At 47.7% G+C, this 72,089-nt stretch overlaps 1 protein-coding gene across 1 annotated transcript; it reads left to right on the top strand.

The window, feature by feature from the left end:
* The first annotated feature begins 49,996 nt into the window (after window positions 1-49,996).
* Window positions 49,997-70,938, top strand: COMMD2 (COMM domain containing 2). The gene is made up of 5 exons (XM_069727626.1): window positions 49,997-50,147; window positions 60,038-60,115; window positions 61,570-61,652; window positions 61,730-61,903; window positions 70,477-70,938. Exons 1-5 carry the CDS (start codon window positions 50,081-50,083, stop codon window positions 70,672-70,674), a joined length of 600 nt encoding a protein of 199 aa, XP_069583727.1. The 5' UTR covers window positions 49,997-50,080; the 3' UTR covers window positions 70,675-70,938.
* Window positions 70,939-72,089: the final 1,151 nt, after the last annotated feature.

Genomic DNA, 72,089 nt, shown 5'->3' with positions numbered 1-72,089 from the left:
GTCACGTAGTATATAACACTGCCCACACAGTATATAACAGTGGCCACGTAATATCTAGCACAGCCCACGGAGTATATCACACAGCCCACATAGTATATAACACTGCCTATGTAGTATACAGCACAGAGTCACGCGGTATCTAACACAGCCCACGTAGTATACAGCAGTGTGGGTACCATATCCCTGTTAAAAAAATAATTAAAATAAAAAATCTATATATATAATTGTCTAAGGGTTTTTCCGTCTGTCTGTCTGTCTATCTGTCTTTCTGTCTGCCTGTCTTTCCTGGAAATCCCGCCTCTCTGATTGGTCAAGGCCGCCAGGCCTCGACCAATCAGCGACGGGCACAGCGACGATTATGTCATAAAGGACGTAGACATCTCACGTTTCTGATTCAGCGACGGGCACAGTATCGACGTAGATGTCATAATGGTTGCCATGGCGACGATGATGTCATAAAGGTTGCCTCGACCAATAAGCGACGGGCACAGTCTGCCGCGAATTCTGGAATCATCATTGTCCATATACTACGGGGACATGCATATTCTAGAATACCCGATGCATTAGAATCGGGCCACAATCTAGTAGTTATATACTCAGTCCTGGGATCCACCGAAGCTCCGGCGATAGGCGTGCGGCTGCCGCCATCTTCCTTTCCCAGGATGCATTGCGAAATTACCCAGATGACTCAGCGGTCTTGCGAGACCGCTAAGTCTTATAGGTAATTTCGCAATTCATCACTGGGAACAGAAGATGGCGGCAGGCGCGAGCGGTTTGGTAGACTACGGAGGGTGAGTATAGCAGGTTTTTTGATTTTTATTATTATTTAACATTGCATTTTTTTACTATTGATGCCGCATAGGCAGCATCAATAGTAAAAGGTTGGGGACACACAGGGTTAATAGCGGCAGTAACGGAGTGCGTTACCCGCGGCATAACGTGGTCCGTTACCGCCGGCATTAACCCTGTGTGAGCGGTGACCGGAGGGGAGTATGCGGGCGCCGGGCACTGACTACGGGGAGTAAGGAGCGGCCATTTTCTTCCAGACTGTGCCCGTCGCTGATCGGTCGTGGCTGTTTTGCTGTGACCAATCAGCGACTTGGATTTCCATTACAGACAGATGCCGCGACCAATGAATATCCGTGACAGACAGACAGACGGAAGTGACCCTTAGACAATTATATAGTAGACTAGATTGTGGCCCGATTCTAACGCATCGGGTATTCTAGAATATGCATGTCCCCGTAGTATATGGACAATGATGATTCCAGAATTCGCGGCAGACTGTGCCCGTCGCTGATTGGTCGAGGCAACCTTTATGACATTATCGTCGCCATGGCAACCATTATGACATCATCGTCGCTGTGCCCGTTGCTGATTGGTCGAGGCCTGGCGGCCTCGACCAATCGGAGACGCAGGATGTCTACGTCCTTTATGACATCATCGTCGCTTTGCCCGTTGCTGATTGGTCGAGGCCTGGCGGCCTCGACCAATCAGAGACGCTGGATTTCTACGTCGATGCTGTGCCGCTCTCTGATTGGTCGAGGCCTGGCGGCCTCGACCAATCAGAGAGCCGGGATTTCCAGGACAGACAGACAGACAGACAGACAGACGGAAAAACCCTTAGGCAATTATATATATAGATATATGAACATGTGGCCAACCGACACCACATTCCTATAAAGCGGTCAAATAGAGGTTAGATTAAAATCAAGGCAAAATAGTGATATGATCACAACCTCTAAATAGATCCGAATGGTGGCACAAAGTTCAGCACATAAACCAGGGAAATGAGGCCATAAACAGGTCTATGGGGTATACTGTAAGTTCTATGTCATATAATATTATTATCCTATTAATTGTAAAATACTATTTGATACCATATAAATTGACCATTTACAGTCATTTGTACAATATTATCTATGGAAAGAGCAGTATAATATGAGGACATAACAAAAACCTTAGATGCTAATGCAAAAATTATGAAATCATTTCACAAACCTTTACAGAATATGACTGCAATCAGGACAAGTCAGGAAAATGAATGTCCCTCTTCTCCCATATTTCAGTATTATTGGACATAACAACAATATTCATGATGAAACTTATTGTGAATGGCTGCATGCCCAGGCATCCAAATGGGTCTGCACTGAAATATTGGCACATAAATTGCGCATAGTAGAAGTGGATGAATTGCGATCAATTGTCCATTATCTAAACTTTCCTCGGTGAAGTCTGAATGTGAGCTCATTAAAAAGAAAAAATGATTTCTGTTTACTGACACATTTTTTACTAATATAAGTTTTTTCATTAGCAGAATATTGCAGTCAAGTGACTGCCAACAAAGACAGCAACCCGTTCCTGAGAAACACAAATAGCTAACTTACTAAGTGCCAAGTCAACACAAGATTTTAGACATGAAATTTGAAAACGGAAAAAGAATAAAGAAAAGTACCACATTTACAATAAGTCTTAAATGGAACCTGTCAGCTGATACATGCAGCCCAAACCATGGAGAGCATGTATTAGCCACCGGCTGTACATTCACAACCATGTATATTTGCCTCAGAAATGCTGCAAAGTTTCAGAGAAAAACAGACTTTTAGTCGCCCGGAACTCACTTTTGCCTAGTCATACAGGCGGGTTCCCGGCGGTTTCTCCTCGCCTGCTGACAATGACTGACAAGTCTCTGCCTGTGTGCGCGTATAGGTAGAGATTTGCCGGTCATTGTCACCGGGTGGAGAGAAGCCGCCAGGAACCCGCCTGTATGACTAGTGCACAGTGTGCCTCGGTCACCGGCAGTTATTAAAAGCATGTTTCAGAGACAAACAAACATGGCTGTGATCGTACAGCTAGTGGCTGATACATGCTGCCCACGGTTTGGGCTGTCAGGTTCACTTTAAATAAAAAATAACCTATTGTTTAGTAAAAAGGGAGGATGCCATGACAGGGTTAAGTGAGACTACATGAGGGAGCATGGAAAAGAAAATATAGTTGGGAAGGGAAGGGTTAACAAGTTTGAATTGGGAAATGAAGCTAGGCTAGGGGGAGGGGTAAGAGGAAGATGAGGTGGAGAAAAGACGGGCAGTATAAGGAGCAACAGTTATCTTGGTGGGGCAACCATTTTAGGTCCCCCACCTTACTGAAAACAAGCTACCACAGCATGGAGATTGAAGCGATTTTACAGCAGTTGAGAGCTGCTGCGGGAACCAGTGGTGCGGGATGGCTGCAGGCATCTATTCAGGGCCTGCTGCCTGATGGGGGAGTCAAGCAGTCCCAGCCCCAGGGTGTCGGGCGACGGCCTCGGAGGTCCAGGCCTCCAGAGCGCCTCAGCCCTGAGGCTACCCCCAGGGCCCGGCACCGTGTAAGGAGCCCCTCAAGGGACCCTCCAGCTGCAGCCGCGCGGCGCAGGCCAGGGGCGCGTGGTCCTGCAGCTGGGAGGAATCCACCACATTGGCGGGGCCTGCAACAGGGGGAGGTGTCGGTGTCCCCTACAGCTATGGCGTCCAGCGGAAGCGGGGAGCTGGGATCAGGAGCGGCCGCTGCCCAACCAGGAATGGGCACAGCTCAGCGTGGGAGAGAAATACGGAGGAGTGCATGAGGGCGTGCTAGCCAGGCACCTTCGGTCAGGGGGTGGAGCCGGAGATCCGATCACTCACCGGCAGCGTCAGGAACCAGGGATCCGGAGGCGGGAATGGCAGGGGCCCCTTCTGCTCGTGCACCGGCTCGGCGGGCATCTGGCACAAGACAGGAGTTGGCGGCACAGGCTCCAGTACGCAGGACGGCTGGTGAGTGGCAGCATGAGGACTCCTTCCGCTCACTGGCTGCTGCTGCTCCTGATAGCGGAGTTCAAAGGCCTTGTGCTGCAGCTGGGAGGGAAAGGGGGGTGGTGCTGAGCGCAGGCTTGCAGGGGATCATTTGGAAACAAGCGGGAGGGAATCTCCAGCCATTTGGGGGGTGGGGAGGGGGGGATTTGGATTGGGACGATCGCCCAGGAGAAGTGGATCAGCATCCGGATTCGATGCGGGACAAGTGGAATTCTTGGACATTAGGGACGCAGCGGTCGAGTCTGGCCGGCTGTACAATACAGCATCAGCTTTATCCTCGGATTGTTCTGTTTTACTTCACTCAATGGAAGGGGTGGCTAAAAAATTTGGCATTCCACTTGCAGCTGTAAAAACTGTTGGGCCTGTTACATCTTTGAGTTTTCTGGGTATTGAAATCGACACGGTGACAATGGAGTGTAGATTGCCAAAGGGCAAACTGGAGGACATGAGAGTCGAGGTGAAGCGTGTGGGTAGCTCGAAGGTCACGTTGGACTGCGCCAGTGGTGTCGGCGGAGTTTCTCGGCATCCTGGTAGGTTCGGCTGATCAGAAGGGTTTTTTGTTTGTTCTTGTTCTTTTGGAATGAATGGTTAGTGGCTCAGTGGCCACGTGCTTGGAAAGAAAGCGGTCTGATAGCCGATATTACACTGTGTGAGGTTTTTCCTATTGTTGTGGCTTTGACATTATGGGGAGGCAATTTTCGGGACAAGAGGATTTGTTTCAGTTGTGGGTCAATTGGGGCCGTGTCGGCTATAAATTCGTTGTCATCGTCAGATCGATCACTGCTACGAGTTTTACAGCACTTGGTTTGGGCTGGTTTGAATTTGAATTCGTGGGTCACGGCGGAACTTGGGACATTGAAACATTACCACATTCTTGAAGCTCTTTCTTCTTCACAGTGGGATCGTGTTCGGGAGTTGGCGCCGCAAGCGGAACCCACAAGGAAGGTTTGTCCAGAGGAACTATGGAATCTTCCGTTGGGGCAGTGAGAAATTTGTTGGCCAGATCGCTGTCATCTGGAACTTGGTCACACTACATTAGGGCTTGGGACGCTTGGGAAAGATAGAGGTTACAGTTGGGATCTGATTTAGAGGATGAAAGCAAGTTGCTTTTATTTATCGGTCATAACTGGGAGACAGGATGGTCAGTGGCAAAAATCAATAATTTATTATCAGGTTTGGCATTTGGTTTTAAGTTCAGGGGGTTGACGGATTTGACAAAATCATTTCTGGTTCGGCAGGTGGTAAAAGGCTGTCGTAAAGGCTGGAAGGTATCAGACGGTAAGCGTCCGGTATCATATGAAGTTTTATTGAATTTGGAAAAACAGTTGGAGGCTGTTTGTTCGGATCAAGGGGAGTTAATTCTGTTTAGATTAGCTTTTCTCTTTTTTTTGGTGCTTTTCGCTTAGGCGAATTAGGAAGGGAGGTCTACTTAGGCAAGATGTGGACATGTTTGGGGATAGGTTAGTGATATTCTTGCATTCTTCTAAAATGGATACTGAAGGAAGAGGTTGTCGAGTGGTTCATTTTGAGATAAGCAGCTCTCCAGTATACCCTGTAAAATGTTTGAGAGAGTTCCTGTCTGGTTCGGGTGCGGGGGATTACCCATTGTTGGTGCATAAGGATGGGTCATTTCTATCCCGTTTTCAATTTTTAACAATATTTAGACAATGTTTGGAAAAAGGGGGCATTTCGACAAAGAATTTTAGTGGGCATTCATTTTGAATTGTGGGGGCAACGGAGGCTGCCAGGAGGGGTTTAGGAGATGAAATGGTTCAGAGGATTGGTCGCTGGGAGTCGGTGAGGTTCCGTTCTTACATCCGCCTGTCTTTGTTGTAATGGTTTTGATCAAGTTGATTGTGGTTTTCCCTTATAGTTATATGGTTAAGATGTTTCTTTTCTATTTTCAGAGCCAAAACAATTACTCACATGGATCATGGGTCATTCATTTGTCTTTTGGGCAGCAAAGAGGGCCGACGTGTGACCGGAAGGGAGACAACTAGGAGTGCAACGATCACTTGGAATCCTGAGGTGGATCGGTAAACGGGGAATGATGTTGAAGCAATTGCTACCAGAGTTTTTGCAGATTCGTTCGGTTGGATGCCAGACTTGTTGGTGGTTCACCTGGGGGGCAATGATTTGGGTAAACGTCCATGCAGGGACCTAATCAGAGATATCAAATTTGATATGTTGAGGATTTGGTCCATGTTTCCACGTTTGTTAGTGGTATGGTCTGACATCATTCCCAGGAAGGTATGGCACGAGGCGAGATCTGTGCAGGGGGTAAACAAGGCAAGGATCAAGTTAAACCAAGCGGTGTCACGTTTCATGGTGAGGAATGAGGCAATTGTGGTACGGCATAGGGCTCTAGAGTCTGGACAAGGGGAATTTTGAAGGAAGGATGGGGTCCATTTAAATGCTATTGGTTTGGATATGTGGTATCTGGCAATACAAGAGGACATTGAAAAAGGTCTGTTGGTTTGGCGTGACATAAATGTTTGAGGGGTCAGAACATTTATGCAGGTGGCGTGGGGGGGAGGTCCTCGAGGTTGGTGGTGATAGAAAAGTGAATCGGTGGGGAAGGGATCTCAAAGTTCCTGGACTCCCCCTTGGGTGGATAAAATTGGAATGGAACAAAAAGATCACATGGAAGTGATAAATGGGATCCGGGGGTAATTGTGAAGGATATTGGCCGGGCTTGTCTATGGGCGTCTCTGAGCTGGAGCGTAGCGGCTAGAGGCAAGACGCGACCTGGAGGTCAAGTTTTATGGATATGGAGGCCAAGTTTATGGTCTGGAGGCCAAGTTTATTACAATTTGGGGCTTCGAGGACCGCCCTCCCCATGATTAATGTTTAATAAATAAACTGTTTTGTTATATGTTAATAAAAATGGCTGCTGTGGCCAATTTATCCAAATAACAATGTCGTAAGTCTTTATTTTAGATAAATTAGTTGGTCAGATTATATGAATGGGATAAAGAGGATTGGAAAGGGTTAGTAGAGAAATTCATGGAGATTCACGTATACCCAACTGTCATGTTTGTACAGCTACAATGTGGACCTATGTGCCTCCATGGAGTAACAAATCGTATAGTATAGTCATGCTTTCTTAGGGCAGGTGCAGTTGACTGTTTTCTCTCCATTCGAGAAATAGGTCTGATTATGCTAATCAGGCTCTGATCAGAGTTTTTTTTGGAGGTGGAGAGTAAAAAACGTTTCTCCACCTTCTTTACTATGACTGTCAGTGATGTCATCCAAGTGAGGTCCAATTTTTTTCACAAACCCATGGACTTGACTGGGCGACTGCCATTTGATTCTCATAGGCAAATCATACAGTACATACTGCGATTTTCTTCCTTGGACCATTTGTCCAAGAAAAAAAGTGGACATGTTCACAATCCACACAGTCCATTTTATATTGTCGCAGTCCTCTGCTATATGATCCCTATTTCTTGAATATAGCAATTTTCAAAAGTTTTAGGCAGGTGAGGAAAAAATGTGGCAAAGGAAGATGTATTTAAATGATATATGTTGCATGCACGCCACTAGGAATATGAGGGCGATGTGGAGGTGATTAGTGATGAGCGAGCACTAAAATGCTCGGGTGCTCGTTGCTCAGGTCGAGCAGATTGGAATACTCGGTATTCGGCCAGAACGAGCCCAATGTAAGTCTATGGGAGACCCGAGTATTTTTACTGCAATCCTCCCCGGGGGTCTTTTAAAGGTCTAAAAATATCTGAAAGTGATGGAAACACTGCTCAAATGACACAGGGACATCATGGGGATCGTCCCTGGAAGCATTCGTGACTCCTAGTTCACAGCCGTAAACATTTTTTTCCGAGATTCACGCCATTTTTCCCGATGCCACAAAAACACATTAAAACAAAACCAAAACGGGTTTTGCTTGGAAATATGTCAAGGTACATCCTTTGCAGGTTAAAGACTTGCCTGTAAGGCCAAATATTTAACCCCAGACCAAAAATTTCCTCCCCGACTTAGGCTTAGTTCAGACGCAGCGTTTTTGAAGCGTTTTTCAACTTTAACATTGCTTTCAAACACTACAAATACATTCACTGGGAAATGTCATTGTAACATTTAACAGCCCTAGCTGGCCTTGTGGTGTGTGACACATAAGCAGACCCATCTTGTTTCATTTATGAACGAGGGACTCAAAGTCACAGAGCCTATTTTTATAGGTGCATCAGGTGGCATTAATCTTCTTAAAGGGCCATTATGAAACAGTGGGTCTCCGAAGCTGTTGTAGCCTATGCTGTTAGTGGATGGGCTGCCAAGAATTACAACACACCACAATACCCCTGTCATAAGATGTCCAGGAGGGACTCCTGAAAAAGTGGTGCACTGAATTCAAGTCCTGCCCTGCTACCAATTCATATGCGCCCCAATAAGCCTTTGAACCCACATACTTGATGGGCCCATGAAAATTCACTTCACAATATGCATTTTGTACTCCCGTACTCCTTTGTTTTACACATTCGCAGCAAGGCCAGCCCTGCTGCATAGTCAGTCATATGCACCCCATTAGGCCTTGGAACCCACATACTGGATGGGCCCATGAACATCCACTTCACAATATGCATTTTGTACTCCGTACTCCTTTGTTTTATACATTGGCAGGAAGGCCAGCCCTGCTGCATAGTCATATGCACCCCATTACGCCTTGGAACCCACATACTGGATGGGCCCATGAAAATCCACTCGTATTTTTTAATGGTATGAAAGTTCCCTCTTTGCACAAATATTTACAGGAGAATTTGGCAATTTTATTTGCCATGTTTTTAACACTAAGGTTCAGATACAGCTTTAAAAAGGCTAATACTTGCAATACAGCACAATTTTATTACAAACTTCAAGGAATAGTATGATTGAATATTGTGAGTGCATACACTTTTGTATATGTTAACATGCAAAGGTTAATAAGTACATATAATGATTATATAGTGATTACGTATATATGAAGATTAACTACATACAGTATACTTAGATCACCAAGAGGGTTTTAAACATCATCCGTCTGGAATATCAGAGAAGCAACACCAAGACATAGAACCCCTGGGAGATTACCAACACTGCATGGGCATCCCCAATTATGCATGTATCAGCACACTGTACATGTACAGGTACCCCAGTTTTGGCATCTGTCTTAGTCATGTTTCTCTGGTCTTATATAGTGATTTACACTATGTAGTAACTCTAGTTCACGCAGACCTTCAAGTGGACACTTTTCAAGGTTGGATGAAACTGAGATATCATGGAGTCATCAGACGAGGGGCCATAAACCCCTAGAAAATAAAAGCCACAAGGATTTAGATCAAACCACCACAGGCATAGTTTCAGTAAACCTTAATGTTTTACAATAACAAACATATAGAGGCTTAGAACTGTTTGTGAAGTGAATAAACAAACATTTATCAAGATTGTGTCACTATGAGCATTGTCAGTCACATCTGTAAATGTTTTACAAGAAATGCAGCTACGTGATTGTTTGAATGCATTCGGTATGCAGTATTTCAATCTTGTTTACAAATAACTATTTGTATATTCGCCATTTGTACATTTGAGGCAGCCAAAGTTATGGCTCTCAAGGAGGGAAACTAATATAGTGGACAAAGCTATATTTTTAATTAACTACTGAGCCAAACTAACAGCATTGCTTTATCAAATTTATATGAAGTGTATTGTGTCCAATGTGAGCAACCAGGCAACACAAAAAGGAGCTTTTCAAGTGAGCTCTTTAAGGTACAAAAATATTATGAAGTATTTGCCAACAAGGATATGGCTTCACCAATGTGGGGTACCTTTTTTAAAAATATACTATTGCCTTCACAGCCCCCCTTGCCCAAACTTCACCAGTCTATAACAGTACAAAGCATATTCACCCTGGTGATCTAGTGGCAGTTAAACAAGAGACATTGCAGAAGACAGAGTTAAGAAGTAAGCCCAATGTAGTGGTGTGGGTCACTGAGACTTAAAAGGGAGTGCATGAGCTGCCAAACAATTCCCCATTGGGGTACCTTTTTTAAAAATAGACTAGTGCCATCGCAGGCCCCTTGCCCAAAATTCAACGGCCTATAACAGTACTGAGCACGTTCACCCTGGTGATCTAGTGGCAGTTAAAGGACACATTGCAGGAGACAGAATGAAGAAGTAGGCCCAATGTAATGTCATTCCCCAATTTAGGGTCCTTTTTTTTACAAAATAAAGGAGTGCCATCACAGCCCCCTTGCCCAAAATGCACCGTACAGAGCACGTTCACCTTGGTGACCTAGTGTAAGTTAACAGACACATTGCAGGAGACAGAGTTAAGAAGTAGGCCCAATGTACTGTCATGCCCAATTCCCCAATGTGGGTCCTTTTTTTGCAAATAAAAATAGTGCTATCACAGGCCCCTTGCCCAAAATGCACCGTACAGAGCACGTTCACCCTGGTGATCTAGTGGCACTTAAAGGACACATTGCAGGAGACAGAGTTAAGAAGTAGGTCCAATGTAGGGGTGTGGGTCTCTTAGTCTTGTAATGGAGTGCCTGGCCTGACAAGCATTTGCTCATAGGTGGTTAATTTAAAAAAAAATTTTCATGTGGATCCTAGACACCTTTTTCAAAAATTTACTTTCTGTAGGAGCACGGAACACGTGAACCCTGGTGATCTAGTGGTGGAAAATGAGGAGACATTGCTGAAGGCCTCATTAAAACCTAGGCCCAATGTAAAGGATTGTGTCTCCTACTCTTGTAATGCCCATACACTAAGTGCATGGGCTGACAAACATTTCCCCGTGGGGGGGGGGGGCAATTTTTAAAAAAAAATTGTTTACGGGCATCATAAACACCTTGCAAAACTGTGGTTTCCTACACGGTTGCTGCTGGAACGTGCAGGTTTTTAGTAAGAATATGGCGGACGAATCGTTGGATAAAGTGATCAGGGAAAGGGGCATGGTGATGATATGAATGGGAACTTACATGATTAATAACAGTGGTGGCTATGGGAGGCATGAGATCCAGGATACAGCCTGCATTGATTAGTCGTTTAGCCACCACCAATTACCAGAATGTGTTTCATGCACGTCAGAAGATCTGTGTAACAGATGCGCGTGTTAGACTCGGCCTAAAAAATGCCTGTCAAAAATATGTTGCCAAAGATGCACGTGTCTGTCTAAAGGGCAAAGTGCAATATGTTCGAGAGATGCCTGAATTAGAGAAAGCAGATCAGTGTTGTAGGAAAACCCAAAAAAATGATGGATGCTTGTCAAAAACAAAGTTTAACCCCTTTCTGCCATTAGACGTACTATTGCGTCCATGTGGGGTGGGCTTTACTTCCCAAGGACGCAATAGTACGTCATATGCGATCGGCAGCGCTCACGGGGGGAGCGCCGCCGATCGCGGCCGGGTGTCAGCTGTTTATCGCAGCTGACATCCGGCACTATGTGCCAGGAGCGGTCACGGACCGCCCCCGGCACATTAACCCCCGGCACACCGCGATCAAAGATGATCGCGATGTGCCGGCGGTACAGGGAAGCACCGCGCAGGGAGGGGGCTCCCTGCGGGCTTCCCTGAGCCCCCCGCAGCAACGCGATGTGATCGCGTTGCTGCGAGGGTCTCACCTCCCTCCCTGCTCCCTCCAGCCCCGGATCCAAGATGGCCACGGATCCGGGTCCTGCAGGGAGGGAGGTGGCTTCACAGAGCCTGCTCAGAGCAGGCACTGTGAAGCAGCCTGCACTCCTATCAGATCAGTGATCTGACAGAGTGCTGTGCAAACTGTCAGATCACTGATCTGTGATGTCCCCCCCTGGGACAAAGTAAAAAAGTAAAAAAAAAAATTTCAAATGTGTAAAAAAAAATAAAAAAAAATATTCCAAAATAATGAAAAAAAAAATAAAAATATTATTCCCATAAATACATTTCTTTATCTAAATAAAAAAAACAAAACAATAAAAGTACACATATTTAGTATCGCCGCGTCCGTAACGGCCCGACCTATAAAACTGGCCCACTAGTTAACCCCTTCAGTAAACACCGTAAGAAAAAAAAAAAAAAAACGAGGCAAAAAACAACGCTTGATAATCATACCGCCGAACAAAAAGTGGAATAACACGCGATCAAAAAGACAGATATAACTAACCATGGTACCGCTGAAAACGTCATCTTGTCCCGCAAAAAACGAGCCGCCATACAGCATCATCAGCAAAAAAATAAAAAAGTTATAGTCCTGAGAATAAAGCGATGCAAAAATAATTATTTTTTCTATAAAATAGTTTTTATCGTATAAAAGCGCCAAAACATAAAAAAATGATATAAATGAGGTGTCGCTGTAATCGTACTGACCCGAAGAATAAAACTGCTTCATCAATTTTACCAAACGCGGAACGGTATAAACGCCTCCCCCAAAAGAAATTCATGAATAGCTGGTTTTTGGTCATTCTGCCTCACAAAAATCGGAATAAAAAGCGATCAAAAAATGTCACGTGCCCGAAAATGTTACCAATAAAAACATCAACTCGTCCCGCAAAAACCAAGACCTCACATGACTCTGTGGACCAGAATATAGAAAAATTATAGCTCTCAAAATGTGGTAACGCAAAAAATATTTTTTGCAATAAAAAGCGTCTTTCAGTGTGTGACGGCTGCCAATCATAAAAATCCGCTAAAAAACCCGCTATAAAAGTAAATCAAACCCCCCTTCATCACCCCCTTAGTTAGGGAAAAATTAAAAAAATGTATTTATTTCCATTTTCCCATTAGGGCTAGGGTTAGAGTTAGGGCTAGGGTTAGGGCTAGGGTTAGGGCTAGGGTTAGGGCTAGGGTTAGGGCTAGGGCTAGGGCTAGGGTTAGGGCTAGGGTTAGGGCTAGGGTTAGGGCTAGGGTTAGGGTTAGGGCTAGGGTTAGGGCTAGGGTTAGGGCTAAGGTTAGGGCTAGGGTTAGGGCTAGGGTTAGGGTTAGGGCTAGGGTTAGGGCTAGGGTTAGGGTTAGGGCTAGGGTTAGGGCTAGGGCTAGGGTTAGGGTTAGGGCTAGGGTTAGGGCTAGGGTTAGGGCTAGGGCTACAGTTTGGGTTGGGGCTAAAGTTACAGTTAGGGTTTAGATTACATTTACGGTTGGGAATAGGGTTGGGATTAGGGTTAGGGGTGTGTCAGGGTTAGAGGTGTGGTTAGGGTTACTGTTGGGATTAGGGTTAGGGATGTGTTTGGATTAGGGTTTCAGTTATAATTGGGGGGTTTCCACTGTTTAGGCACATCAGGGGCTCTCCAAACGCGACATGGCGTCCGATCTCAATTCCAGCCAATTCTGCGTTGAAAAAGTAAAACAGTGCTTCTTCCCTTCCGAGCTCTCCCGTGTGCCCAAGCAGGGGTTTACCCCAACATATGGGGTATCAGCGTACTCAGGACAAATAGGATAACAACTTTTGGGGTCCAATTTCTCCTGCTACCCTTGGGAAAATACAAAACTCGGGGCTAAAATATATTTTTTGTGGGAAAAAAAAAGATTTTTTATTTTCACGGCTCTGCGTTATAAACTGTAGTGAAACACTTGGGGGTTCAAAGTTCTCACAACACATCTAGATTAGTTCCCTGGGGGATCTAGTTTCCAATATGGGGTCACTTGTGGGGGGTTTCTACTGTTTAGGTACATTAGGGGTTCTGCAAACGCAATGTGACGTCTGCAGACCATTCCATCTAAGTCTGCATTCCAAATGGCGCTCCTTCCCTTCCGAGCTCTGCCATGCGCTCAAACGTTGGTTTCCCCCAACATACGGGGTATCAGCGTACTCAGGACAAATTGGACAACAACTTTTGGGGTCGAATTTCTCCTCTTACCCTCGGGAAAATACAAAACTGGGGGCTAAAAAATAATTTTGGGGGGAAAGATTTTTTTTTTTAATTTTCACGGCTCTGCGTTACAAACTGTAGTGAAACACTTGGGGGTTCAAAGCTATCACAACACATCTAGATGAGTTCCTTAGGGGGTCTAGTTTCCAAAATGGTGTCACTTGTGGAAGGTTTCTACTGTTTAGGTACATTAGGGGCTCTGCAAATGCAATGTGACACCTGCAGACCATTCCATCTAAGTCCTCATTCCAAATGGAGCTCCTTCCCTTCCGAGCCCTCCCATGCGCCCAAACAGTGGTTCCCCCCCACATATGGGGTATCAGCGCACTCAGGACAAATTGGACAACAAATTGTGGGGTCGAATTTCTCCTTTTACCCTCGGAAAAATACAAAACTGGGGGCTAAAAAATAATTTTTGTGGGAAAAAATTTTTGTTTTATTTTTACGGCTCTCCATTATAAACGTCTGTGAAGCCCTTGGTGGGTCAAAGCGCTCAGCACACATCTAGATAAGTTCCTAAGGGGGTCTACTTTCCAAAATGGTGTCACTTGTGGGGGGTTTCTACTGTTTAGGTACATTAGGGGCTCTGCAAACGCAATGTGACACCTGCAGACCATTCCATCTAAGTCTGCATTCAAATGGCACTCCTTCCCTTCTGAGCCCTCCCATGTGCCCAAACAGTGGTTCCCCCCACATATGGTGTATCATCGCACTCAGGACAAATTGGGCAACAAATTTTGGGGTCCAATTTCTCCTGTTACCCACAGGAAAATACAAAACTGGGGGCTAAAAAAATAATTTTTGTGGGAAAAAAATTTTGTTTTATTTTTACGGCTCTGCATTATAAACTTCTGTGAAGCACTTGGTGGGTCAAAGTGCTCACCACACCTCTAGATAAGTTCCTTAGGGGGTCTACTTTCCAAAATGGTGTCATTTGTGGGGGGTTTCAATGTTTAGGCACATCAGTGGCTCTTCAAACGCAACATGGCGTCCCATCTCAATTCCTGTCAATTTTGCTTTGAAAAGTCAAACGGCGCTCCTTCCCTTCCGAGCTCTCCCATCCACCCAAACAGTGGTTTACCCCCACATATGTGGTATCCGCGTACTCAGGACAAATTGTACAACAACTTTTGGGGTCCAATTTCTTCTCTTACCCTTGGGAAAATAAAAAATTGGGGGCAAAAAGATAATTTTTGTGAAAAAATATGATTTTTTATTTTTACGGTTCTACATTATAAACTTCTGTGAAGCACTTGGTGGGTCAAAGTGCTCACCACACCTCTAGATAAGTTCCTTAGGGGGTCTACTTTCCAAAATGGTGTCACTTGTGGGGGGTTTCAATGTTTAGGCACATCAGTGGCTCTTCAAACGCAACATGACGTCCCATCTCAATTCCTGTCAATTTTGCATTGAAAAGTCAAACGGCGCTCCTTCCCTTCCGAGCTCTCCCATCCGCCCAAACAGTGGTTTACCCCCACATATGGGCTATCAGCGTACTCAGGACAAATTGTACAACAACTTTTGGGGTCCAATTTCTTCTCTTACCCTTGGGAAAATAAAAAATTGGGGGCGAAAAGATAATTTTTGTGAAAAAATATGTTTTTTTATTTTTACGGTTCTACATTATAAACTTCTGTGAAGCACTTGTTGGGTCAAAGTGCTCACCACACCTCTAGATAAGTTCCTTAGGGGGTCTACTTTCCAAAATGGTGTCACTTGTGGGGGGTTTCAATGTTTAGCCACATCAGGGGCTCTCCAAACGAAACATGGCGTCCCATCTCAATTCCAGTCAATTTTGCATTGAAAAGTCAAATGGCACTCCTTCGCTTCCGAGCTCTGCCATGCGCCCAAACAGTGGTTTACCCCCACATGTGGGGTATTGGCATACTCAGGACAAATTGTACAACAATGTTTGGGGTCCATTTTCTCCTGTTACCCTTGGTAAAATAAAACAAATTGGAGCTGAACTACATTTTTTGTGAAAAAAAGTTAAATGTTCATTTTTATTTAAACATTCAAAAAATTCCTGTGAAGCACCAGAAGGGTTAATAAACTTCTTGAATATGGTTTTGAGCACCTTGAGGGGTGTAGTTTTTAGAATGGTGTCACACTTGGGTATTTTCTATCATATAGACCCCTCAAAATGACTTCAAATGAGATGTGGTCCCTAAAATAAAATGGTGTTGTAGAAATGAGAAATTGCTGGTCAACTTTTAACCCTTATAACTCCCTAACAAAAAAAAATTTTGGTTCCAAAATTGTGCTGATGTAAAGTAGACATGTGGGAAATGTTACTTATTAAGTATTTTGTGTGACATATCTCTGTGATTTAATTGCATAAAAATTCAAAGTTGGAAAATTGCGAAATTTTCATAATTTTCGCCAAATTTCCGTTTTTTTCACAAATAAACGCAGGTACTATCAAATAATTTTTACCATTGTCATGAAGTACAATATGTCACGAGAAAACAATGTCAGAATCACCAGGATCCATTGAAGCGTTCCAGAGTTATAACCTCATAAAGGGACAGTGGTCAGAATTGTAAAAATTGGCCCGGTCATTAACGTGCAAACCACCCTTGGGGGTAAAGGGGTTAAAGAGCAGTGCACCATCCGTAACTATAAACACACCCGCTGCACAAGGTTCTTCATGTTCACCCATACATATTTCCAATAATATACAAATGTCACAGTCGAAAATTATTTGTTCTAGTGTAATGAACACTGTTAAAGGAATGCCACTAAACGTAGATAACCACGACACTGGGAAACACTAGATTTCCTCTTTACAAGATATGGACGATGATGGTATTGATGACGACTTTGAAATTTACCACATCAGCACCAAGAAGATGAAGATCACAGCTACAAAAAATGTGCAAAAAAGGCTGTGAATGTCTGGAAAATAATTTTCTTTTGTGCAAACTTTCCCTCTTTCTAAAGTGGTACCGAATGATGCATACACAGCTCTCATGTCTATTTAGCTTGAGATGGTTGAAAGATGATGCATTCTGTTTTGTCCATGTCCACTTTTTGAAAGGGAGCATAAAAGAAGGATAAAATAGCGGCAAGACATTGTGATTTTGGTCAGTGAGTAGGTAATGTCAGGTACAGATAGATAGATCTGCATGTCATCGGCGTACTGATATTGCAAACTGTGCCATTACATCAGCTGTGCCAGGCCGAAGGTGTACATGAAGAAGAGTAGGGGTCCTAGAACTGAGACTTGGGGAACACTGAAAGACCGTGGTCGAGGTGAAAAGGTGGTGTGGGAGAGGGAGACACTGAACGTCCCGTAACACCCTGGTTGTTTTTTAGAAACTCTGCCAATAACCCCCAAAAGGCCATTTGCACCAACGGCCATGCCCGTCGCTGCTCGAGAACAGAATATGGCGCTGCTATGAATGACTCCGAGCACAATATGATATTAAACCAACTTTTCTTTATAACTTATGCAAAAAATGACAGAATTTTCTCTCCCAACACAATATGGGCCACAACAGCCACAACTCACAGAATACAAGTTATGCAGCCTGAGAGACCCCAAGTGCCAGCTTCACAGACAGGAATCAGTCTACCCCACAACTATACCACTCCTCCCTTAACTGTAATGGGCCTACACGGGGTTATACTGTGCCTGTGACACGTGGTCCTCTCAGGAATACAATCTTACACCCGCCTCCCACCTAATTTACAATAGATCACGGGTACCTGGTTTTTCCCAACATATCTATATATATCACAGTATATACTCAATGTATATGCAGTGCACTGTCTTATTGTTGAGTGCTCAGAGTGTACTCTTTCACAATATATGCTTCAACGGTAACTAACTGAATTTGTTATACAGATTTCCAGCAGCGGATTAAATAGGTATTTGAGCCACCAAATCTTCTGATGCAGATCCAGATAAAGTTCACAAATAATTCCAGGAATATCCCACAGCCAGAATCGTGAAGCGCAGGACTCCACACAGTGTCTATTAGTTATCATGCAATTCTTAATACAAGACTGTCCTTAATTAGGCTGTGATTCCTATCTAGCTATCCCTAGCTAACTACACAGTCGATGACCGGTCACACTTCTCTATTTACTCACAAGAATAGCTTTCTTGAACTCACACAGTCCCAAAACAGGAATGCCTCAAGATCTGGATTCTCCACTCTCCATCACCGCGCTGCTTCTTCTCAAACGCCCCGAAACTCTCTCTGAGGTAACTGTCCTGTTTCCAGAATCTTCTTGTCTTTAACTCATGGGTGACCTCCGGTGGCTGAACAAAATTACTGCAACAACATTGTAAATATCCTATTACTCAAGGGTGACCTCCGGTGGCTGAACACAGTTACTGTATCAACACTGTTTATGATAGAAAAAAGACATCACCACTTTACACTCCACCCCATTTTCAATGTGGCGTCCCGACAAATGGCTTCTCACAACTCACAAGCAACACATACTCATCAGGATTATATCGTATTGGAGGAATTCCAGCTGTGCTCCTCTCTGACCTCCGTAAGTCAGTACCTGTCGGTTTCAACGAAACATTTGCAGTATCTGGTGGAACAGTAACATCAGTGGGCATATCTGGAGTTTGCACTGTCGGACTCTGCATTTCTGGGAGATCGCCATCACAGTCATCCCAACAGTAACACTCAACATTGCTCGGTTGCACCATCGTTGGATCGGATGACTCAGGGGAACAGACAGGCGCGTCGGATACACACCGCTTTAGCCAATTCCGATGCATCGTGCGACGAGGTCCGATACACCCCTCAGGAACCACCGTGTACACATTTCCTCCTGGGAACACCCTTTCCACTACTGTGTAAGGCGTATCCTCCCACCTGTCACTCAACTTCCCCTCTGGACGTGTAACCCGCACTAGCACCCTGTCACCCACCTGGAACTCATCCCCGTGCACGGGTTTTCGATCTCGGTGTGGATGATCCCGTACATGTTCTTTCACTATCTGATGCATCTCTCGCATTTTTCTTCGGTGATCCTGGACCCACTCACTGGCTGTACGATACTGCGGCTCATCCGGTACCGTCAGACTCAGCTCCCCGATTTCTCGTCCAGGCCGGCCGAACATCATTGCATAAGGCGTGAACCCTGTAGTGTTATGGACTCTGTTATTATAAGCCCACATAAGTTCAGGGAGAAACTCAGGCCATCAACCCTTTTGCCTTTGTTCCAGCGTTCTCAGCATCTGGAGCAGCTCACAAGCTCCATTTCCCTGTGGGTGATAAGGCGTCGTCCGTGATTGCTGAATCCCATAGACCTGCAGCAACTCAGTCATGAGCTGACACTGAAAATAGGTACCTTGGTCTGAATGCACTCTTTGGGGGCACCCATACACCGGAATGAAATGTTTACAGATCGCCTCTGTTGCGGACTTAGCAGTCTGATCTTTAGTAGGAACGGCCACAGCAAATTTTGTGAAATGATCGGTCATGACCAGGCATGAATGATGACCGCTGCTGGAGTACCCAATGGACAGATAGTCCACCATTAATACTTCCAGCGGGGCAGACGTCATGATTGTTCGAACAGGAGCTCTCTGTTCTGGGGACTTATTCAATTCACAGGGCCAGCACTTATATAGAGACTACCATAGCCAGTATATAGATAGAAGCAAGAAAAAACACCAAGCAGGAATTATATCTCAAAACGCCTTTATTAAATACAATTGGCAATTTATATTTTATTCACTCAAAATTCTACGTATAAGGACAAGAAATATGTGTACCCGTATAAAAACAATATTATATAAATAAAAAATCTTTTAAAAAAAGGAACTTGGTACAGGCTGACCCCAACCGTATCTTTATGTATAAGAGGGCACGTGGCTCCCACAAGATATAAAAAATATATCCTATTTCAACCGCAGCCAATCTTAAATAAACAAGTAGTAGAATCTGACACACTTAGCACACACCTCTCTCACGACTTCTTCCAAGCCTGGTGTGTACACAAATCAGTGCAACGATCTATAAGTCTTTTCAGGTCCAAAATGTGCACCCTGCGTATGAGCTGTTGTGAATTCTGTTTTTGGGCTCCCTCTGGTGGTTACTGATGGTACTGGGTGACTTGTGTTCTCTGCGGTCTCTGGTGTCCACCTGTTCCATCAGGTTATGGGAGTTTCCTATTTAACCTGGCTTTTTTGTCATTTCCTCGCCGGCTATCAATGTAATCAGCGTGTCTTTTTACCTCTGCTCCCTGCGTCTGTTATCTTCAGGACAAGCTAAGTTTTGATTTTCCTGTTCCACGTTTTGCTTTATTTTTGTCTTAGTCCAGCTTGCAGATATGTGATTCCTTGCTGCTGGTTGCTCTAGTGGGCTGAAATTACTCCTCATGTTCCATGAGTTGGCACATGAGTTCAAGTAATTTCAGGATGGTTTTTTGAAGGGTTTTTCGCTGACCGCGCAGTTCACTTTTGTATCCTCTGCTATCTAGCTTTAGCGGGCCTCATTTTTGCTGATTCTATTTTCATTACTACGTATGTGCTTTCCTCTCATTTCACCGTTATTACATGTGGGGGGCTGCTATTTCTGTGGGGTGTTTCTCTGGAGGCAAGTGAGGTCTGTGTTTCTTCTAATAGGGGAAGTTAATCCTTCGGCTGGCGCAAGACGTCTAGGAATCATCGTAGGCACGTTCCCCGGCTACTGCTGGTTGTGTGTTTAGGTTCAGGATCGCGGTCAGCTCAGGTTCCATCACCCTAGAGCTTGTTTTGTTTTTGAGCTTGTCCTTTTGTGATCCCCTGCCATTGGGATCATGACTGTATAGCCGGCCTGAAAAAATTGGTCATCGTTTTGGCTGAAGTAGGAGCAAAAGTAGTCTGAGGAAGTTTTTTTTTTTTTTTCCCCTCCTCAGTGTTTGCTGCCTAGCCTTAATTGCAGCTTGGCTGCTTCTTTCCTCCTCTTAATCCTTGAATGGCTCTGACCTCAGCTGTTTATCATGGACGTCCAGAGTTTGGCTTCCAGCCTGAATAATCTTGCTGCTAAGGTTCAAAATATACAAGATTTTGTTGTACATACGCCTATGTCTGAACCTAGAATTCCTATCCCAGAGTTTTTTTCTGGAGATAGATCTAGTTTTCTGAATTTTAGGAACAATTGCAAGTTGTTTCTTTCCTTGAAATCTCGCTCCTCTGGAGACCCTGCTCAGCAGGTCAAGATTGTTATATCTTTCCTGCGGGGTGACCCTCAGAATTGGGCATTTGCATTGGCACCAGGGGATCCTGCGTTGCTCAATGTGGATGCGTTTTTTCTGGCATTGGGTTTGCTCTATGAGGAACCTAACCTAGAGATTCAGGCTGAAAAAGCTTTATTGGCTCTCTCTCAGGGGCAAGATGAAGCAGAAATATATTGTCAGAAATTTCGGAAATGGTCGGTGCTTACTCAGTGGAATGAGTGCGCTCTGGCTGCAAAATTCAGAGATGGCCTTTCTGAGGCCATTAAAGATGTTATGGTGGGGTTCCCGGCGCCTACAGATCTGAATGAGTCCATGACTATGGCTATTCAGATTGATCGGCGTTTATGGGAGCGCAAACCTGTGCACCATTTGGCGGTGTCTTCTGAACAGGCACCTGAGATAATGCAATGTGATAGAATTCAGTCCAGAAGTGAACGGCAAAATTATAGGCGGAAAAATGGATTGTGTTTTTATTGTGGTGATTCAGCTCATGTTATATCAGCATGCTCTAAACGCACAAAAAAGGTTGATAAGTCTGTTGCCATTGGTACTTTACAGTCTAAGTTCATTCTGTCTGTGACTCTGATTTGTTCATTATCATCCATTTCCGTCGATGCCTATGTGGATTCAGGCGCTGCCCTGAGTCTTATGGATTGGTCATTTGCCAATCGCTGTGGGTTTAGTCTGGAACCTCTGGAAGTTCCTATTCCTTTGAAAGGAATTGACTCTACACCTTTGGCTATGAATAAACCTCAGTACTGGACACAAGTGACCATGCGTATGACTCCCGTTCATCAGGAGGTGATTCGCTTCCTGGTACTGTATAATTTACATGATGTCTTAGTGCTTGGTCTGCCATGGTTACAAACTCATAACCCAGTCTTGGACTGGAAAACAATGTCTGTGTTAAGCTGGGGATGTCAGGGGGTTCATGATTATGCATCTCCGATTTCTATCGCTTCATCTACTCCTTCTGAGGTTCCGGTATTTTTGTCTGATTATCGGGAGGTTTTTGAGGAGCCTAAGCTCAGTTCGCTTCCTCCTCACAGGGATTGCGATTGTGCTATAGATTTGATTCCTGGCAGTAAATTCCCTAAAGGTCGTTTGTTCAATCTGTCAGTGCCAGAGCATGCTGCTATGCGGAATTATGTTAAGGAGTCTTTGGAAAAGGGACATATCCGTCCATCTTCGTCCCCTTTGGGAGCAGGTTTTTTTTTCGTGGCCAAAAAAGATGGTTCCTTGAGGCCTTGCATAGATTATCGTCTTTTGAATAAGATTACAGTCAAATATCAGTATCCTTTGCCATTGTTGACTGATTTGTTCGCTCGCATTAAGGGGGCTAAATGGTTCACTAAGATTGATCTTCGGGGTGCGTATAATCTTGTGCGGATAAGGCAGGGTGATGAGTGGAAAACCGCATTTAATACGCCTGAGGGCCATTTCGAGTATTTGGTGATGCCTTTTGGACTTTCTAATGCTCCTTCTGTCTTCCAGTCTTTTATGCACGATATTTTCCGTGAATATCTGGATACATTTATTATCGTGTATTTGGATGATGTTTTGGTTTTTTCTGATGACTGGGAGTCTCATGTTCCGCAGGTCAGGAAGGTGTTTCAGGTCCTGCGGGCCAATTCTTTGTTTGTAAAGGGTTCTAAATGTCTCTTTGGAGTCCAGAAGATTTCTTTTTTGGGGTATATTTTTTCCCCTTCTACTATTGAGATGGATCCCGTCAAGGTTCAGGCTATTTGTGACTGGACGCAGCCTACATCTCTTAAGAGTCTACAGAAGTTCTTGGGCTTTGCTAATTTTTATCGTCGCTTCATAACTAATTTTTCTAGTGTTGTTAAGCCTTTGACGGATTTGACTAAGAAGGGTGCTGATGTTACTGATTGGTCTCCTGCGGCTGTGGAGGCCTTTCAGGAACTTAAGCGCCGGTTTTCTTCTGCTCCTGTGTTGCGTCAGCCAGATGTTTCGCTTCCTTTTCAGGTTGAGGTTGATGCTTCCGAGATCGGAGCGGGGGCGGTTTTGTCACAGAGAAGCTCCGATGTCTCAGTGATGAAGCCATGTGCGTTCTTTTCTAGAAAATTTTCGCCCACTGAACGGAATTATGATGTTGGTAATCGGGAGCTTTTGGCCATGAAGTGGGCATTTGAGGAGTGGCGTCATTGGCTTGAGGGTGCTAGACATCGTGTGGTGGTCTTGACTGATCACAAAAATCTGATGTACCTTGAGTCTGCCAAGCGTCTGAATCCTAGACAGGCTCGTTGGTCACTGTTTTTCTCCCGTTTCAATTTTGTGGTTTCATACCTGCCAGGTTCAAAGAATGTGAAGGCGGATGCTTTTTCTAGGAGTTTTGTGCCTGACTCTCCTGGAAATTCTGAGCCCACTGGTATCCTTAGGGATGGGGTGATTTTGTCGGCTGTCTCCCCAGACTTGCGACGTGCTTTGCAGGAGTTTCAGGCGGATAAACCTGATCGTTGTCCGCCGGAAAGACTGTTTGTTCCGGATAATTGGACCAGTAGAGTCATCTCCGAGGTCCATTCTTCTGTGTTGGCAGGTCATCCTGGAATATTTGGTACTAGAGACTTGGTGGCCAGGTCTTTTTGGTGGCCTTCCTTGTCGAGGGATGTGCGTTCTTTCGTGCAGTCTTGTGGAGTTTGCGCTCGGGCTAAGCCTTGCTGTTCTCGGGCCAGTGGATTGTTGTCACCTTTGCCTATCCCGAAGAGGCCTTGGAGGCACATTTCCATGGACTTTATTTCGGATCTCCCTGTCTCTCAAAAAATGTCCGTCATATGGGTTGTGTGTGACCGCTTTTCTAAGATGGTTCATCTGGTACCCTTGCCTAAGTTACCTTCCTCCTCTGAGTTGGTCCCTCTGTTTTTTCAAAACGTGGTCCGTTTGCATGGCATTCCGGAGAACATCGTTTCTGACAGGGGATCCCAGTTTGTGTCTAGATTTTGGCGGACGTTCTGTGCTAAGATGGGCATTGATTTGTCCTTTTCGTCTGCATTCCATCCTCAGACGAATGGCCAGACGGAACGAACTAATCAGACTTTAGAAACTTATTTAAGGTGTTTTGTTTCTGCTGATCAAGATGACTGGGTTTCCTTTTTGCCGCTTGCCGAGTTTGCCCTTAATAATCGGGCTAGTTCTGCTACCTTGGTTTCTCCTTTCTTTTGTAATTCGGGGTTTCATCCTCGTTTTTCCTCTGGTCAGGTGGAGCCTTCTGATTGTCCTGGAGTGGACATGGTGGTGGATAGGTTGCATCAGATTTGGAGTCATGTGGTGGACAATTTGAAGTTGTCCCAGGAGAGGGCTCAGCAGTTTGCTAATCGCCGTCGCCGCGTGGGTCCTCGACTTCTTGTTGGGGACTTGGTGTGGTTGTCTTCTCGTTTTGTTCCTATGAAGGTCTCTTCTCCTAAGTTCAAGCCTCGGTTCATCGGTCCCTATAGGATCTTGGAAATTCTTAACCCTGTGTCGTTTCGTTTGGATCTCGTGGCATCGTTTGCTATTCATAATGTGTTCCATCGGTCGTTGTTGCGGAAGTATGAGGTACCTGTTGTTCCTTCGCTTGAGCCTCCTGCTCCGGTGCTGGTGGAGGGTGAATTGGAGTATGTTGTGGAGAAGATCTTGGATTCTCGTGTTTCCAGACGGAAACTCCAGTATTTGGTCAAGTGGAAGGGTTATGGTCAGGAGGATAATTCTTGGGTGATTGCCTCTGATGTTCATGCTGCCGATTTTGTCCGTGCTTTTCATAGGGCTCATCCTGGTCGCCCTGGTGGTTCTCGTGAGGGTTCGGTGACCCCTCCTCAAGGGGGGGTACTGTTGTGAGTTCTGTTTTTGGGCTCCCTCTGGTGGTTACTGATGGTACTGGGTGACTTGTGTTCTCTGCGGTCTCTGGTGTCCACCTGTTCCATCAGGTTATGGGAGTTTCCTATTTAACCTGGCTTTTTTGTCATTTCCTCGCCGGCTATCAATGTAATCAGCGTGTCTTTTTACCTCTGCTCCCTGCGTCTGTTATCTTCAGGACAAGCTAAGTTTTGATTTTCCTGTTCCACGTTTTGCTTTATTTTTGTCTTAGTCCAGCTTGCAGATATGTGATTCCTTGCTGCTGGTTGCTCTAGTGGGCTGAAATTACTCCTCATGTTCCATGAGTTGGCACATGAGTTCAAGTAATTTCAGGATGGTTTTTTGAAGGGTTTTTCGCTGACCGCGCAGTTCACTTTTGTATCCTCTGCTATCTAGCTTTAGCGGGCCTCATTTTTGCTGATTCTATTTTCATTACTACGTATGTGCTTTCCTCTCATTTCACCGTTATTACATGTGGGGGGCTGCTATTTCTGTGGGGTGTTTCTCTGTAGGCAAGTGAGGTCTGTGTTTCTTCTAATAGGGGAAGTTAATCCTTCGGCTGGCGCGAGACGTCTAGGAATCATCGTAGGCACGTTCCCCGGCTACTGCTAGTTGTGTGTTTAGGTTCAGGATCGCGGTCAGCTCAGGTTCCATCACCCTAGAGCTTGTTTTGTTTTTGTGCTATAATTATCTGGTTTTCGCTCGGTGTCTCGTAGAGACCGACTGGCATATGCAATAACGCGTTCACGCCCCTCCTGCTCTTGGGCTAACACAGCTCCCAGGCCATGGAGGCTCCCGTCAGTGTACAGAATGAAAGGTCGGTCAAAACGTGCATACGCCAACAAAGGTGCCTGCACAAGGGCATCCCGGATCCGATCAAATGCCTGTTGTTGTCGATCTGTCCATTGGATGGGTTGGTTCTTGGGCCCTCGCGCCGTCCCTCTCAACAGCTCGTTCAGTGGCTCAGCCACTTTAGCAAAGTCTTTTACAAATCGGCGATAGTATCCGGCTAGACCGAGAAATGCCTGCACTTCTCTCCGGGTCTTGGGTCTGGGCCACCCTTGAATGGCCTCAATTTTACTCGGTGCCGGACGCACACCCTCAACCGACACTACATGCCCCAGATACTCAATCTGCATCCGGAACAGTTGACTTTTTTTGGCTTGATCTTAAGTCCATTGTCTCTCAGTCGGTGCAACACTTGCCGCAGCTTTTTCAGGTGATCATCGAATGAATTTCCGAATACATCATCCAGATAGATCAACACAGATTCGAAATTGTAATCACCCAAGCAATACTCCATCAATCGCTGAAACGTTCCTGCGGCATTACTCAGTCCAAAGGACATTTGGTTAAACTCGAACAGACCCATCGGCAAGATGAATGCTGTCTTCTGCCGATCTCAAGCCACCACGGGCACCTGCCAGTAGCCACTAGCTAAGTCAAGCCTAGAGAAGTACTTCACCTTCCCTAGTGCGGACAAGGATTCCTCGATTCTTGGTAACGGATAAGAATCCTGTACAGTATGTGCATTCAGCTTGCAGTAATCAACAGAAAACCATATGGACCCATCCTTCTTCCATAACAACACGACTGGTGCGGCCCAAGGACTCTGACTCTGGCGGATCACCCCATTGTCTAGCATTTGTGCTATCATTCACTTAACCTCCTGATAGAGGTTCGGCGGGATCTGACGATATCTCTCTCGAATCGGAGGGGTATCTCCTGTGGGTATTTCATGTTCCACTGCCTTTGTGCAACCAAAGTCTTCATCATCCCTGGAGAAAGCAGCCTGATATTCCCACAGTGTATCTTCCAGCCTGCACGCCTGCTCGAATGTTAACTGGGACTCATCCACCCCCACAATCTCCATGATCTTCCTCCCATTCCATGCAGGTGTGGGGGACTCTTCAATTGTCTTCTGCATTGACAGGGTCCAAGCAGTCCAGCGGTCTGCTCTCAGTGTAAACTGACTTTTGGGAATGACTCTCTCGCCGCACATATATACATCAGCCAGCTTGGTGCCTGCCGCCAGAGTCATCTCATGATCTTGCAGATTCAAGCACCTTATTGGTACACTTCCATCTCGTACAACGGTGTTATGATCTGGTGGTTTAGGAGCAACATGGGACGAGCTCTGAAGGAAGTGGTACCTGTACTGACCACAGTCCCTAAGCTCAACACAACACTAGAAGTAGCCGTGGGATGCTCCTGTCACTCCCTAGGCACCTCGTCACAGCCTGAGAACTAACTACCCCTAAAGAAAGAAGCAGGAAAACTATCTTGCCTCAGAGAAAATCCCCAAAGGATAGATAGCCCCCCACAAGTAATGACTGTGAGTGGAGAGGGAAAAGACATACACAGAATGAATCCAGGATGTAGCACAGGAGGCCAGTCTAGCTAGATAGATAGGACAGGATGGAATACTGTGCGGTCAGTATAAAAACTACAAAAATCCACACAGAGTTTACAAAAATCTCCACACCTGACTAAAGGTGTAGAGGGTAAATCTGCTTCCCAGAGCTTCCAGCTTAACCGAATATATCCATACTGACAAGCTGGACAAAACAAAGAAAGCACAGAATGAATAAGTCCACAACCTGTGGACAGAAAAGAGCAAGCAAGGACTTAACTTTGCTGAACTGGTCAGGATATCAGGGAAATCCAAGAGAGATGTGAATCCAACCAGGAACCATTGACAAGTGGCACTGGCTGAAGAGAAGTGCCAGGCAAAATAGCCGAGCAGAAAGACAATCAGTGGAAGCAGCTGCAGACTGCTAAATCCAAGGTGCAGCCATACCACTTAAAACCACCGGAGGGAGCCCAAGAGCAGAACTCACAAAAGTGCCACTTACAACCACCGGAGGGAGCCCAAGAGCCCCCAGGCCGATCAGGACGAGCCAAGTGAAAAGCACGAAACAAATCGGCGGCATGGACATCGGAGGCAACAACCCAAGAATTATCCTCCTGGCCATAACCCTTCCACTTGACAAGATACTGAAGCCTCCGCCTCGAAAAACGAGAATCCAAAATTTTCTCAACCTCATATTCCAACTGTCCCTCAACCAACACCGGGGCAGGAGGATCAACCGAGGGAACAACGGGCACCACATATCTCCGCAACAAAGATCTATGGAAAACATTATGAATGGCAAAAGAGGCTGGAAGAGCCAAACGAAAAGACACCGGATTGATAATTTCAGAAATCTTATAAGGACCAATAAACTGAGGCTTAAACTTAGGGGAAGAAACCTTCATAGGAACATGACAAGAAGACAACCAAACCAAATCCCCCACACGAAGCCGGGGACCAACACACCGACGGCGGTTAGCAAAACGTTGAACCTTTTCCTGAGACAACGTCAAATTGTCCACCACGTGAGTCCAAATCTGCTGCAGCCTGTCCACCACAGAATCCACACCAGGACAATCAGAAGGCTCAACCTGCCCAGAAGAAAAACGAGGATGAAAACCAAAATTACAAAAGAAAGGTGAAACCAAAGTAGCCGAACTAGCCCTATTACTAAGGGCAAACTCGGCCAACGGCAAGAAAGCCACCCAATCATCCTGATCAGCAGACACAAAGCATCTCAAATAGGTTTCCAAGGTCTGATTAGTTTGCTCAGTTTGGCCATTAGTCTGAGGATGAAACGCCGAAGAAAAAGACAAATCAATGCCCATCCTAGCACAAAAGGCCCGCCAAAACCTAGAGACAAACTGAGAACCTCTGTCAGACACAATATTCTCCGGAATGCCATGCAAACAAACCACATGCTGAAAAAACAATGGAACCAAATCTGAGGAGGAAGGCAACTTAGGCAAAGGTACCAGATGGACCATTTTAGAGAACCGGTCACAAACAACCCAGATAACAGACATCTTCTGGGAATCAGGAAGATCTGAAATAAAATCCATGGAAATATGCGTCCAGGGCCTCTCAGGGACCGGCAAAGGCAAAAGCAACCCACTAGCGCGGGAACAGCAAGGCTTTGCCCGGGCGCAAGTCCCACAGGACTGCACAAAGCACGCACATCGCGCGATAAGGAAGGCCACCAAAAGGACCTAGCAACCAGATCTCTGGTACCAAAAATCCCAGGATGACCAGCCAACACTGAACAATGAACCTCAGAAATTACCTTACTTGTCCATCTATCAGGAACAAATAGCTTCCCCACTGGACAGCGGTCAGGCTTATCAGCCTGAAATTCCCGAAGCACCCGCCGCAAATCAGGGGAGATGGCAGAAAGAATCACCCCTTCCTTAAGAATGCCAACCGGCTCAAGGACTCCAGGAGAATCAGGCAAAAAACTTCTAGAGAGGGCATCAGCCTTAACATTCTTAGATCCCGGAAGATATGAGACCACAAAATCAAAACGGGAGAAAAACAGGGACCATCGAGCCTGTCTAGGATTCAGCCGCTTGGCCGACTCGAGGTAAATCAGATTCTTATGATCAGTCAAGACCACAACGCGGTGCTTAGTTCCCTCAAGCCAATGTCGCCACTACTCAAACGCCCACTTCATAGCCAACAACTCCCGATTGCCGACATCATAATTGCGTTCCGCAGGCGAAAACTTTCTGGAAAAAAAAGCACACGGTTTCATCAAAGAACCATCAGACTCCCTCTGAGACAAAACGGCCCCTGCCCCAATCTCAGAAGCGTCGACCTCAACCTGAAAAGGAAGAGAAACATCCAGCTGACGCAACACAGGGGCAGAAGTAAATCGGCGTTTAAGCTCCTGAAAGGCCTCAACAGCCGCAGAGGACCAATTCGTCACATCAGCGCCTTTCTTCGTCAAATCAGTAAGGGGCTTAACCACACTGGAAAAGTTGGCAATGAAACGGCGATAGAAATTAGCAAAGCCCAAAAATTTTTGAAGGCTCTTCACAAATGTAGGTTGAATCCAGACATGTATAGCTTGGACCTTAACAGAATCCATTTCCATAGTCGAGGGAGAAAAAATAAAACCCAAAAAAGAGACCCTCTGGACTCCGAATAGGCACTTAGACCCCTTCACAAATAAAGCATTATCACGAAGGATCTGGAATACCATCCTTACCTGCTTCACATGAGACTCCCAATGATCGGAAAAAATCAAAATATCATCCAAATATACAACCATGAATTTATCAAGATAATTGCGGAAAATATCATGCATGAAAGATTGGAACACAGATGGAGCATTAGAGAGCCCGAATGGCATCACGAGGTATTCAAAATGGCCTTCGGGCGTATTAAATGCAGTTTTCCATTCGTCACCCTGTATAATACGAACAAGATTATATGCCCCTCGGAGGTCAATCTTAGTAAACCAACTAGCCCCCTTAATCTGAGCAAACAAATCAGAAAGCAAAGGTAAGGGGTATTGGAATTTGACCGTGATCTTATTAAGAAGACGATAATCTATACAGGGTCTCAAGGAGCGATCCTTCTTAGCAACAAAAAAGAAACCCGCTCCCAATGATGACGAAGACGGCCAAATATGCCCCTTCTCCAAAGATTCCTTAACATAGCTCCGCATGGCGGCATGCTCTGGCACATACAGATTGAAAAGTCGGCCCTTAGGGAACTTACAACCTGGAATCAAGTTAATAGCACAATCACAGTCCCTATGTGGAGGAAGGCAACTGGACTTGGGCTCGTCAAATACATCCTGGAAATCCGACAAAAACTCAGGGACCTCAGAAGAGGGGGAAGAGGAAATTGACATCAAAGGAACGTCACTATGTACCCCTTGACAACCCCAACTAGTCACAGACATAGTTTTCCAATCCAGCACCGGATTATGTTCCTGTAACCATGGAAAACCCAGTACAACAACATCATGCAGGTTATGCAACACCAGAAAACGGCAATCTTCCTGATGTGCTGGAGCCATGTACATGGTCATCTGCGTCCAGTACTGAGGTTTATCCTTGGCCAATGGTGTAGCATCAATGCCCCTCAAAGGAAAAGGGCTCTGCAAAGGCTGCAAGGAAAAACCACAGCGCCTGGCGAATTCTAAGTCCATTAAGTTCAGGGCAGCGCCTGAATCCACAAATGCCATGACAGAAAAGGACGACAATGAGCAGATCAGGGTCACAGATAAAAGAAATTTAGGCTGTACAGTACTGATGGTAACAGACCTAGCGACCCTCCTAGTACGCTTAGGGCAATCAGAAATAACATGAGCAGAATCACCACAGTAAAAACACAGCCTATTCTGACGTCTGAATTCCTGCCGTTCTGTTCTAGTCAAAATCCTATCACATTGCATAGGCACATTGGCACATTGGCACATATCACATTGCTGAGACTCTGCTCAGAGGACACTGCCATATGGTGCACAGACGCCGATCAATCTGAATGGCTAGAGACATAGATTCGCTCAAACCAGTAGGCGTAGGGAAGCCCACCATAACATCTTTAAGGGCTTCAGAAAGACCTTTTCTGAAAATAGCAGCCAGAGCATCCTCATTCCATTTAGTGAGCACAGACCATTTCCTAAATTTCTGGCAGTATAATTCTGCCGCTTCCTGACCATGACACAGGGCCAACAGGGTTTTTTCTGCATGATCCACAGAATTAGGTTCGTCATACAATAATCCGAGCGCTTGAAAAAATGCGTCTACATTCAGCAATGCCGGATCCCCTGATTCAAGGGAGAATGCCCAGTCCTGAGGGTCACCACGCAGCAAGGATATGATGATTTTAACTTGCTGAATGGGATCACCAGAAGAACGGGGTTTCAAAGCAAAAAACAATTTGCAGTTATTTTTAAAGTTCAAAAACTTGGATCTGTCCCCAAAAAACAAATCAGGAGTAGGAATTCTAGGCTCCAAAGCCAGAGTCTGGACAACATAATCTTGGATACTCTGTACTCTTGCAGCAAGTTGATCCACACGAGAAAACAAACCCTGAACATCCATGCCAGAGCATAAATCCTGAACCACCCAGAGATCAAGAGGAAAAAAAAGACAAGACAGAGCACAGAAAAAAAAATGGCTCAGAATATTTTTTTCCTTCCTTTGAGATGCATTTAATTCATTTTTGGCCACTTGTACTGTTATGATCTGGTGGTTTAGGAGCAACATGGGACGAGCTCTGAAGGAAGTGGTACCTGTACTGACCGCAGTCCCTAAGCTCAACACAACACTAGAAGTAGCCGTGGGATGCTCCTGTCACTCCCTAGGCACCTCGTCACAGCCTGAGAACTAACTACCCCTAAAGATAGAAACAGGAAAACTATCTTGCCTCAGAGAAAATCCCCAAAGGATAGATAGCCCCCCACAATTAATGACTGTGAGTGGAGAGGGAAAAGACATACACAGAATGAATCCAGGATGTAGCACAGGAGGCCAGTCTAGCTAGATAGATAGGACAGGATGGAATCCTGTGCGTCAGTATAAAAACTACAAAAATCCACACAGAAGACACAAAAGAGAATAGTAAAACCAAAAACACTCAGTTTGAAAAAATGTTGCAGTAATCCGCAAGTGCTAGTAAAAGATGTAAAAAACAGGGTATTTGGTTGATACGTTTTTTGCAAAAAATGTATACTAAGCTGCTCTACCAATCTTCACGGTATACCCTTATCAGAGCAGTCCTAACTAATGTATGCAATCCCTATCTGATGTATTTAAAAACCTGATCATCTGTATATAACCTGTGTGAACAGGGTTCAGAGAGGAAAAATCCATGTGTGCATACAGGGTAGAACAGCTTTTGTTCCACACAGAGTTTACAAAAATCTCCACACCTGACTAAAGGTGTGGAGGGTAAATCTGCTTCCCAGAGCTTCCAGCTTAACTGAGTATATCCATACTGACAAGCTGGACAAAACAAAGAAAGCACAGAATGAATAAGTCCACAACCTGTGGACAGAAAAGAGCAAGCAAGGACTTAACTTTGCTGAACTGGTCAGGATATCAGGGAAATCCAAGAGAGATGTGAATCCAACCAGGAACCATTGACAAGTGGCACTGGCTGAAGGGAAGAGCCAGGCATAAATAGCCGAGCAGAAAGACAATCAGTGGAAGCAGCTGCAGACTGCTAAATCCAAGGAGCAGCCATACCACTTAAAACCACCGGAGGGAGCCCAAGAGCAGAACTCACAAAAGTGCCACTTACAACCACCGGAGGGAGCCCAAGAGCGGAATTCACAACACAATGGCCACTGTCTGGGCTACAATTAGACTGTCCGTGTCTTCTGACCGACTGGTCGGTTCCAGAATCACCTCCACACCATTCAGTTTTCTGTGTGTCCCCACCGGCATTAATACAAGCCTCTCTTGACCCGGACAACACAACAGCAGACCCGCGTGGGACATACACCGCTCCGACTGCTCTTCCTTCTGCCGAACTCTTCTGAATGCCGCACGAACGGACCACCTGCTGCAGGACTCTCTGAGTGACTTTGTGGGGTGTCGCCCGCTTCCAATAACGCGGACCATCACTTTCGAACAGAAGGGAATCCAGCTCTCTTAGGATGTTCATTCCGAGAACCACCGGAAGGTTTGGTCTCGCCTGCGTCTTCACGAGCACCACTCCCTTGGTCCCCAACTCCCGACCACACAGCTGTACCTTCATCCACGCAATGCCCACCACTGGGATTTCCTCATTATTGGCGGCCTTCAGTTTTAATATATGTCCCGATTCCAGTTTGACAGTCTCTTCGGAGTGCACCTTAAAAAACGTAATTGGCATCGTAGTCACCTCCGACCCAGTATCCACCAGGCACGCCACTTTCTTGCCTGCAAACTGCACCTCCAAAGTGGGACTGTCCTCAATCAGATCCTCAGAACAGACATTGGGCACTAATTTTTGTTCCTGCCCCGCCATATGCCCAACTACAGCGAGGGCCTCTCTTTTACTGATGACGAGTTTTCATCTGCCAGCTTCCTCTGGCAGTCTCGCTGCAAATGACCAAATTCCCTGCATCGCCAGCATTGCACCGGTCTTCTTGCCCGACCTCTGGATGGCCAGGGTCTTATAGCATTTCCCTTAAGGTATGGGGTAACCGCCTATCCAACGGAATAGAGGGGTTAGGCGGTGCCCGAACCTGCATCTGCTGCATCTGCTCTGCCAGGCTTGCCACGGTTTTCTGTAATGCCGCCAGCTGTGTCTGGATGGGATCTGGCCTCGGCCCTCGTGTATCAGCCACTTGCAGGTTACTCCACTGCAGAACGGGCTTCATTTCTAAGGTCCGTGCTACTGCTTCTTCCTGAATTTCAGCATATGTAATACCAGATATAATCAAATCGCTGATCAATAATCAATATGTGCTAACCATACTAAACAATTCCGTCAGTGCCACTAAGCGCTAAGAACAGCAGTGAGACTGAAAAAGCACAACATAACTTATATTTTTTTTTTTTAAATTATCATCTTTTATTAAACCCATAATTATTAAAAACACATACCAGTAACAACAAACCAAAAATATCTCAGCTGAGAAGGACCAAAAGGGTTGCTATCCACATTAAGCATATAGTTACAGCATAATAACCAAAAAACAGGCAGACCCAGTGACATAAATTCCTATCCCTCAACAATATAGTACAAAAAAGGAGAGAGTAGAAGTCACAGACCCACTGCCTTAATGGCTCTATATCAGCTCAAATTCCCCTTTACCATCCATCTATAATAAATAAATAGGGGCTAGTAATGAGCCAAAAACAGAGTAAAGCCGAACATGCAAAATTAGTATAGCCATGCTTACATGACTAAGTGGAGAGTCCCGGTCGAGGGACGTCAATCTGGGTTGCCACCACAGTCTACAGCTCCTGCACCTCCTCCTCCTTCGCATATTCTTCGGCCTCCATCTCCAAAAGTAACACATCAGTCACAAGCTGGAAGCACTGCAGCACTGCCTCAGGCAAGCAGCAACAGGCTGTGCTGAAGCTAACATAATTAGGTGACAAACCGCACAATGATGAAGAGTTGTGGACAGCTCTGAAAGAGCAGGCAGATCTGTGGCTGCCACCACTGAACCTACAGCCAGGCATGGCTGTGTGTGACAATGGCTGGAACCTGGTGGCTGCTGTGTCGAGGCGAGCTCACACGCGTGCCATGCCTGGCCCATGTGCTTAAACTCATTGTTCAGCATTTCCTGAAAAGCGATACGGAGGTGCCAGATCTGCTAGGAAAAGTACGAGGCTCTGCGTACCCATTTTAGAAAGTCAGATAGAGTTTCATCTGCCCTTGCCGTGCTTCTGCAGCGCTTGCAGCTTTTGGGTCATCGACTGGTGTGTGATGTCCTCCCCATGTATTGGAACTCTACACTGCATATTTTGGAAAGGATTTGAGAGCAGAAGAGGGCAGTTGTTGACCACCAGCATCAACAAGACCATTGGTATTCAGTTCTGACTTCACACATAAAATCTCAGGAGTGGACATGGATGTCAGACATATGTACCATTCGCCAAAACTTAGAGGAATTCACTAAGATGGTGAGCGGCAATGACACCATAATTAACATGTCCATCCTGCTTCTCTGTGTTCTAATCTAAACATTTATAGTTATTTATATAGCATCAACATACTTACAGTTTGAAACACAACAGTCCTAAGTAACAACTATAACAGTAATACAGTAATTAAACAGAAAAAAAAACTACAGGGAAATGTATTTACAAGGAGGTATTTATGATATTACTGAGGTTTGTTGAAAGTTGTGGAGGCATGAGGACAAGGAGGAGGAGGAGAGCATGGTCAGTTGTCTTCTTGGTGATGGCACGGAAGTATCGACTGTTAGCTGTCTTGCACGCATGGCTGAGTTTATGTTCCACTGCCTTTCCCATCACCCTCGCGTTCTCAAAATTTTGGGTGACAGGGAGTACTGATTGGTGACACTTTCAGACCCACGCTACAAGGAGAACTTTATTTCTCTTATTCCAGAAGCAGACAGGTGTACTACAGTGTTGGAGGACCATAGTGCCCTTCTTGCTGAATTATTTAAAAAATTCCTATCTGAAAACGCTGGCAGAAGAGGTCACAGTTCGTTGGCAAAGCAAGGAGTATAGGTGAGAGAGACACCACTCCAATCCAGCAAAGGCAGTGGAACACTGACAAAGTTCGGGGAGAGTTTTCTCACACCCTCCTATCGCCCTGGACCTGAGGCATGGGGGACTCTCACAAGGAGTGCTTTGTTTTGGAAAATGCTGAGGGAGTACCTTGCTGACCTTACCAACGTCCTCTGTCATTCCTCGGTGCCCTTTCATAATTGTTTTGCAAAGCTGAATACGGAGCATGAACTGTGTCTCTCTACTGCGAACGTGCGCTGTACTCATGGTCATGGAGCGCACGGTGCCTCGCTCTCTGGCAGTCACTGTGAACATGGCTCCCCGCTTTCTGGCAGTACTGCTTTTATTGGCGGGAGCACACGCCTTCGTAATATAGAGACAGAGTACAACACCGCAAAAGCGTTCACACTCTGGTCCTCAGACTTTCTATGTGTGCAGTGACTGCCTGTAGGCAGAAGATGATGGTGGTGGTAGTAGTTGGAGCATTTAACACAGTCATGAAGCAGCCATAACAACTTGAAAGAGAAGTATTTTTAACGAGATGCCACACTGTTCTGTTCATTTTAATAAGGACAGTGTAGCTCGTTTCATGCATCAAAGTTTTGGTACTATAGTGTTGGTTTGCTGTGTTATAGCACCACCCAGTGGTGGTTACATTTATAACCTGTGTTTTAGTAATAACTAGATGGGTATTTCCTGAAGGAACTACAGATAGTGCTTTGGAATGGTACCCGGGCTGCCTCTGCAAGACTTTCACACTTGGGTGCCCTTCAGGCGCTGGTTTGGTGGGCGGGGCCCCTCAGGGGCCTATTTGGTGGGCGGGGCCACTCTGGGTCCGATTTGGTGGGCGGGGACACTCTGGGTCCGATTTGGTGGGCGGGGCACCATAGGAACCGATTTGGTGGGTGGGGCCACTCTGGGTCCGATTTGGTGGGCGGGGCCACTCTGGGTCCGATTTGGTGGGCGGGGCCACTCTGTGTCCGATTTGGTGGGTGGGGCACCATAGGAACCGATTTGGTGGGCGGGCCCCCCTTGGTCCGACTTGGTGGGCGGGGCCACTCGGGTCTAATTTGGTGGGCGGGGCCACTCGGGGTCCGATTTGGTGGGCGGGGTCCGATTTGGTGGGCATGGCCCCTGGGGGTCCGATTTGGTGGGCGGGGCTCCTGGGGGTCTGATTTGTCGGGCGGGGCCCCTCTGGGTCCGATTTGCGGGTGGGGCCCCTCGAGGTCCGATATGCGGGCGGAGCCCCTGGGGGTCCGATTTGGTGAGCGGGGCCACTCTGGGTCCGATTTGGTGGGCGGGGCCACTCTGGGTCCGATTTGGTGGGCGCGGCCACTCTGGGTCCGATTTGGTGGGCGGGGCCACTCTGGGTCCGATTTGGTGGGCGGGGCAACTCTGGGTCCAATTTGGTGGGTGGGGCCACTCTGGGTTCGATTTGGGTGGCGGGGTCACTCGGGGTCCGATTTGGGGGCGGGGGCGCTCTTACTTTTGCACACACGGGACCTGGGTGCACTTACTTTTCACCCACGGGACCAGGGGTGCACTTAGTTTTCACACACGGGACCCGGGGTGCACTTACTTTTCACCCACGGGACCGGGGGTGCACTTACTTTTCACACACGGGACCGGGGGTGCACTTACTTTTCACACACGGGATCTGGGGTGCACTTACTTTTCACATATGGCAGCGGGGGTGCACTTTTCACCCACAGGACCGGGGATGCACTTACTTTTCACCCACGGGACCGGGGGTGCACTTACTTTTCACCCACGGGATTGGGGGTGCACTTACTTTTCACCCACGGGACCGAGGGTACACTTACTTTTCACCCACGGGACCGGGGGTGCACTTACTTTTCACCCACGGGATCGATGGTGCACTTACTTTTCACCCACGCGACCGGGTGCACTTACTTTTCACACACGGGAACAGGGGTGCACTTACTTTTCACATACGGGAACGGGGGTGCTGTTATGGCTGGCAATCAGGCAACACAGCGTGCAGTAATCAGCGCACATACAGAGATCTGGCAATAACCAAAAACAATAGGACGAGCTCTGAGACGTGGAATCTCTGTAGACTGCAGTACCTGATCTATCCTCACACAACTATAAGCAGCAGTGGATTGCGCCTATAACTACCTATGCAACTCGACACTGCCTGAGGAGCTGACTAGCCTGCAGATAGAAATACAAGCCTGACTTACCTCAGAGAAATACCCCAAAGGAATAGGCAGCCCCCCACATATAATGACTGTTAGCAAGATGAAAAGACAAACGTAGGAATGAAATAGATTCAGCAAAGTGAGGCCCGATATTCTAGACAGAGCGAGGATAGCAAAGAGAACTATGCAGTCTACAAAAAACCCTAAAACGAAAACCACGCAAAGGGGCAAAAAGACCCACCGTGCCGAACTAACAGCACGGCGGTGCACCCCTTTGCTTCTCAGAGCTTCCAGCAAAAGTTAATAGCAAGCTGGACAGAAAAAACAGAAAACAAACTAGAAGCACTTATCTAGCAGAGCAGCAGGCCCAAGGAAAGATGCAGTAGCTCAGATCCAACACTGGAACATTGACAAGGAGCAAGGAAGACAGACTCAGGTGGAGCTAAATAGCAAGGCAGCCAACGAGCTCACCAAAACACCTGAGGGAGGAAGCCCAGAGACTGCAATACCACTTGTGACCACAGAAGTGAACTCAGCCACAGAATTCACAACAGTACCCCCCCCTTGAGGAGGGGTCACCGAACCCTCACCAGAACCCCCAGGCCGACCAGGATGAGCCACATGAAAGGCACGAACAAGATCTGGGGCATGGACATCAGAGGCAAAAACCCAGGAATTATCTTCCTGAGCATAACCCTTCCATTTGACCAGATACTGGAGTTTCCGTCTAGAGACACGAGAATCCAAAATCTTCTCCACAATATACTCCAATTCCCCCTCCACCAAAACAGGGGCAGGAGGCTCCACAGATGGAACCATAGGTGCCACGTATCTCCTCAACAACGACCTATGGAATACATTATGTATGGAAAAGGAGTCTGGGAGGGTCAGACGAAAAGACACCGGATTGAGAATCTCAGAAATCCTATACGGACCAATAAAACGAGGTTTAAATTTAGGAGAGGAAACCTTCATAGGAATATGACGAGAAGATAACCAAACCAGATCCCCAACACGAAGTCGGGGTCCCACACGGCGTCTGCGATTAGCGAAAAGCTGAGCCTTCTCCTGGGACAAGGTCAAATTGTCCACTACCTGAGTCCAGATCTGCTGCAACCTGTCCACCACAGAATCCACACCAGGACAGTCCGAAGACTCAACCTGTCCTGAAGAGAAACGAGGATGGAACCCAGAATTGCAGAAAAATGGAGAGACCAAGGTAGCCGAGCTGGCCCGATTATTAAGGGCGAACTCAGCCAACGGCAAAAATGACACCCAATCATCCTGGTCAGCGGAAACAAAACATCTCAGATATGTTTCCAAGGTCTGATTGGTTCGTTCGGTCTGGCCATTAGTCTGAGGATGGAAGGCCGAGGAAAAAGATAGGTCAATGCCCATCCTACCACAAAAGGCTCGCCAGAACCTCGAGACAAACTGGGAACCTCTGTCAGAAACAATATTCTCAGGAATGCCATGTAAACGAACCACATGCTGAAAGAACATAGGCTCCTTGTACTGTTATGGCTGGCAATCAGGCAACACAGCGTGCAGTAATCAGCGCACATACAGAGATCTGGCAATAACCAAAAACAATAGGACGAGCTCTGAGACGTGGAATCTCTGTAGACTGCAGTACCTGATCTATCCTCACACAACTATAAGCAGCAGTGGATTGCGCCTATAACTACCTATGCAACTCGACACTGCCTGAGGAGCTGACTAGCCTGCAGATAGAAATACAAGCCGGGTGTGCAAAAGTAAGAGCGCCCCGGCTGTGCAAAACTAAGTGGGCCCCGGCTGTGCAAAAGTAAGTGCGCCCCCGGTCCCGAGGGTGAAAAGTAAGTGCACCCCGGTCCCGTGTGTGAAAAGTAAGTGCACCCGAGGTCCCGTGGGTGAAAAGTAAGTGCACCCCGATCCCGTGTGTGAAAAGTAAGTGCACCCCCGGCCCCATGGGTGAAAAGTAAGTGCACCCCCGGTCCCGTGTGTGAAAAGTAAGTGCACCCCCGGTCCCGTGTGTGAAAAGTAAGTGCACCCACGGTCCCAGGTGTGAAAAGTAAGTACACCCCAGGTCAGGTCCCGTGGGTGAAAAGTTAGTGCACCCCCGGTCCCGAGTGTGAAAAGTAAGCGCACCCCGGGTCCCGTGGGTGAAAAGTAAGCGCACCCCCGGTCCCGTGCGTGAAAAGTAAGTGCACCCCCGGTCCCGGGTGTGAAAAGTAAGTGCACCCCCGGTCCCGAGTGTGAAAAGTAAGTGCACCCCCGGTCCCGTGCGTGAAAAGTAAGTGCACCCCCGGTCCCGGGTGTGAAAAGTAAGTGCACCCCCGGTCCCGAGTGTGAAAAGTAAGCGCACCCCCGGTCCCGTGCGTGAAAAGTAAGTGCACCCCCGGTCCCGGGTGTGAAAAGTAAGTGCACCCCCGGTCCCGTGCGTGAAAAGTAAGTGCACCCCCGGTCCCGGGTGTGAAAAGTAAGTGCACCCCCGGTCCCGAGTGTGAAAAGTAAGTGCAGCCCCGGTCCTGGGTGTGAAAAGTAAGTGCACTCCCGGCCCCGTGTGTGAAAAGTAAGTGCACCCACGGTCCCATGGGTGAAAAGTAAGTGCATCCTCGGTCCCGTGTGTGAAAAGTAAGTGCACCCCCGGTCCCGTGGGTGAAAAGTAAGTGCATCCCCGTTCCCGTGGGTGAAAAGTAAGTGCACCCCCGTTCCCGTGTGTGAAAAGTAAGCGCACCCTCGGTCCTGTGTGTGAAAAGTAAGTGCACTCCCGATCCTGTGTGTGAAAAGTAAGTGCACCCCCGGTCCCGTGTGTGAAAAGTAAGTGCACCCCGGTCCTGTGTGTGAAAAGTAAGTGCACCCCCTCCCCGGGTTTGAAAAGTAAGTGCACCCCCAATCCTGTGGGTGAAAAGTAAGTGCACCCCCAATCCCGTGGGTGAAAAGTAAGTGCACCCCCGATCCCGTGGGTGAAAAGTAAGTGCACCCCCGGTCCCGGGTGTGAAAAGTAAGTGCACCCCCGGTCCCGTGGGTGAAAAGTAAGTGCACCCCCAATCCTGTGGGTGAAAAGTAAGTGCACCCCCAATCCCGTGGGTGAAAAGTAAGTGCACCCCCGGTCCTGTGTGTGAAAAGTAAGTGCACCACCGGTCCTGTGTGTGAAAAGTATGTGCACCCTCGCTCCCGTGGTTGAAAGTAAGTTCACCCCCGGTCCCGTGGGTGAAAAGTAAGTGCACCCTCGGTCCCGTGGGTGAAAAGTAAGTGCACCCCCGGTCCCATGTGTAAAAAGTAAGTGCACCCCCATTCCCGTGGGTGAAAAGTAAGTGCACCCCCAATCCTGTGGGTGAAAAGTAAGTGCACCCCCAATCCCATGGGTGAAAAGCAAGTGCACCCCCGGTCCCGTGTGTGAAAAGTAAGTGCACCCCCGGTCCCGTGTGTGAAAAGTAAGTGCACCCGGTCCCGTGTGTTAAAAGTAAGTGCACCCCCGATCCCGTGTGTGAAAAGCAAGTGCACCCCCGATCCCGTGTGTGAAAAGCAAGTGCACCCCCGGTCCCGTGTGTGAAAAGTAAGTGCACCCCCGGTCCCGTGTGTGAAAAGTAAGTGCACCCCCGGTCCCGTGCGTGAAAAGTAAGTGCACCCCCGGTCCCGGGTGTGAAAAGTAAGTGCACCCCCGGTCCCGAGTGTGAAAAGTAAGCGCACCCCCGGTCCCGTGCGTGAAAAGTAAGTGCACCCCCGGTCCCGTGTGTGAAAAGTAAGTGCACCCCCGGTCCCGTGTGTTAAAAGTAAGTGCGCCCCCGGCCCCCAATTCGGACCCCGGGTGGCCCCGCCCACCAAATTGGACCCAGAGTGGCTCCGCCCACCAAATCGGACCCAAAGTGACCCCGCCCACCAAATCGGACCCAGAGCGCCCCGCCCACCAAATCGGCCCCCGAGCGGCCCCAACCACCAAATCGGCCCCCGAGCGGCCCCGAACACCAAATCGGCCCCCGAGCGGCCCCGACCACCAAATCGGCCCCCGAGCGGCCCCGAACACCAAATCGGCCCCCGAGCGGCCCCGAACACCAAAGCGGCCCCGACCACAAAATCTGCCCCCGAGCGGCCCCGAACACCAAATCGACCCCGAGCGGCCCCGAACACCAAATCGGCCCCGAGCGGCCCCCGACCACCAAATTGGCCCCCGAGCGGCCCCGAACACCAAATCGGCCCCCCAGCGGCCCCAACCACCAAATCGGCCCCCGAGCAGCCCCGAACACCAAATCGGCCCCCGAGCGGCCCCGACCACCAAATTGGCCCCCGAGCGGCCCCGAACACCAAATCGGCCCCCGAGCGGCCCCGACCACCAAATCGGCCCCCGACCACCAAATCGGCCCCCGAGCGGCCCCGACCACCAAATCGACCCCCAGCGGCCCCAACCACCAAATCGGCCCCCCAGCAGCCCCGACCACCAAATCGGACCCAAAGTGACCCCGCCCACCAAATCGGACCCAGAGCGCCCCGCCCACCAAATCGGCCCCCGAGCGGCCCCGAACACCAAATCGGCCCCCGAGCGGCCCCAACCACCAAATCGGCCCCCGAGCGGCCCCGAACACCAAATCGGCCCCCGAGCGGCCCCGACCACCAAATCGGCCCCCGAGCGGCCCCGACCACCAAATCGGCCCCCGAGCGGCCCCGAACACCAAATCGGCCCCCGAGCGGCCCCGAACACCAAATCGGCCCCCGAGCGGCCCCGACCACAAAATCTGCCCCCGAGCGGCCCCGAACACCAAATCGACCCCGAGCGGCCCCGAACACCAAATCGGCCCCGAGCGGCCCCCGACCACCAAATTGGCCCCCGAGCGGCCCCGAACACCAAATCGGCCCCCCAGCGGCCCCAACCACCAAATCGGCCCCCGAGCGGCCCCGACCACCAAATCGGCCCCCGAGCGGCCCCGACCACCAAATCGGCCCCCGAGCGGCCCCGAACACCAAATCGGCCCCCGAGCGGCCCCGACCACCAAATCGGCCCCCGAGCGGCCCCGAACACCAAATCGGCCCCCGAGCGGCCCCGACCACCAAATCGGCCCCCGACCACCAAATCGGCCCCCGAGCGGCCCCGACCACCAAATCGACCCCCAGCGGCCCCAACCACCAAATCGGCCCCCCAGCAGCCCTGACCACCAAATCGGCCCCCGAGCGGCCCCGACCACCAAATCGGCCCCCGAGCGGCCCCGAACACCAAATCGGCCCCCGAGCGGCCCCGACCACCAAATCGGCCCCCGAGCGGCCCCGAACACCAAATCGGCCCCCGAGCGGCCCCGACCACCAAATCGGCCCCCGACCACCAAATCGGCCCCCGACCGGCTCCAACCACCAAATCGACCCCCGAGAGGCCCCGACCACCAAATCGGTCCCCGAGTGGCCCCCGACCACCAAATCTGACCCAGAGCGGCCCCGCCCACCAAATCAGACCCTGAGGGGCCCCGCCCACCAAACCGGCACCTGAGGGGCACCCAAGTGTGAAAGTCTTGCAGGGGCAGCCCGGGCACCATTCCAAAGCACTATCTGTAGTTCCTTCAGGAAATACCCATCTAGTTATTTTTTGTAAACTAAAATAGTGTACCGAACTAAGGTAACAGACAGCAAATAAAGCTGAATGTAGGCCTGAATCTCCACATTTTGTAGGCCACAAATAAATCTGACAGCGATAACACACTGGCAAATATCTGGACTTTTTATATTTTTTAACCCCTTAATCCCATATGACGTACTATCCCATCAAGGTGACCTGGACTTAATTCCCAGTAACGGGATAGTACGTCATATGCGATCGGCCGCGCTCACGGGTGCTCACCTTGCACCGAGCATCTCCTTCCTGCAGGCCCCGGATCCAAAATGGCCGTGGGGCTACTTCCAGGTCCTGCAGGGACTACTTCCGGGTCCAGAGCAAGCGCTGGTAACCAAGCAGCAGGGCATGCCAGATCGCTGATCTGACACAGTGCTCTGCAGAGTGTCAGATCAGCCATCTGTCACTATACAGTGATGTCCCCCCTGGGACAAAGTAAAAAAATAATTTTTTAGATGTGTAAAAAAAATAATAAAAAAATTCCTAAATAAAGAAAAAAATATATATATTGTTACCATAAATACATTTCTTTATCTAAATTTAAAAAAAAACAATAAAAGTACACATATTTAGTAACCCCTTCAGTGGACACCGTAAAAAAAAAAAAACGAGGCAAAAAAAGGTTTATTATCATACCGCCGAACATAAAGTGGAATAACACGCAATCAAAAAGACGGATTTAAATAACCATGGTACCGCTGAAAACATCATCTTGTCCCGCAAAAAACGAGCCACCATACAGCATCATCAGCGAAAAATTAAAAAAGTTACAGTCCTCAGAATAAAGCGATGCAAAAATAATTATTTTTTCTATAAAATAGTTTTTATCGTGTAAAAAGCGCCAAAACATAAAAAAATTATATAAATGAGGTATCGCTGTAATCATAGTGACCCAAAGAATAAAACTGCTTTATCCATTTTACCAAACGCGGCCAAACAGGGGTTTTCCCCAACATATGGGGTATCAGCATACTCAGGACAAATTGGACAACTATTGTGGTCCAATTTCTCTTGTTACCCTTGGAAAAATAAAAATTTGGGGGTCTAAAAAAACATTTTTGTGGGAAATTTTTTTTTATTTTCACGACTCTGCGTTATAAACTGTAGTGAAACACTTGGGGGTTCAAAGCTGTCAAAACACAACTAGATAAGTTCCTTAGGGGGTCTAGTTTCCAAAATAGTGTCACTTGTGGGGGGTTTCTACTGTTTAGGTGCATCAGGGGCTCTGCAAATGCAACGTGACGCCTGCAGACCAATCCATCTAAGTCTGCATTCCAAATGGCGCTCCTTCCCTTCCGAGCTCTGCCATGCGCCCAAACGGTGGTTCTCCCCCACATATGGGGTATCAGCGTACTCAGGACAAATTGGACAACAACTTTTGGGGTCCAATGTCTCCTGTTACCCTTGGAAAAATACAAAACTGGGGGCTAATAAATATTTTTTATGGAAAAAATGATTTTTTATTTTCACGGCTCTGCGTTAAAAACTGTAGTGAAACACTTGGGCGTTCAAAGTTCTCACAACACATCTAGATAAGTTCCTTAGGGGGTCTAGTTTCCAAAATGGTGTCACTTCTGGGGGGTATCTACTGTTTAGGTGCATCAGGGGCTTTGCAAATGCAATGTGACGCCTGCAGACCAATCCATCTAAGTCTGCATTCCAAATGGCGCACCTTCCCTTCCAAGCTCTGCCATGCACACAAACGGTGGTCCCCCCCACATATGGGGTATCAGCATACTCAGAACAAATTGGATAACAACTTTTGGGGTCCAATTTCTCTTGTTACCCTTGGGAAAATAAAAAATTGGGGGCGAAAAGATTTTTACGGCTCTGCATTATAAACTTCTGAGAAGCACTTGGTGGGTTAAAGTGCTTACCACACATCTAGATAAGTTCCTTAGGGGGTCTCCTTCCCAAAATGGTGTCACTTGTAGGGGGTTTCAATGTTTAGGCACATCAGGGGCTCTCCAAACACAACATGGCGCCCCATCTCAATTCCAGTCAATTTTGCATTGAAAAGTCAAACGGCGCTCCTTCCCTTCCGAGCTCTGCCGTGCGCCCAAACAATGGTTTACCCCCACATGTAGGGTATCGGCGTACTCAGAACAATTGGCACAACAACTTTTGGGGTCCAATTTCTTCTCTTACCCTTGGGAAAATAAAACAAATTGGAGCTGAAGTAAATTTTTTGTGAAAAAAAGTTAAATGTTAATTTTTTTTTAAAAACATTCCAAAAATTCCTGTAAAACACTTGAAGGGTTAATAAACTTCTTGAATGTGGTTTTGAGCACCTTGAGGGGTGGAGGTTTTAGAATGGTGTCACACTTGGTTATTTTCTATCATATAAACCTCTCAAAGTGACTTCAAATGAGATGTGGTCCCTAAAAAATATTGGTGTTGTAAAAATGAGAAATTGCTGGTCAACTTTTAACCCTTATAACTCCCTAACAAAAAAAAATTTTGGTTCCAAAATTGTGCTGATGTAAAGTAGACATGTGGGAAATGTTACTTATTAATTATTTTACATGACATATCTCTGTGATTTAAGGGCATAAAAATTCAAAGTTGGAATGGCAGAATGGCAGAAAGTCTTCCCCCGACAACCCAGCTGTCCGACTAAGTGGTTCCAGGTAAGGTGCAGGGAACGCAACCTCCTTTGGGCTCATCTACGTGAGGTGACAGTTTCCTCACGTACCGGAGACACTGACACACGTAGACACATTGAAATCAATGTGTCTCTGCACATGTCAGCGTGTTTTCACGGACCGCATGTCCGTGTGCAAAACACGGAGACATGTCAGTGTTCGTGGGAGCGCACAGATTACACAGACCCATTAAAGTCAATGGGTCCGTGTATAACACGTACCACACACGGCTGTTGTCCGTGTGCAGTCCGTGTGCCGTGCAGGAGACAGCACTACAGTAAGCGCTGTCCCCCCAGCGTGGTGCTGAAGCCGCCATTCATATCTTCTTTCCAGCAGCGTTCGCTGGAGAGAAGATATGAAAAATCCTTTTTTTTTTTTAGTTTTCGTGTTTTAAATAAAAATCCCTGCCCCCACCCCCCTCCCACCCCCTGTGCGCCCGGCCGCTGTTAATAAAATACTCACCCGGCTCCCTCGCAGCTTCCTCTCAGCGCCAGCTTCTCCTGTATGAGCGGTCAAGTGGTGCCGCCGATTACAGTCATGAATATGCGGCTCCACCTCCCATAGGGGTGGAGCCGCATATTCATGACTGTGATGGGCGGCACCACGTGACCGCTCATACAGGCAAAGGTGCGGCCAGGAGAGGACGCTGCGAGGGAGCCGGGTGAGTATTTTATTAACAGCGGGCGGGCACACAGGGGGTGGGGACAGGGATCTTTATTTTAAACACGAAAACTAAAAAAAAAAAAAGGATTTTTCATATCTTCTCTCCAGCGAACGCTGCTGGAAAGAAGATATGAATGGTGGCTTCAGCACCAGATGCAGGGGACAGCACTTACTTGTAGCGCTGTCTCCTGCACGGTCCGTGTGGTACCCAGTTGGCACACGGGCGGCACACGTCTGCCGCACGTGTGCCACACTAGTAACATAACATAGTAACATAGTTAGTAAGGCCGAAAAAAGACATTTGTCCATCCAGTTCAGCCTATATTCCATCATAATAAATACCCAGATCTACGTCCTTCTACAGAACCTAATAATTGTATGATACAATATTGTTCTGCTCCAGGAAGACATCCAGGCCTCTCTTGAACCCCTCGACTGAGTTCGCCATCACCACCTCCTCAGGCAAGCAATTCCAGATTCTCACTGCCCTAACAGTAAAGAATCCTCTTCTATGTTGGTGGAAAAACCTTCTCTCCTCCAGACGCAAAGAATGCCCCCTTGTGCCCGTCACCTTCCTTGGTATAAACAGATCCTCAGCGAGATATTTGTATTGTCCCCTTATATACTTATACATGGTTATTAGATCGCCCCTCAGTCGTCTTTTTTCTAGACTAAATAATCCTAATTTCGCTAATCTATCTGGGTATTGTAGTTCTCCCATCCCCTTTATTAATTTTGTTGCCCTCCTTTGTACTCTCTCTAGTTCCATTATATCCTTCCTGAGCACCGGTGCCCAAAACTGGACACAGTACTCCATGTGCGGTCTAACTAGGGATTTGTACAGAGGCAGTATAATGCTCTCATCATGTGTATCCAGACCTCTTTTAATGCACCCCATGATCCTGTTTGCCTTGGCAGCTGCTGCCTGGCACTGGCTGCTCCAGGTAAGTTTATCATTAACTAGGATCCCCAAGTCCTTCTCCCTGTCAGATTTACCCAGTGGTTTCCCGTTCAGTGTGTAATGGTGATATTGATTCCCTCTTCCCATGTGTATAACCTTACATTTATCATTGTTAAACCTCATCTGCCACCTTTCAGCCCAAGTTTCCAACTTATCCAGATCCATCTGTAGCAGAATACTATCTTCTCTTGTATTAACTGCTTTACATAGTTTTGTATCATCTGCAAATATCGATATTTTACTGTGTATACCTTCTACCAGATCATTAATGAATATGTTGAAGAGAACAGGTCCCAATACTGACCCCTGCGGTACCCCACTGGTCACAGCGACCCAGTTAGAGACTATACCATTTATAACCACCCTCTGCTTTCTATCACTAAGCCAGTTACTAACCCATTTACACACATTTTCCCCCAGACCAAGCATTCTCATTTTGTGTACCAACCTCTTGTGCGGCACGGTATCAAACGCTTTGGAAAAATCGAGATATACCACGTCCAATGACTCACCGTGGTCCAGTCTATAGCTTACCTCTTCATAAAAACTGATTAGATTGGTTTGACAGGAGCGATTTCTCATAAACCCATGCTGATATGGAGTTAAACAGTTATTCTCATTGAGCTAATCCAGAATAACATCCCTCAGAAACCCTTCAAATATTTTACCAACAATAGAGGTTAGACTTACTGGCCTATAATTTCCAGGTTCACTTTTAGAGCCCGTTTTGAATATTGGCACCACATTTGCTATGCGCCAATCCTGCGGAACAGACCCTGTCGCTATAGAGTCACTAAAAATAAGAAATAATGGTTTATCTATTACATTACTTAGTTCTCTTAGTACTCGTGGGTGTATGCCATCCGGACCCGGAGATTTATCTATTTTAATCTTATTTAGCCGGTTTCGCACCTCTTCTTGGGTTAGATTGGTGACCCTTAATATAGGGTTTTCATTGTTTCTTGGGATTTCACCTAGCATTTCATTTTCCACCGTGAATACCGTGGAGAAGAAGGTGTTTAATATGTTAGCTTTTTCCTCGTCATCTACAACCATTCTTTCCTCACTATTTTTTAAGGGGCCTACATTTTCAGTTTTTATTCTTTTACTATTGATATAGTTGAAGAACAGTTTGGGATTAGTTTTACTCTCCTTAGCAATGTGCTTCTCTGTTTCCTTTTTGGCAGCTTTAATTAGTTTTTTAGATAAAGTATTTTTCTCCCTATAGTTTTTTAGAGCTTCAATGGTGCCATCCTGCTTTAGTAGTGCAAATGCTTTCTTTTTACTGTTAATTGCCTGTCTTACTTCTTTGTTTAGCCACATTGGGTTTTTCCTATTTCTAGTCCTTTTATTCCCACAAGGTATAAACCGCTTACACTGCCTATTTAGGATGTTCTTAAACATTTCCCATTTATTATCTGTATTCTTATTTCTGAGGATATTGTCCCAGTCTACCAGATTAAGGGCATCTCTAAGCTGTTCAAACTTTGCCTTCCTAAAGTTCAATGTTTTTGTGACTCCCTGACAAGTCCCCCTAGTGAAAGACAGGTGAAACTGCACAATATTGTGGTCGCTATTTCCTAAATGCCCAACCACCTGCAGATTTGTTATTCTGTCAGGTCTATTAGATAGTATTAGGTCTAAAAGTGCTGCTCCTCTGGTTGGATTCTGCACCAATTGTGAAAGATAATTTTTCTTGGTTATTAGCAGAAACCTGCTAATGCTGATGCATTGCCACACTGATGCTCACGGTAAGCACACGGACACACGGACAATTCCGGTACCGATTTTTACGTGTGAGACTGCCCTTACAAATATATAACACGCAGCACTAAAGGTGTTATATACTGAATTTCCAGGTGAACAGAAACAAGTGGGAAGAGCCAAATGCCCGGTGTGAATAATATAACAATAACAATATTCAGGACGTATATTATCAGAACATTGCACTACTAGCCATGGAGGATCGATGTTTCCGTAACCAGCGCCCGTGTATAAGAGCGCAACCTCCGCACCATGACAATCCCTGGTCAAGGAAAACTAAATAAATGTTTCTGAATGCAATGCATACTTACTGCGCATGTGCTTCCCTGAGCTCCTGCACAGCACTGAGCAGTGAGCAGCATTCATGGGAATCCTATAGAAGACACAGAAACTGCATAGCTACACCTCTGTAGGAAAGGACGCATTTCTGTGCATTATAACAAGTGACCACTAGATGGCGACAATACGAAGTGTGGGCGGAACAAATACTGAGTGCGCTGTTTCCAACCGGAGGGTTTGGTTGGGTGCACACTCTGGAGCTGTCATGTGATGAGGGGCTGGTTGCGGAGACCTCGTACACTGAGGCTCCCCGGACATCATGTTGCTGGTGCTGAGCGATGAGCACCGCGCACATCTGCAGATCCTCACCCAGGTGGAGAGCGCCGGTGAGTCACGTGACTGGGAGAGTCTAATAATGTCATGAGTGACGGGGGTGCTGTAATGCCCTATCTGCACCCCTGCTGTCATCTCACAGATGGTGTCTTCCTCTGTCTGTGTCATTAGTTTTCATGAATGTTCCAGGGCAGTTGCATGAAGGACAATTCCGTAAGTGATTGTTCTCATTGAAATGGTTATTTGTGGTGGAGGCGCAGCAGAGACCTGCAATCAGCTGCTCCCACTTCTGGGGCGTGCCCCTCACCGTCATGCATTCCTCTGGGGGTGACAGAGGTGAAGGGTGACAGCTGTACACTATTTTAAATCCCTTTTTCAGGGGATGAAGCATAGACCATGTGGAATAAACGACACGCTAGGACAGCTGTATCAGTGCTGTGCGGACCACCCGCCTCATACTGCCCCCTGTATCACACGGCTCGTGCCACATATATCAGTGCTGTGATCCTGTGCGGACCCCCCGCCTCATACTGCCCCCTGTATCACACGGCTCGTGCCATATATATCAGCGCTGTGATCCTGTGCGGACCACCCGCCTCATACTGCCCCCTGTATCACACGGCTCGTGCCATATATATCAGCGCTGTGATCCTGTCCGGACCACCCGCCTCATACTGCCCCCTGTATCACACGGCTCGTGCCACATATATCAGTGCTGTGATCCTGTGCGGACCACCCGCCTCATACTGCCCCCTGTATCACACGGCTCGTGCCATATATATCAGCGCTGTGATCCTGTGCGGACCACCCGCCTCATACTGCCCCCTGTATCACACGGCTCGTGCCATATATATCAGTGCTGTGATCCTGTGCGGACCACCCGCCTCATACTGCCCCCTGTATCACACGGCTCGTGCCATATATATCAGCGCTGTGATCCTGTGCGGACCACCCGCCTCATACTGCCCCCTGTATCACACGGCTCGTGCCATATATATCAGCGCTGTGATCCTGTGCGGACCACCCGCCTCATACTGCCCCCTGTATCACACGGCTCGTGCCATATATATCAGTGCTGTGATCCTGTCCGGACCACCCACCTCATACTGCCCCCTGTATCACACGGCTCGTGCCATATATATCAGTGCTGTGATCCTGTGCGGACCCCCCGCCTCATACTGCCCCCCTGTATCACACGGCTCGTGCCATATATATCAGCGCTGTGATCCTGTCCGGACCACCCACCTCATACTGCCCCCTGTATCACACGGCTCGTGCAATATATATCAGTGCTGTGATCCTGTCCGGACCACCCACCTCATACTGCCCCCCTGTATCACACGGCTCGTGCAATATATATCAGTGCTGTGATCCTGTCCGGACCACCCACCTCATACTGCCCCCTGTATCACACGGCTCGTGCCAGATATATCAGTGCTGTGATCCTGTGCGGACCCCCCGCCTCATACTGCCCCCTGTATCACATGGCTCGTGCCACATATATCAGTGCTGTGATCCTGTGCGGACCACCCGCCTCATACTGCCCCCTGTATCACACGGCTCGTGCCAGATATATCAGTGCTGTGATCCTGTGCGGACCACCCGCCTCATACTGCTCCCTGTACACACGGCTCGTGCCACATATATCAGTGCTGTGATCCTGTGCGGACCACCCGCCTCATACTGCCCCCTGTATCACACGGCTCGTGCCAGATATATCAGTGCTGTGATCCTGTGCGGACCACCCGCCTCATACTGCCCCCTGTATCACACGGCTCGTGCCATATATATCAGCGCTGTGATCCTGTGCGGACCACCCGCCTCATACTGCCCCCTGTATCACACGGCTCGTGCCATATATATCAGCGCTGTGATCCTGTGCGGACCACCCGCCTCATACTGCCCCTTGTATCACACGGCTCGTGCAATATATATCAGTGCTGTGATCCTGTGCGGACCACCCGCCTCATACTGCCCCCTGTATCACACGGCTCGTGCCAGATATATCAGTGCTGTGATCCTGTGCGGACCACCCGCCTCATACTGCTCCCTGTACACACGGCTCGTGCCACATATATCAGTGCTGTGATCCTGTGCGGACCACCCGCCTCATACTGCCCCCTGTATCACATGGCTCGTGCCAGATATATCAGCGCTGTGATCCTGTGCGGACCACCCGCCTCATACTGCCCCCTGTATCACACGGCTCGTGCCATATATATCAGCGCTGTGATCCTGTGCGGACCACCCACCTCATACTGCCCCCTGTATCACACGGCTCGTGCAATATATATCAGTGCTGTGATCCTGTGCGGACCACCCGCCTCATACTGCCCCCTGTATCACACGGCTCGTGCCAGATATATCAGTGCTGTGATCCTGTCCGGACCACCCGCCTCATACTGCTCCCTGTACACACGGCTCGTGCCACATATATCAGTGCTGTGATCCTGTGCGGACCACCCGCCTCATACTGCCCCCTGTATCACATGGCTCGTGCCATATATATCAGCGCTGTGATCCTGTGCGGACCACCCGCCTCATACTGCCCCCTGTATCACACGGCTCGTGCCACATATATCAGTGCTGTGATCCTGTCCGGACCACCCGCCTCATACTGCTCCCTGTACACACGGCTCGTGCCACATATATCAGTGCTGTGATCCTGTCCGGACCACCCGCCTCATACTGCCCCCTGTATCACACGGCTCGTGCAATATATATCAGTGCTGTGATCCTGTGCGGACCACCCGCCTCATACTGCCCCCTGTATCACACTGCTCGTGCCAGATATATCAGTGCTGTGATCCTGTGCGGACCACCCGCCTCATACTGCCTCCTGTATAACACGGCTCATGCCAGATGTATCAGTGCTGTGATCCTGTGCGGACCACCCGCCTCATACTGCCCCCTGTATCACATGGCTCGTGCCACATATATCAGCGCTGTGATCCTGTGCGGACCACCCGCCTCATACTGCCCCCTGTATCACATGTCTCGTGCCACATATATCAGTGCTGTGATCCTGTGCGGACCACCCGCCTCATACTGCCCCCTGTATCACATGGCTCGTGCCACATATATCAGTGCTGTGATCCTGTGCGGACCACCCGCCTCGTACTGCCCCCTGTATCACATGGCTCGTGCCATATATATCAGCGCTGTGATCCTGTGCGGACCACCCGCCTCATTCTGCCCCCTGTATCACATGGCTCGTGCCATATATATCAGCGCTGTGATCCTGTGCGGACCACCCGCCTCATTCTGCCCCCTGTATCACATGGCTCATGCCAGATATATCAGTGCTGTGATCCTGTGCCGACCACCCGCCTCATACTGCCCCCTGTATCACATGGCTCATGCCAGATATATCAGTGCTGTGATCCTGTGCGGACCACCCGCCTCATACTGCCCCCTGTATCACATGGCTCATGCCAGATATATCAGTGCTGTGATCCTGTGCGGACCACCCGCCTCATACTGCCCCCTGTATCACATGGCTTATGCCAGATATATCAGTGCTGTGATCCTGTGCGGACCACCCGCCTCATACTGCCCCCTGTATCACACGGCTCATGCCAGATATATCAGTGCTGTGATCCTGTGCGGACCACCCGCCTCATACTGCCCCCTGTATCACACTGCTCGTGCCACATATATATCAGCGCTGTGATCCTGTGCGGACCACCCGCCTCATACTGCCCCCTGTATCACACGGCTCATGCCAGATATATCAGTGCTGTGATCCTGTGCGGACCACCCGTCTCATACTGCCCCCTGTATCACACTGCTCGTGCCACATATATATCAGCGCTGTGATCCTGTGCGGACCACCCGCCTCATACTGCCCCCTGTACACACGGCTCGTGCCATATATATCAGCGCTGTGATCCTGTCCGGACCACCCGCCTCATACTGTCCCCTGTATCACACTGCTCGTGCAATATATATCAGCGCTGTGATCCTGTGCGGACCACCCGCCTCATACTGCCCCCTGTATCACACGGCTCGTGCCATATATATCAGCGCTGTGATCCTGTGCGGACCACCCGCCTCATACTGCCCCCTGTATCACACGGCTCGTGCAATATATATCAGTGCTGTGATCCTGTGCGGACCACCCGCCTCATACTGCCCCCTGTACACACGGCTCGTGCAATATATATCAGTGCTGTGATCCTGTGCGGACCACCCGCCTCATACTGCCCCCTGTACACACGGCTCGTGCCACATATATCAGTGCTGTGCGGACCACCCGCCTCATACTGCCCCCTGTATCACACGGCTCGTACCATATATATCAGCGCTGTGATCCTGTGCGGACCACCCGCCTCATACTGCCCCCTGTATCACACGGCTCGTGCCATATATATCAGCGCTGTGATCCTGTCCGGACCACCCGCCTCATACTGCCCCCTGTATCACACGGCTCGTGCAATATATATCAGTGCTGTGATCCTGTGCGGACCACCCGCCTCATACTGCCCCCTGTGTCACACGGCTCGTGCCAGATATATCAGTGCTGTGATCCTGTCCGGACCACCCGCCTCATACTGCTCCCTGTACACACGGCTCGTGCCACATATATCAGTGCTGTGATCCTGTGCGGACCACCCGCCTCATACTGCCCCCTGTATCACATGGCTCGTGCCATATATATCAGCGCTGTGATCCTGTGCGGACCACCCGCCTCATACTGCCCCCTGTATCACACGGCTCGTGCCACATATATCAGTGCTGTGATCCTGTCCGGACCACCCGCCTCATACTGCCCCCTGTATCACACGGCTCGTGCAATATATATCAGTGCTGTGATCGTGTGCGGACCACCCGCCTCATACTGCCCCCTGTATCACACTGCTCGTGCCAGATATATCAGTGCTGTGATCCTGTCCGGACCACCCACCTCATACTGCCCCCTGTATCACATGGCTCGTGCCACATATATCAGCGCTGTGATCCTGTGGGGACCACCCGCCTCATACTGCCCCCTGTATCACACGGCTCGTGCCACATATATCAGTGCTGTGATCCTGTGCGGACCACCCACCTCATACTGCCCCCTGTATCACATGGCTCGTGCCAGATATATCAGTGCTGTGATCCTGTGGGGACCACCCGCCTCATACTGCCCCCTGTATCACACGGCTCGTGCCACATATATCAGTGCTGTGATCCTGTGCGGACCACCCGCCTCATACTGCCCCCTGTATCACATGGCTCATGCCAGATATATCAGTGCTGTGATCCTGTGCCGACCACCCGCCTCATACTGCCCCCTGTATCACATGGCTCATGCCAGATTTATCAGTGCTGTGATCCTGTGCGGACCACCCGCCTCATACTGCCCCCTGTATCACATGGCTCATGCCAGATATATCAGTGCTGTGATCCTGTGCGGACCACCCGCCTCATACTGCCCCCTGTATCACACGGCTCGTGCCACATATATCAGTGCTGTGATCCTGTCCGGACCACCCGCCTCATACTGCCCCCTGTATCACACGGCTCGTGCCATATATATCAGTGCTGTGATCCTGTGCGGACCACCCGCCTCATACTGCCCCCTGTATCACATGGCTCATGCCAGATATATCAGTGCTGTGATCCTGTGCGGACCACCCACCTCATACTGCCCCCTGTATCACACGGCTCATGCCAGATATATCAGTGCTGTGATCCTGTGCGGACCACCCGCCTCATACTGCCCCCTGTATCACACGGCTCGTGCCACATATATCAGTGCTGTGATCCTGTGCGGACCACCCGCCTCATACTGCCCCCTGTATCACATGGCTCGTGCCAGATATATCAGTGCTGTGATCCTGTGCGGACCACCCGCCTCATACTGCCCCCTGTATCACATGTCTCGTGCCATATATATCAGCGCTGTGATCCTGTGCGGACCACCCGCCTCATACTGCCCCCTGTATCACACGGCTCATGCCAGATATATCAGTGCTGTGATGCTGTGCGGACCACCCGCCTCATACTGCCCCCTGTATCACATGGCTTATGCCAGATATATCAGTGCTGTGATCCTGTGCGGACCACCCGCCTCATACTGCCCCCTGTATCACATGGCTCGTGCCACATATATCAGCGCTGTGATCCTGTGCGGACCACCCGCCTCATACTGCCCCCTGTATCACATGTCTCGTGCCATATATATCAGCGCTGTGATCCTGTGCGGACCACCCGCCTCATTCTGCCCCCTGTATCACATGGCTCATGCCAGATATATCAGTGCTGTGATCCTGTGCGGACCACCCGCCTCATACTGCCCCCTGTATCACACGGCTCGTGCCATATATATCAGCGCTGTGATCCTGTGCGGACCACCCGCCTCATACTGCCCCCTGTATCACACGGCTCGTGCCACATATATCAGTGCTGTGATCCTGTCCGGACCACCCGCCTCATACTGCCCCCTGTATCACACGGCTCGTGCAATATATATCAGTGCTGTGATCGTGTACGGACCACCCGCCTCATACTGCCCCCTGTATCACACTGCTCGTGCCAGATATATCAGTGCTGTGATCCTGTCCGGATCACCCACCTCATACTGCCCCCTGTATCACATGGCTCGTGCCACATATATCAGCGCTGTGATCCTGTGGGGACCACCCGCCTCATACTGCCCCCTGTATCACACGGCTCGTGCCACATATATCAGTGCTGTGATCCTGTGCGGACCACCCACCTCATACTGCCCCCTGTATCACATGGCTCGTGCCAGATATATCAGTGCTGTGATCCTGTGGGGACCACCCGCCTCATACTGCCCCCTGTATCACACGGCTCGTGCCACATATATCAGTGCTGTGATCCTGTGCGGACCACCCGCCTCATACTGCCCCCTGTATCACATGGCTCATGCCAGATATATCAGTGCTGTGATCCTGTGCCGACCACCCGCCTCATACTGCCCCCTGTATCACATGGCTCATGCCAGATTTATCAGTGCTGTGATCCTGTGCGGACCACCCGCCTCATACTGCCCCCTGTATCATATGGCTCATGCCAGATATATCAGTGCTGTGATCCTGTGCGGACCACCCGCCTCATACTGCCCCCTGTATCACACGGCTCGTGCCACATATATCAGTGCTGTGATCCTGTCCGGACCACCCGCCTCATACTGCCCCCTGTATCACACGGCTCGTGCCATATATATCAGTGCTGTGATCCTGTGCGGACCACCCGCCTCATACTGCCCCCTGTATCACATGGCTCATGCCAGATATATCAGTGCTGTGATCCTGTGCGGACCACCCACCTCATACTGCCCCCTGTATCACACGGCTCGTGCCATATATATCAGTGCTGTGATCCTGTGCGGACCACCCACCTCATACTGCCCCCTGTATCACATGGCTCATGCCAGATATATCAGTGCTGTGATCCTGTGCGGACCACCCGCCTCATACTGCCCCCTGTATCACACGGCTCGTGCCACATATATCAGTGCTGTGATCCTGTGCGGACCACCCGCCTCATACTGCCCCCTGTATCACATGGCTCATGCCAGATATATCAGTGCTGTGATCCTGTGCGGACCACCCGCCTCATACTGCCCCCTGTATCACATGTCTCGTGCCATATATATCAGCGCTGTGATCCTGTGCGGACCACCCGCCTCATACTGCCCCCTGTATCACACGGCTCATGCCAGATATATCAGTGCTGTGATGCTGTGCGGACCACCCGCCTCATACTGCCCCCTGTATCACATGGCTTATGCCAGATATATCAGTGCTGTGATCCTGTGCGGACCACCCGCCTCATACTGCCCCCTGTATCACATGGCTCGTGCCACATATATCAGCGCTGTGATCCTGTGCGGACCACCCGCCTCATACTGCCCCCTGTATCACATGTCTCGTGCCATATATATCAGCGCTGTGATCCTGTGCGGACCACCCGCCTCATACTGCCCCCTGTATCACATGGCTCATGCCAGATATATCAGTGCTGTGATCCTGTCAGGACCACCCGCCTCATACTGCCCCCTGTATCACGTCTCGTTCCATGTGTATCAGTGCTGTGATCCTGTGCGGACCACCCGCCTCATACTGCCTCCTGTATCACATGGCTCATGCCAGATATATCAGTGCTGTGATCCTGTGCGGACCACCCGCCTCATACTGCCCCCTGGTGTCACATGGCTCATGCCAGATATATCAGTGCTGTGATCCTGTGCGGACCACCCACCTCATACTGCCCCCTGTATCACATGGCTCGTGCCAGATGTATCAGTCCTGTGATCCTGTGCGGACCACCCACCTCATACTGCCCCCTGTATCACATGGCTCATGCCAGATATATCAGTGCTGTGATCCTGTGCGGACCACCCACCTCATACTGCCCCCTGTATCACATGGCTCGTGCCAGATGTATCAGTGCTGTGATCCTGTGCGGACCACCCACCTCATACTGCTCCCTGTATCACATGGCTCGTGCCAGATATATCAGTGCTGTGATCCTGTGCGGACCACCCGCCTCATACTGCCCCCTGTATCACATGGCTCGTGTCAGATATATCAGTGCTGTGATCCTGTGCGGACCCCCCGCCTCATACTGCCCCCTGGTATCACACTGCTCGTGCCATATATATCAGTGCTGTGAGCTTGTGCGGACCACCCGCCTCATACTGCCCCCTGTATCACATGGCTCGTGTCAGATATATCAGTGCTGTGATCCTGTGCGGACCCCCCGCCTCATACTGCCCCCTGGTATCACACTGCTCGTGCCATGTGTATCTGTGCTGTGATCCTGTGCGGACGAGTTTTCTAGTAGGCGCCACAACCGGGTGTGTGACACTATATTTGAGAAGAGGTGAGTGTACTCAGGTCTGATTGGCCTCAGGGATTGCCTGACATGAACCCCGACAGAGACAGTGCTGATACAGTTTTAATGGTGCCCTACAACCACATTTCTTCAGGCTTGCTTATCGCCTCTCCTCACCTAAGGCTAAGTTCACACTTGCGTTGTGCAGTCCGTTCAGCACATCCGTTAAACGGGCTGCTGTAACGCAAGTGCCGACGTTTGCACAGCGCTAGCGCAGATGGAGCATCTGCTAGCTCCATCTGCGCTAGCAGTGACGGACCCAGAAACGCTGCAGCCCGCGTCTCGGGTCTGTCACTCAATGACGGCACATCGCTAGCGCACGCCCATTGTGGCCGTGCCCTAGCGATGCGTCCGCCATTGAAAGTAATGGCGGCGTTAACGGACTACGTTACACCGCGGTGTAACGTAGTCCGTTAAACGGGTCACAGTAACGCAGTGTGAACCCAGCCTAACGATCACTGTTTTTCCCATACAAAATTTCCTTCAAAACCAGGACCCTCTTATCATCTGTTCTCACACCCTTTATGCATTTAATAGCCTCTGTGTCTGTACTTTTACACATAGTGATTGGTAACAGGTTCATGCAGCTTTACATGAACACCTGATTCCTTATATTTATGGCTGGCCATACAATGAAAGCAATTGTTACCGTCCACGTTCCGTGTCTCCCCTATTTCCCCATAGTTTGCACGCTTGTGAGCAGGGCCCTCACTCCTCCTGGTATCTGTTATTTATGTGCTTATTGTTATGCTGTAATGTGTATTGTCTGTACAAGTTCTCTCTGTAATGTAAAGTGCTGCGGAATACGATGGCGCTATAGAAATACAATGGTTATTGTAATAAACAACGCTGGCACCGGAGGGCAGTATAGGTGATATTTTGCTGGGGTCAAACATGGGGATTCAGGAGGGATTCTCCGAGTAGTGGATCTCCCCTTTACTATAATCCAGTGATGTTAGAGAAATGCTTCTGTAGTCTAAGTGCTTTTTCTACACTGACCAATGTTTTCTCTTGTGTTCAACACTGATCTGATGATTTCACCCCTTACCCCACAGAGAGGTAACTTTTGTTCTCTTTTTCGTTTTCATAGTTGTTGGAGAGTTTGGTCGGATTGCAGTAGAATTTCTGCGAAAAGGTTCAAATCCCAAAGTCTATGAAGGAGCGGCACGTAAGTGATGGACATGCACGTCTATATGTCTCGGAGGATGACGTGATAACGTTGCTTTGCAGTGGAGCCATAAGTCTCTGACAGGACATGCATCAGTATTCCGTATATACTCAAGTATAAGCCTTAATTTTACCTTACAAAAATGGGAAAATGTATGGACTCGAGTGTAAACCGGGGATGCATTGCCCCCTCATCCCTACCATGGTCTGCATGGTCCCCTCATCCCCATCCTGGTGTTCGTGGCCCCCTCATCCCCATCCTGGTGTGCATGGTCCCCTCATCCCCATCCTGGTGTGCATGGTCCCCTCATCCCCATCCTGGTCTGCGTGGCCCCCTCATCCCCATCCTGGTCTGCGTGGCCCCCTCATCCCCATCCTGGTGTGCGTGGCCCCCTCATCCCCATCCTGGTGTGCGTGGCCCCCTCATCCCCATCCTGGTGTGCGTGGCCCCCTCATCCCCATCCTGGTGTGCGTGGCCCCTTCATCCCCATCCTGGTGTGCGTGGCCCCCTCATCCCCATCCTGGTGTGCGTGGCCCCTTCATCCCCATCCTGGTGTGCGTGGCCCCCTCATCCCCATCCTGGTGTGCGTGGCCCCCTCATCCCCATCCTGGTGTGCGTGGCCCCCTCATCCCCATCCTGGTGTGCGTGGCCCCCTCATCCCCATCCTGGTGTGGGTGGCCCCCTCATCCCCATCCTGGTGTGGGTGGCCCCCTCATCCCCATCCTGGTGTGCGTGGCCCCCTCATCCCCATCCTGGTGTGCGTGGCCCCCTCATCCCCATCCTGGTGTGCGTGGCCTCCTCATCCCCATCCTGGTGTGCGTGGCCCCCTCATCCCCATCCTGGTGCGCGTGGCCCCCTCATCCCCATCCCGGTGCGCGTGGCCCTCTCCTTTCCATCCTGGTATGCATGTCCCCCATCAGAAAAACATTTAATAAAATAAACCATCCTACTTACCTTCCCTATGCTCCCTCGCAGCATCTTGTTCCGGTGCCAGCAGCTGATTTACGTTTGTAGGCAGCGCATGGCAGTGACGTCATGCACTGCTTACAAGCAGAGGACAGCTGCTGCAATACCCGCTGCTCTCAACGCCTGGACTATGTGCGTGGAGAGCAGTGAGTATTCATTGCTATTTAGTAGCGCACACAGTGTCAGCTGCAGCCAGGCGACACATGTGCCTGCTACTTAAGGGAATGAATATGTACTGCCCTGAGTAAATATTATTTTCTCTTAAGTAGTGGTCACACATGATCACCCGGCCACTGCAGGAGTCGACGACTGCGATTACTGTGCCCGCTATTACAGAGAAATGAATATTCACTGTGAGTGCAGGCAACCACCGGGATAGTTTTTCTATGGACTGATTCCATCATGTAAAGATCTCTGTCATAGTGATCACCAATAATCACTCTAAAAGGCTGATGCAGCACTGTACCATGACACTTTTCTCTTCACAGGGAAGCTGGAGGTGAGCAGTACGACAGTCCAGCAGGCCGTAGAGGGGCTCACGTATCTGCTCTCGGAGAGCTCTAAGTTGCTGGTGAGTGAGCCGGCTTCTGTCTGATAGTCCTCAGTGCTTGGGTGCTGTGCTTTCATGGAGATGTTCTTCTTCCACAGATCTCTGACATTGATTTCCAAGACTCTGTGCTTGTTTTGGGATTTTCTGAAGAACTGAATAAAGTCCTTCTGCAGTTGTATTTGGAGCACAGGAAAGAGATCCGGCGGATTCTCAGTGAGCTTCAGCCAAATCTTCCTCATTACCATAACCTTGAGTGGCGGCTGGATGTCCAGGTACGTGAAATACAATGTAATTTCCCTGCATTTATCATGTAAAATTGCTGCGTTAATTCTAATGTTCTCTGCAGAGAAATGTTTGGCGCCTCACTGTACAAGTGCTCATCTCTGGTAGTGCGAGATGTGTCCTCCCTGTTGTCCAGCAGGCATTACAATAGTCACAGTGCAACTGCCCCCAGCCTCTTCCACCAGTGACCACAGCAGGACTGTCTCCCCCACCTCAGCCAACAGTCCCAGCATTACTCCCAACAGGCCACCCCCTCACTGTAGCTTCAGAAAGGGCTGTCAGGGAGCTCATCAATCTCCACCTGAATCAGAAAGATAAAAATAAAGCAGAGCACACCTAAGGACAATATTAATGTTCAAGATGGCTGATGGGCTGCCTGATGCCGAGGTGCTCACCTGACCTGCTGTACACAGGCAGAACACCGAATCAGGGGTCCGGCTCCAGGGCTGGGGACTTACTGTGGTTTTCAGCTCGCTTGTGTAATTGGCAAGAAAGTAATGAAGAATATTATAATAATAATAATCTAAATAGATCATTCCCTTATATTTTGTACACTTCAGTTTTTCTGGTCACCGAATATATAAAGTGACAGGAGCCAAAACATTTTTTACAGGATGTGTAGATAGATAGATAGATAGAGATATATATATATATATATATAGATAGATAGATAGATAGATAGATAGATAGAGAGAGATATATATATATATATAGATAGAGATAGATATATATATATATATATATATATATATATATATAGATAGATAGATAGATAGATAGATAGATAGATAGAGATATATATATATATATAGATAGATAGATAGATAGATAGATAGAGAGAGATATATATATATATATAGATAGAGATAGATAGATATATATATATATATATATATATATATAGATAGATAGATAGATAGATAGATAGATAGATAGATAGAGATAGACTAGCTGAAGAGCCCGGCGTTGCCTGGGCATAGTAAATATCTGTGGTTAGTTATAGCACCTTACTTCTCTTATTTTCCCATCACGCCTCTCATTTTCCCAATCATATCTTTCATTTTCCCCCTCACATCTCTCATTTTCCCCCTCACTCCTCTCATTCCCCCCTAACACTTGTCATTTCGACCTCACATCTGTCATTTTCCCATCACTCCACTATTTTCCCTCACTCCTCTCATTTTGCACTCACACCTTTTCATTTTCACCTCACACCCCTCATTTTCACCTCAGTATATACATGTTTGTCATCTCCCTTATATATAGCATACACCTGTATGTCATCTCCTGTATATAGTATATACCTGTATGTTATCTCCCCTGTATATAGTATATACCTGCTGTGTCATCTCCTCCTATATATAGTATATACCTGTATGTCATCTCCTTCTATATATAGTATATACCTGTATGTCATCTCCTCCTGTATATAGTATATACCTGTGTGTAAACTCCCCTGTATATAGTATATATCTGTGTGTCATCTCCTCCTGTATATAGTATGTGTCATCTCTCCTGTATATAGTATATACCTGTGTCATCTTCTCCTATATATAGCATATACCTGTATGTCATCTCCTCCTGTATATTGTATATACCTGTGTCTCATCTCCTCCTGTATATAGTATATATCTGTGTGTCATCTCCTCCTGTATATAGTATATACCAGGTTGTCATCTGCTCCTGTATATAGTATATACCTGTGTCATCTGCTCCTGTATATAGTATATACCTGTGTGTCATCTCCTCCTGTATATAGTATATACCTGTGTCATCTCCTCCTGTATATAGTATATACCTGTGTGTCATCTCCTGTATATAGTATATACCTGTATGTCATCTCCTCCTGTATTAGACCGCATTCACACGTTATTTGGTCAGTATTTTTACCTCAGTATTTGTAAGCTAAATTGGCAGCCTGATAAATCCCCAGCCAACAGGAAGCCCTCCCCCTGGCAGTATATATTACCTCACACATACACATAATAGACAGGTCATGTGACTGACAGCTGCCGGATTTCCTATATGGTACATTTGTTGCTCTTGTAGTTTGTCTGCTTATTAATCAGATTTTTATTTTTGAAGGATAATACCAGACTTGTGTGTGTTTTAGGGTGAGTTTCATGTGTCAAGTTGTGTGTGATGAGTTGCATGTACCGACTTTTGTGAGATGAGTTTTGTGTGGCGACATGCGTGTAGCAACTTTTGGTGTGTCGAGTTGCATGTGACAGGTTAGTGTAGCAAGTTGTGTGCAGCAAATTTTGCGCATGGCGAGTTTTGCACGTGGCGAGTTTTATGTGTGGTGCATTTTGCGTATGTGCAAGTTTTGTGTCAGGCAACTTTTGCATGTGTTGCAACTTTTGTGCATGTGGGAATTTTTCCGCGTGTGCAAGTTTTGCGTGTGGCGAGTTTTCCATGAGGTGAGTTTTGCACTTGTGGCGAGTTTTGCGTGAGCCTAGTTTTTGCATGTGGCGAGTTTTGCGTGTGGCGAGTTTTGCGTGGCGACTTTTGTGTTTCATGTGTCAAATTTGCCTCCAACACTTTTCCTTTCACTTTTTTCCCCATTATGTAGATAGGGGCAAAATTGTTTGGTGAATTGGAACGCGCGGGGTTAAAATTTTGCCTCACAACATAGCCTATGACGCTCTCGGTGTCCAGACGTGTGACTGTGCAAAATTTTGTGGCTGTAGCTGCAACGGTGCAGATGCCAATCCCGGACATACACACACACACACACACACACACACACACACACACACACACACATTCAGCTTTATATATTAGACTAGCTGAAGAGCCCGGCGTTGCCTGGGCATAGTAAATATCTGTGGTTAGTTATAGCACCTCACTTCTCTTATTTTCCCATCACGCCTCTCATTTTCCCCCTCACATCTCTCATTTTCTCCCTCACTCCTCTCATTCCCCCCTAACACTTGTCATTTCAACCTCACATCTGTCATTTTCTGATCACTCCACTATTTTTCCTCACTCCTCTCATTTTGCACTCACACCTTTTCATTTTCACCTCACACCTCTCATTTTCACCTCATTACCTCAGTATATACATGTTTGTCATCTCCCTTATATATAGTATACATCTGTATGTCATCTCCTGTATATAGTATATACCTGTATGTCATCTCCCCTGTATATAGTATATACCTGCTGTGTGTCATCTCCCCTATATATAGTATATACCTGCTGTGTGTCATCTCCTTCTATATATAATATATACCTGTATGTCATCTCCTCCTGTATATAGTATATACCTACATGCATGTCGCCACACGCAACTCAACACACACAACTTGACAAACGAAACTCGCCCTAAAACACAAAAAATTATCCTTCAAAAATAAAAATCTGATTAATAAGCAGACAAACTACAAGAGCAACAAATGTACCATATAGGAAATACGGCAGCTGTCAGTCACATGACCTGTCTATTATGTGTATGTGTGAGCTAATATATACTGCCAGGGGGAGGGCTTCCTGTTGGCTGGGGATTTATCAGGCTGCCAATTTAGCTTACAAATACGGAGGTAAAAATACTGAGCAAATAACGTGTGAACGAGGTCTCATACATGAGGAGATGACACACAGGTATATACTATATACAGGGGAGATGACACACAAGTATATACTATATAGAGGAGGAGATGACACACAGGTATATACTATATACAGGAGCAGATGACCTATAGGTATATACTATATACAGGAGGAGATGACATACAGGTATATGCTATATATAGAAGATGACATACAAGTATATACTATATACAGGAGGAGATTACACACAGATATATACTATATACAGGGGAGATGACACACAGCAGGTATATGCTATATACAGGGGAGATTACATACAGGTATATACTATATACAGGAGATGACATACAGGTGTATACTATATATAAGGGAGATGACAAACATGTATATACTGAGGTGAAAATGAGAGGTGTGAGGTGAAAATGAAAAAGTGTGAGTGCAAAATGAGAGGAGTGAGGGAAAATAGTGGAGTGATCGGAAAATGACAGATGTGAGGTTGAAATGACAAGTGTTAGGGGGGAATGAGAGGAGTGAGGGAGAAAATGAGAAGTGTGAGGGAGAAAATGAGAGATGTGAGGGGGAAAATGAAAGATGTGATTGGGAAAATGAGAGGTGTGATGGCAAAATAAGAGAAGTGAGGTGCTATAACTATAAAACAAAGAGAGATACCGCGCTACAAGTGGCCAAGACCTAACTGAAGAGATAAGTACATATAGATAAAATCAACCTAATACCCTGAAAGAATGGGGCCGATACACCCAGTCTAAATAGACCGTGCGGGATGTATAATCCCAAATTCTGCCTGCGAAGTAGCCTGATAAGATAGTAACTGCTAGGACTAAACTGCTACCGTAACAGAAAATAATGACTGCTATATGGCAGACACACTTAAGGCCCCTTCACATTAAGCGACGCTGCAGCGATACCGACAACGATCCGGATCGCTGCAGCGTCGCTGTTTGGTCGCTGGAGAGCTGTCACACAGACCGCTCTCCAGCGACCAACGATGCCGGTAACTAGGGTAAACATCGGGTAACTAAGCGCAGGGCCGCGCTTAGTAACCCGATGTTTACCCTGGTTACCTTCCTAAAAGTAAAAAAAACAAACAGTACATACTTACCTAACGCTGTCTGTCCTCCAGCGCTGTGCTCTGCACTCCTCCTGTACTGTCTGTGTGAGCACAGCGGCCGGAAAGCAGAGCGGTGACGTCACCGCTCTGCTTTCCGGCTGACCGACGCTCACAGCCAGAGCAGAGAAGCACAGCGCTGGGGACTGACAGCGGTAGGTAAGTATGTAGTGTTTGTTTTTTTTACTTTTACGCTGGTACCCAGGGTAAACATCAGGTTACTAAGCGCGGCCCTGCGCTTAGTAACCTGATGTTTACCCTGGTTACCAGTGAAGACATCGCTGGATCGGTGTCACACACGCCGATCCAGCGATGTCCACGGGAGATCCAGCGACTAAATAAAGTTCTGGACTTTCTTCAGCGACCAACGATCTCCCAGCAGGGGCCTGATCGTTGGTCGCTGTCACACACATAACGATTTTATTAACGATATCGTTGCTACGTCACAAAAAGCAACGATATCGTTAACAATATCGTTGTGTGAAGGTACCTTTACCTGCCCAGCTTAGGGAGGTATGTAGGAGAAGTCCGGCGGCTAGTAGAGATGCAGGGAGCCGATGAAATGCGTGGAGCTCCGTGCAGCGCCAGAGACGTCCCGGCCTGAGGCGTCCCTGGATGCACAAGGAAAAAAAAAAAAATGGCCGACGCTGTGACGTCACTGGCCTATGGAGCCCTAGCAGGGTCAGTATAACCAACGCGTTTCGGAGTGTACCGCACTCCTTCGTCAGGAGTGCGGTACACTCCGAAACGCGTTGGTTATACTGACCCTGCTAGGGCTCCATAGGCCAGTGACTTCACACACTGCGCAGCAGCGTTGGCCATTTTTTTTTTTTTCCTCGTGCATCCAGGGACGCCTCCGGCCGGGACGTCTCTGGCGCTGCACGGAGCTCCACGCACCCCCCACCTAGCACTTGCTAACATAGGCACTGGGGCATGCTCGCTCACCTTGAGCCTGAGTGAGCACCGCTACAAGCTAGCACATTTCATCGGCTCCCTGCATTCCTACTAGCCGCCGGACTTCTCCTACATACCTCCCTAAGCGGGGCAGGGAACAGGCTAGCACATTTCATCGGCTCCCTGCATCTCTACTAGCCGCCGGACTTCTCCTACATACCTCCCTAAGCTGGGCAGGTAAGTGTGTCTGCCATATAGCAGTCATTATTTTCTGTTACGGTAGCAGTTTAGTCCTAGCAGTTACTATCTTATCAGGCTACTTCGCAGGCAGAATTTGGGATTATACATCCCGCACGGTCTATTTAGACTGGGTGTATCGGCCCCATTCTTTCAGGGTATTAGGTTGATTTTATCTATATGTACTTATCTCTTCAGTTAGGTCTTGGCCACTTGTAGCGCGGTATCTCTCTTTGTCTTTATTGTCCCTGACAGATTTAGCACAGTATCTGTCTGATTTACCAGCAGCACGGGTGTGACCTCCATTGTGTGTACTAATATAGCGCCAGTGTATTCTGTGTTTATATTATTTAGAGGTGCTATAACTAACCACAGATATTTACTATGCCCAGGCAACGCCGGGCTCTTCAGCTAGTATATAGATAGATAGAGATATAGAGAGAGATAGATAGAGATATATAGATATATAGATATAGATATATATATATATATATATATATATATATATATACCAAACAAAAAAAGAAGGCAGCACTCCAATAGATTGTGAAGGTGAAAAAGCTGTGAAGTTTATTTCAGGCCCACATCTCGCGACGTTTCGGCTCGCACTGAGCCTTTCTCAAGCAGTGGGTGGTAACAAATTGTGTCTATATATATATATATATATATATATATATATATATATATATATATATATATATATATATATATATATATATATATATATATATATATATATATATATATATATATATATATATATATATACCTTTCAATCATTTACATAGTAAATAGCCATACATATGTTCACAGTTATTATGATGAATTTACATTATATTTAATAAACGCTCCATGTGTTACCTTGGTGTATAAAGTGCAATGTGCTAAGGTGCTTAAGACTCCTCTTACTTCCACATTCCCATTGATATTTCTGCTTTTAAGGCTATTTATATTTCATTCTCTAATATATATATATAATGGTTCATATCCGCTGATATTAATAAAACAGTATACTACGTGTCTGTGCTGTATACTACGTGTCTGTGCTGTATACTACGTGTCTGTGCTGTATACTACGTGTCTCTGCTGTATACTACGTGTCTCTGTGCAATATACTACGTGGCTGTGCAATATACTAGGTGGCTGCTTTTTTTTTGCCATAATACAAATTCTAACAGTCTATTCAGTAGGACTATCAGCTATGTATCCACCAGACTTCTGCACAACAGAACTGATGGTCCCAACCCCATTTATAAGGCAAGAAATCCCACTTATTAAACCTGACAGGGCACACCTGTGAAGTGAAAACCATTCCTGGTGACTACCTCTTGAAGCTCATCAAGAGAATGCCAAGAGTGTGCAAAGCAGTCATCAAAGCCAAAGGTGGCTACTTTGAAGAACCTAGAATATAACACATAATTTCAGTTATTTCACACTTTTGTGAAGTATATAATTCCACATGTGTTAATTCATGTTAATTCATAGTTTTGATGCCTTCAGGGTGAATGTACAATTGTCATAGTCATGAAAATACAGAAAAATCTTTAAATGAGAAGGTGTGTCCAAGCTTATGGTCTGTACTATATATAGATACACACACACACACACACACACACACACACACACACACACACACACACACACACACACACACACACACACCTTGATAGTCATATCACACGGGTGTTTTGTGGTCCTGTTACTTTGTAACCATTGTCCAGTAACTATTAGATCAGATATCTACGGGCAGGGTAATATAATGGCAGGTCACCGTAGCTAATATGCCATGCCACCAAAGAATGGTAATTCCAATGTAGCCGATTGGGAAGAATACAGGGGATTCAGCTCTACCCCAGCCTCCTGTAGTAGAATACAGAGGCGGCCCTCAGAAATACAACAGGCCCGTGCAAATGAGTCCTCTGTACTCTCCCCGATATTAGGCCATATGGACCATCAAGAGGCACGCTAGCTTTGCTCGCCATCAGCACCTGCAATGAGTGCTCCCCCATAGTAGAGGGTACTATGTCCGCAGGAAGATGATGTCTCCCCACCCTGGCTATATTTTTCATGGTGTCAGGAAAGTGATTGAGTATGGATATAGGGACTCGCTCGTAGTAAAAGTCCTAATATACTGGGGGCATGGTGGCTCAGTGGTTAGCACAGTGGTTTAAAGCTGACCAATATCAACATCTGCATGGAGTTTACACACTCTTTCTGTAGGGGATATTCTGGGTAGTTTCTTCAGACACAAACTAACTGATATGGCAACAGACTTCCTTAGAATTGGCCCTGAAGGCCTCATCATTTTTTTTTTTTTTTTTTTTTTTGGGGGGGGGGGGGGAATACATGCACCCCATCTTCTCCCACCATGGCACTGGTTATTCCTATACGAATTAAAAAGTAGTCACTTCTAAACTTGCCAAAAGCAGCTTTGCACCCAATAATGCAGTCATTGGGATGTTATAACGCTCATAGTTTCTATCTGTTTAGGTCATTAATAATGAGCAGAGCTGAATTGTTTCTCTATTCTAGCAGTCCTATGCAAAGCTTCATATAATGTATGGTGAAAATGTGACCCACTTCACAATTCCTCCTAATGCCACATGTGTACCTGATACTTGCTGATGTTACGTGCAGTACACATAACTGCGGCATCTGGCCACTAGGGGGCAGTATTGTGCTGTTGAATATATCAGAAGCCCCCTGTGTGTGGGTTGAATGAGGCTAACACATGTCATATCCGCTCCCATGTAGCTGGCCAGCCGAAGCCTGAGGCACCAGATAAAGCCCACCGTCACCATGAAGCTGCATCTGGAGGAGAACAGTGAGCTGAAGACCAGCGTATTACAGACAGACCCCGCCACACTAATCCATATGATCCAGGAGCTGGAGCAAGCGCTCGCCGAGATGAAAACGAACCACTGCCGCCGCATAGTGCGCAATATTAAGTAAATGAGTCCATACCGCTGAATGGGTAACCATGTATACCGCGACAGTGTAGGAATACACGACCTTTACCACATAATGTCATGTCTTTGAGCCGAGTGAAGCGGCGCGTAGATCTCCCCTGAGGCTCTCATCGGACTGATGTTACGCTGGGGGTTGTACTTCCTGCAGGTAAGGAGGGACGTGTTATGGAGTAGTACAGCGGACCTCTCTGCCGCTTGTAAATAATCTTACAGTTTATTAATAAAAGGATATCCTTTATGACTACAAGGGGTTTTATTTCTTTATTGTGGCACATATTTTGTCTATCGTAATCTGAAAGAGTCTATGGGCGTAAGTCTTTGTGTGGAAGTTTCGCCCCAGCTACCCACCCTAGGCCTCATGTGCCCGGCCATATATCTGCTTTCATTATGGAGCCACAATAGGGTCTCATTCAGTTGTAGTAAGGACTGGAGGCTGCACGTTGTAGAATGACGCTGTGCCCAGAGACGCACAGAACCAGGTATTCTCTGCCATGGTTTGTCACTTGTGATAACCAGTTACGCTTCCTGCCTCTTCTTCCTCTGGTTCCTCGTCTTAATCACTAGAACGCACTAGAAATATTTGGCCAGTTTTAGTAATACTGTTTTAGGCCCCGTCCTCACATCCTGATATTTCCGGTACTGGAGAAACCAGTAGCAGAGCTATCCGTGTCCATGTGTTACATACGTGTGGAATACATGTACCTCATCAGTTAGACACGTTCCGTCACCTGGGAAAAGCTGTATAGTTCACACTTTTCCCTGGCGCCAGGTGTTGTTACTAATAGCCTGGGAACCTTTTGGTGTATTGAACACTTTCCCAGATTATTAACATCAGCCCCCTGCGTTCGGCTTTCCCTCTGCTGGTTATGAAACTTAGATGAAAGCTCATTCCATTTTTTTTTTTAATTTTTTACATGATGTACACAACGGGTGGTGAATACAACTCCCATCAGTTTTTCCTGGTCTTGCTGCTCTTAGGGACACGAGGCGACAATGATGAGAGCTGCCTTCAACACCCGGCGCCTGGGAACAGCGTGAACTGTACCGCTTAACCATATGTCATCAGTGTGCACGTGTGCGGAACATTTTGTAGCCCGTGCTGCTGTTAAGAAAACTGACATTTCGGAGTGTGCAGACCCATTCATTTGAATGAATGTGTACCGGATGAGTATCGGAAACACTGACGTGTGAAGGAGGCCTTAGAATTGTACCACTTTGATGCCCCCAATTTATCACATTGGCTCGTTCTGACTGATACATTTGCCACTTAAACACTTGTGGAACATCACACCAGCTCCTGATTGACAAACTTTACTACAATTTTTTTTCTTAATTTGGCACATCATAAGCTTTGCCCCTTTTTCTCTAAGAGACACGAGGCACAAAAAAAAAATCACC

The sequence above is a fragment of the Ranitomeya imitator genome, chromosome 5 (assembly GCF_032444005.1).
Source record: "Ranitomeya imitator isolate aRanImi1 chromosome 5, aRanImi1.pri, whole genome shotgun sequence".
In the NCBI taxonomy this organism is placed as follows: Eukaryota; Metazoa; Chordata; class Amphibia; order Anura; family Dendrobatidae; genus Ranitomeya; species Ranitomeya imitator.
The sequence above is the reverse complement of the archived record's forward strand: the minus strand, read 5'-3'. Positions and strand labels throughout refer to the sequence as shown.

What these genes read in the sequence shown, in the direction of transcription:
- COMMD2 (XM_069727626.1), top strand. Translation starts at nt 50,081, where the DNA reads ATGTTGCTGGTGCTGAGCGATGAGCACCGCGCACATCTGCAGATCCTC. An exon ending in CACCCAGGTGGAGAGCGCCG is followed by an intron (nt 50,148 to 60,037) that starts GTGAGTCACGTG and finishes TCGTTTTCATAG; the next exon opens with TTGTTGGAGAGTTTGGTCGG. An exon ending in AGTCTATGAAGGAGCGGCAC is followed by an intron (nt 60,116 to 61,569) that starts GTAAGTGATGGA and finishes TTCTCTTCACAG; the next exon opens with GGAAGCTGGAGGTGAGCAGT.